We start from the raw sequence: 72,089 nt of genomic DNA, 5'->3' as shown, positions 1-72,089 counted from the left end.
AACTCTCTGGCCTCTTTTTTCCTACATTCTACACACACACACCTCAATATATAAATATAACCTTCTCAGTCTATGTAATTTATTTTTATGTATATGTTTCAGATATGATCATTTGGTATTGGATAACATTTTGGCATGCTCAGTGAACATACTGGATATATTGTCTTTCTAATCTGTTAGTGTAGACAATCAGTGTTTCATTGCCTAATAGAATGGATGATTTTGTATCAAACAAGTTCATAAACTGATCATAGATTCCTAGTATTTTAAGGGTCTATTTCTTAGGGATACTTTTAATATCAAGTGTTATGGCACTCTACATGATTACATATAAAATTACACAATATGAGTTAAAGAATGGCTTGCTTTAGGAGTGATTTTAAAGCCACTAACCAAACTGATTATCCATGAGAACTACCCCTTATAAATTCAATGCTATTGCTGTATCTTTAGGACTTCCTTCACCCCTGAGATCTAAACCACCACTTCAGATGCATAACTATACTCGAGTTAGAAGTTCAAATCTCTTATGAGTATATCTGACTTGAAGAATAAAATTACATTAACAATTGAAAAAGTGTTAGATGTAGTCTCTGCATGTAGATAGGCATTATCTAAAAGATTTTTAAAAGTGAAAAAAGAGTAAATACATAAAATATTTTAATTTCTATGACTCCAAAGAAAAATGTGATTTACATAAGTAAATCATTAAGATTTATTATCCCTAATGTTCACATGAGAAAACTGAGCTGCTTCCATTGTGATTAAAGGAATACCATGTAAGTCACTACACAAAGACAATAATTATTCTGTTATCACTGTTAGGTGCAAAAGATCTATTGGTTTTAAAAAAAAACTGAATGAGCAAAATGAGAAAATGGTTATATATCATTAAATTAGAACTAAAACTAATAGTTACACTTTATTAAGCACATCAGGTATATAGATATTTTGTGAGGATTTCATACCGATAGAGAACATTACTCTCCCTAATCTTCAACCATTGGAACTATCCCATTGTACGTTTAGGCAAATTCCCAAGGTTATATCAAGACTTTACACTAAGATTCTACAGAGCTAGTTAGAAAATAGCTGAGATGATACCTGAAGTAGCAGCTGTGACATCTGAGGAGTGAGGCAGAAGTTTCTTGTTAATCAAATTATTTAGTATAATGTATTTGGTATTGCCTTGTATTTTGATATTTTCTTAATTTGTTCCAAATTAATTAATTAATTTGGAACAAATTAAGAAAATATTAAAAAATGTTCTACTCAGGGCAGTTTGATCATAAGAATTAAAATGGTAGCTTTGTGAGTAAAAGGGAATTTTTCCATGTCTATGCCTCCAGTAGAAATCCTGGAAGGTATATCTTCAAAGAAGAGAGAGAGGAAGCACATACACTTGGAGTCTGTTGAATAACCACTTTGTAAAAACTCATTCACCACTGTTAAATGGTTATTGAAAGTTGGCTCTATCAGTTTGATAAGCAAAGGGTAAGAAAACAGACATGGGAATACTAATTAATAGAAAAATATAGTTGTGCTACACATAGTTCTTGGTCTTCATCAAAGAAGCTTCTTTTATAGTATGTGGCAGTGAAATATAGAGACCCATAGCTGGTCAAACAGCAGAGCAGAAATGTGTATGGAGTGCTTAGCCACAGACGTATCACATCTGCTTCACAAACCTTCCTTGAAGGCCTCAGAGGCCAATGTGGGAAAGCAGATTAAAATGACTAGAAATGGTAAGAACCAGAGTTTGAAGAGGACTGGTACAAAACTGGAACATGACAATACAGTTACACCCATGCACACACAGCTGATGCAGTTGCCTACACAAGGTCTGTACAAGTCTGGCCAAATAAACTCTCCAACAAGGAAGGGGAGGTCCATGTGAGACCCCACAACTAGGTAAGGAGTCATTGACAGCTGACAATTATTACATGAGTAGGAGCCAGTTTATTTATTTATTTTTTTAAGGAATATGGTGCAGTGGATGGCCCCACAACCATGTGCATCTGGGTATCAATAAGTATGTTATAAAAATATTTGAGGCTGGGACTCCTTTCCCTCAGTCTCTTCTCCATTTTTGTCCCTGCAGTTCTTTTAGACAGGAACAATTCTGGGTCAGAATTTTTGACTGTGAGATGGTAACCCTATTCCTCCACTTGATGCCCTGTCTTTCTACTGCAGGGGGATTCTACAAGTTCTCTCTCTCTACTGTTGGGCAAACCATCTAAGGCCCCTCCCTTTGAGTACTGAGAGTCTCTCACCTCCCAGGTCTCCCAAGCAGCATACACTAGCTGGTCAGAGCCACCACCACCACCACCACCACCACCACCACCTACACACACACACACACACACACACACACACAGCAGAGGACTGCCTGGTCTGGACTCAGTGAGAGAAGTTACACCTAACCCTCAAGAGACTTGAGGCCCCAGGGAGTGGGGAGTCCTAGCAGGGTGGGGGTGGGGTGGAGACATCCTCTTAGAGACCAGAGAATAGAAATAGGATCAGGAACTGTGGGAAGTCTGACAGGGAAAGGGATAACATCTGAAAAACTTCTGGAAAAAAAAAAGATTAAAGATAACTTAAAAAAAATAAAGATTTGTAGCTGGGAAGGAATTAAGGGGAGATGTATAGGAAGGTATAGGAAGGTGTAGAGAAGGAGAGTGATGGGTAAATACATTGTGTGCTTACATGAAAATATAAAAGATAAATAAAAATGTATTTAAAATAAACTTTGATCACTGAATTATATGTGGGAGAGATGTATGTTTGTGTAGAATCATAGCAAAAAAAATAAAAAATAAAAACCAGTAATTCTTTAAGAAAATAAAAATTAAAAAATATAAAGCTGCCTTGTCTGACCACAGTGGGAACTGATAAGCCTAGTCCTACAGTGACTTGATGTGTTTGGGGGAGGGGCAGACCCAGGGGGCTTCCTCCTTCTCAAAGGATCTAAGGGGTAAGATCTATGTCAGGGGGTACTGAAAGGAGAGAGTGACTGATATTGGGAAATAAAGTGAATTAATAAATTAATTTAAAAGATGTTTGAAGAAAAATACATAAAAGATAGAAGTAAATATTAATCTTGAGAAAATTTATTGATAATGGGATCAGGGAGTAGTTATTTTGAAACGTCTATTTGTTTATTAATTTAACAAATACATTTTACTGAATGAATATAATTCAATATATCCTTTGGGAGATCAATAATGAGCCCAATGCTCCCTTTGCTTTAAAAAGGGAGCCATTAATAGAGATGGCTTTAAAACTGAAATTCCAGGACCTGATAAAAATTCCTCTATATGGATGATCATAACTCCACCCTCCTAGCACCTTTTTTTTTTGGTTAAAAGTTGATAAGGTTGATGTGCTTTCTATTGCTTAGGCTCCAATGGATTGAATGCATTGATTAAAAACAGAAATGTTTCTCACTATACAAATAGAACAAAAGAAGAAAAAAATTCAACCTTGGGGCTATCTGACCTTGGGAATTTTAACATGAGTGATTCAACATCAGAGAACTTTAAAGCTTAATGAAAACTTGGTGGAGAACGAATAAGCAGTATTTATAAGTGAAATAATGAACCACCAAACATAAAGTCTATAGAGATGGCTGAAGTTGGTGGCTCAGATAAATCCAAACATGATAGAGTTTTGACCACAAGATAAAGGGAGATATAGTACAATGAAAATGTGCTGCAGCCATGCTGTTACATTTGAAATAATTGGGGAAAGAGTTAGGGAAGTCTAAATTTCTGTAATTAAATGATTTTTCTTTGTTGTCCAAGATATTTATGTGTAATTTCAAAGGAATAATTCTTGGCTACTGAACCTTTGGTTTCTCTGGGAATATGTTAATGTATAAAAATCCCTATGAGCCTACCCTGATGTTTTGTAAGTATTTATTTAATACTTTTATGAAGGAATACACCATCTCAATAGCACTTAATTCTGAAATTCTAATATTGTTGTGTATATTTTTATTTTGTTAGATGTCTCCCTTTCCGTGGGAGTTGATCCAGTGGTTGCTTGTTGAATTATCACCCTGATTGGAATTACTGTTCAGACATATATGTGTTATGATTTATTTCCTATTATCCTTTTTGCTTCTTCTTTAAAAGAAAGAGAAAACATTTTTACTTAAAGGATATTGCTCAATTCTCAGACAGAAAAAAACCTTCAATATAGTTCACATATATAAAATATACTGCTTCATAGTGTTGCTCTATTTTCTTTAACAAATTGAATGAATCAAAGCAGCTATTGAATAGAAACAGTAATTATTATTTTGTTCTTTCAGTCCAGGGGCTGGCCCAACTTGGGATCCATCTCAAGGGGAGGATAACAATACACTTAATCTGTTACTATTACAACTTTATGATTTGAACTCATGGTTCTCTTTCAGAACATCTATTCAGTTATTTTTTTTTTACTACATGAACTAGGAATCATTACTGTGCAATACAAACATTGTAGGCAATCCTTTTATACTGATATAGAACTTGACATATGGTTTTTTAAGTCCTTCAGCTAAAGAACATTTTCAAAAAGTAGAAATGGTTCCATCCTAAAACCCAATATTTATCACAAAATTACAATGGTGTGTGTGGGGAGGGGGAGACAGCAGAATGAATGGAAATATGCAACCTCAGAGGTTGGGAGGTAAGGAGACCCTCTAGAAAGTACCAGAGACCTGGGAGGTAAGAAACTCTCAGGACTCTAAGGGAGAGATCTTAGATGAAATGCCCCACAGTGGGGAGAGGGAACTCATAGTGTCTACCTCCAGTAGAAAGGGCATCAAAGGGAGGGATGGGGTTTTCATCCCACAGTCAAAAACAATAACCCAGAATTGTTCCTGTCTAAAAGAGCTTCAGAGACAAAAATGGAGAAGAGACTGAGGGAAAAGCAGTCCATTGACTGGCCCAACTTGGGATACATTTTAAGGGGAGGCTCCAAAGCCTGACACTATAACTGATGGCTATGATATGATTACAGACAGGAGCCTAGTATGGTTGTCTTCTGAGAGGCCCAACATGTAGCTGACTGAGGCAGACACAGATACTTACACCTAACCATTGGATTGAAGTCAGGGACCCCTGTGGTTGAATTAGGGAAAGGCTGGAAGAAGCTGAGGCAATCCCATAGGAAGACCAGTAGTCTTAACTAACCCAGACCTCTGACATCTCTCAAACACTGAGCTACCAACCAGGCAGCATACAAGAGCTGGTCTGAGGCCCCCAACACATATATAGCAGAGGGCTGCCTGGTCTGTCCTCAGTGGATAAAGAAGGGCCTAACCCCACCCCAGGGAGTAGGGAGGCATGGTGGGGGCAGGGGATATCCTCTTGGAGAAGGGGGTGGAGGAATGGGATGAGGAGGGGGGGCAACAACTGGACTGTAAAAAAATAAAAGTAATGAAAAACAAACAATAAAACAAGACCCCCCAGAGCTCCCAGGGACTAAACCACCAACCAAAGAGTACACACAGAGGGACCCATGTCTCCAACCACATATGTAGCAGAGGATGGCATTGTCTAGCATCAATAGGAGGAGAAGCCCTTGGTCCTGTGAAGGCTCAATTCCCCAGTGTAGGGGAGCCAGGGCTGGGAAGTGAGAGTGGGCATGGGATAGGGGCTTTCTAAGGGGGGGGGGGGAATGGGGAAAGGGGATGGCATCTGAAGTGTAAATGAAAGATCTAATAAATAAAATAAAATAAAACATTTAATTATTTACAAGGTATTTTGTTCAATTATCCACTATAAATCTATTTTTTTATGATTTTGTATATAGAACATAGTTGTTTTTCCTAGATATAGAATGACAAATACCTGAAACAGTTTGATATATAGAATTCTAGAATGTACTTCCTTTTTAATTAAATATTATTTTAGTCTTTAATGTATTGGGGGGAGGGGTGTTTGCATGTATTCTGTATACATATGGATGCCTGGTGCCTGTGTTGAATCCTATGGAGCTGGAATTACAGATGGCTGTGAGTCACCATGTAGGTGCTAGGATTTAACCCTGATTGTTTGGAAGAAGGGTCAGGTACTCTTAACTTACAAACCATTTTCCCAGCCTAAGACACAGTTCTTCATATAACTTTACAAATAGAACTAGAAAAATGTAGAGTCACCAGGAGGTCTTTGTCACTATTCGGGGGGGGGGGGGGGGGGGGGCAATTCTCTCCAATCAGGAAGTAATGTGAGTATGACTCCCAAGCCAATCAAGAAACACAAGCATAAAAGTCAAGATGTCAGAAGTCAAGATCTGTCGGGAACCGCACTAGTCCCATGTTCGGGTGCCAAAAAAATGTTGAGGACCGCACTAGCCCCACTTTGGGGCACCAAAAAATGTTGCGGCCCGAGCAAAATGTTGAGGCCTGGGCTGCCCTGCATTTGGAGGCCACTGTATCCCGGCCCAAGCTGCAGCTCTTGTCCGCGGGTCAGGGTTCAGCAAGAGAGAGAGTGGGGACGGACTCGAAGAATGGAGACCAGACAGAGTGTGTTTCAGTCCCATTTATTCTTCAGTCTCTCTTCTTAGTCCAAGTCCCAAGTCTTGAGTTCCTAGTTCCTAGTTCTTAGTGCCTCCAAGTTCCAAGTTACTTCTTCCAAGTTCTCTCCCAAGTACCTGCTTCTCTGTCTCCTCTGTCTGCTGTGTCTGATTCTCTGTTACTCCAAATTGTTCTCTCTAGAGCCAAGTGTCTTCTACCTAATGTCAAGAAATCTGTTTTTTTCTCTGTCTGCCTCTATCCTTTTATATATCTCACTTCTAAGCCACGACTTCAGGTCACGCCTTTAATCATGCCCTTAGGTCTTGTCCCTAAATCTGATCTCTAGGTCACACTCTTAAGTCACACACCTTTAATCTCACACACCCAAGGTATCTAAACCAAGATTATCAGAGTGTGCTCAGCTGTTGTAGGCTATTGTAATCCAAGTCTCATGTCAGGGTATATGGTTCAAGATGGCTGCAAAGCTGATAGCCGCTTTCTGCTAAAAGTCGGCCCCCAACAAAGATCTGTCATGTATCATAGGCTTGTGATTTCAGGCCGACATGAGCACATATTAAGCAATTGCAAAACTGATCAGGTCAGGATGAGGTCAAAGATGAGACACATGCTGTCTGTCTCTGTCAATGGCAACAATACTTGACCTATTCCTCTTAATGAGAATTTTAGAAAATATATGTGGAATTTATTCTTTAAAAAAAAATCACAGAATCATTTATGGGAGTAAATAAACCAAACATTGCAAAGTAAATCAACAATATAGTATTTAACATGAGATTCTATCAGTAAATTATTAACAAAAAACTGTGTATTCTGACTTCATGAATACAGGTTTTGCTATTAGTCAGCTTAAATACTATATTTGTAAGTTATTGGCTTTGAAATATTTAACTATCAGCCTCTATTCTACATTACTAATTCCCTGATAAATTAGAGATAATAGAGTTCAATTTTAAGGGATTTTACAAAATAAATACTCATGTAACTTGTCTAAGCTGAAGTATAATATACACAGTATCCACACAGACAGTAAGCACCAGCTTTCCTATCAGCAATTATAAATTACTAGATCCTGAGATTAGAAATCAACTCTCCAGAAAACTGAAATCACATAGGTATATCATAATTTCGTTTGTTTTGCTTGTATTAGTTTATATTTTCTGCTTTATGTTAACATAAGTATTAGGTCTACAAGAGAATTACATTAATGTGGAGCAGTAATTGTCGGTACCTCATGAACTTGTTGGAAAAAATCCAGTTAACCAATATGTTAAAACAGATAGAGAGTGTCTTTACTGCAAAAAATCACTGTAATAATCACTGCATATTTTTATTTAATCTTTTATCCATTTCTTTTTATTATAATTATTAATATAAAGAATATGATTCATAAGATTATAATATTTCTAAATATTTAGTGGATATTTATATTTTTAATAAAACCACAAATGAGTGTGGTTATCTGATTTTACAGAAAGCTGAATAAAACCAGATTTCCTGGTAACATTCTCTCCTATTAATGGTAAAAATTATAATTATTAAATTCAGGTCCTGACACTGTCTAGCATGCTAAATGTATAAATCCAAAAGCTAATATCCATGCTAATATCCAAAAGCATGATCATTAGCCTAGACTTTCCACATATCTAAATAAATTTCAACAAAGATTTCAAAGTATCAGAAAATCATGAAGCAGTATTCAGCTTTCCCAAGTTTATTAACTATAATGATAATAAATTTGTAGTAAGATGGTAAGCTACCAAATAATAGTAATGAGAGTCCTGATATGGATTGCATAATAGAAAAACATCTTAAATTAGTTAATTTTTTAGAAAAGAATACACACTCACAAGCAAACAATAGATGATAAACACAAAGACCAGTAGAGCCAGGCAGTGGTGGCACACGCCTTTAATCCCAGCACTTGGAAGGCAGAGGCAGGTGGATTTCTGAGTTCGAGGTCAGCCTGGTCTACAGAGTGAGTTCCAGAACAGCCAGGGCTACACAGAGAAACCCTGTCTTGAAAATTCAAAAAAAAAAAAAAAAAAAAAAAAAAGCTGCTTTACTTTACAAAGACTAGTAGATTGATGAACACACATAGAAATGGGCTAAACACACAGAGCATCATGCTTTACTCTAAACATGGAATATCATTAAATATCAAAATGCCAGTCCTATCCCAAGTCATGTTTTTTCTCTGTTACCTATAAATTTGGAAAGAAGAATGTATACTTTTAAAATTACAAATGCTTTCATTTGCCAGAGAAAAGCACTACTTTCTGGATGGTGTCCTTAAAGGCTTGCTTCACTTGCTGGTTCCTCAGGGTGTAGATAAATGGATTCATCATAGGAGCCACAGAAGTATTGAGAATAGCTACTCCTTTGGTCAGTGATGCTTTTTCTTTGGCAGAAGGGTTAGCATACATGAATATACAGCTGCCATACGAGATAGAAATGACAATCATGTGGGAGGAGCATGTGGAGAAAGCCTTCTTTCTCTGACTGACAGATGGAAGTTTCAAGATTGTCTTGACGATGAACATGTAGGAAAGAATGATCAATGCCAACGTGAAGAGCAGTATCACTATTGCAGAATAAAACCCAATCACTTCCAGGAGCCATGTGTCTGAGCAGGATAACTGCAGGAGGGGGAAGTAGTCACAAGCAAAGTGATCGATGACATTGGAGCCGCAGTAATCTAACTGAAGAAAGAGAATGACAGGTGGAAAGATGTTTAGGAACCCTGCCAGCCAAGCAGAAAACACCAGCAATACACAGACTCTTCTGTTCATGATGGTGGTGTAGTGCAGTGGTTTGCAGATGGCCACATAGCGATCATAAGACATAGCAGTGAGAAGGTAAAATTCAGTAATACCCATGAAGATGAAGAAAAACAATTGAGCTGTGCAATTATTGTAGGAAATAGTTTTGTCTCTGGTAACAATTGTGCTTAGAAATCTAGGGATACAGACGGTTGTAAAGGTTATTTCTAAAACAGAGAAGTTCCTGAGGAAAAAATACATGGGTGTCTGTAGATGAGGGTCTACCAAGGTGAGGGTGATTATGGTCAAGTTTCCAGTGATGCTTAGTATGTACATGAGAATTAAAAAGAGGAAGATCACAATCTGAAGCTCAGGATCATCTGACAGTCCTAATAGAATGAATTCTGTTGGCACTGTGTGGTTTTTCATTGTGAATCTTCTTATCTTTAAATATACTAAGTGTATTCCTCCATAACACAACATACATAGGAAAATATTGAAGACAGGGCATGGTATTTAGAAACCATTTGTAAAGATGAGGAGTCTTATGAAATCAAACTCCGCCCTTCCTTATTTTCCATTCAAATGACAAATAACATCTGTTGTTCAACATGTTGACTGGAAAATACATTAGAGATATAAATGTTAATTAAAAATTCTGATGATATCACGTAAATCATTTTTCCAATGTTTTAAAAATAGTTATACTATACTTTTACTTATACTATACTTAGAATAATTTAAAAATTATTGTTACCTGATGAAGCATGTAAAATAGTGTAACTGATCTCCCCTCTCAATATTGTAAAAAATGAGTCTAGAACATGATATAGTCTAAGTATACAGTTCAAAAGCTTATACAGGTAATTTAGTCTTACCTTCAGATTTACCTTTTGTAAAACTATGTGCACTGTAGTTTAGGAAACATTCAAAACTTCACCAAAAATTGGCTTTAATGATCATCTCACTGGAGAAACAACTTGCATACTCATGGACATATTCAGGCATTATCTTCAATATTTCAAATTTCTGGATCTTTGGATAGTGACATCCTTCTCCTTATGTGGTTTTCTTTTATAATACAAAGACCAGAGGATAAGAAAGGAAAACCTTTTTTGAAACAATAAGCCATTAGCGAGAAAATTTTAATTTATAAAATGCAAGGTTTAATTTTTAATACAACAGTGCTATACACATAAATGGTAAAAGTAACACAGGGAAGTAGTTATCCTTTCAATAATTAAAAATGCCCTTTAAAGGCTCTGTTTCTATCAGAGTATAACATTAAACAGGAGGTGTAGGAGAACAATCCAGTACTTACTGTTGGTTCTCTGTTTGGGGGGTCTAATTAATAGTGTCTTCTGTGACAACATTTATTCAATTTCAGTGCTAAACTATAAATCCACCAAAAATGCATATAAAATACTTTTACTTGTCATATGATATAGTGGGTTTCATTCTGACATTTTCATGCGTATACATCATTGTATCTTGCAATATACATTGAACAAGAGTAAGATCCTGCTTCATCATCTCTCCTCTTTTCTTCTCCTTGGTCTTCTACTTCCTCTTTGCTTCTCTCTCTCTCTCTCTCTCTCTCTCTCTCTCTCTCTCTCTCTCTCTCTCACACACACACACACACACACACACACACACACACACACTTGAATCTAGATTCTGCATATGAGAGAGTGTGTGATGTTTAGTCTTTTTCCCATCACACTATCTCCTTCCTTCCTTTATATCCCCCCATAAGACCTCCTTAATTTTTCACATTAAGTATATGTTATGTGTAGATAACATTGTAAATGTTTAGGTAAATTGGAATATTTTATAATATATGAAGACAACAAACTTACTTCCGGGTTCATCTTAAAAATGAAGTCTGAAATCCTACTTTCTTAAATAGTCGTTATTTCATAGCCGACAGGTTGGCTCAGTAACATTTGATCTCATCTTTCCTGGCAATCAAGACCATTTAATTTTGTGGTGTCTCTCCAGATTACGTTTCTTTTTCTTAGAAACTTGTAGCATTTAACTCATGGTATGCTTAATTTTAGTTACTCTAAAATCTTTGAAACAATAATTTATCCAATTACAATGGAGCTATCGTTTTCTGTTCTCCCATGAACAAATATGGGAAAGCCTGTGCTGATGGGGAGTTCTCTTCCATTTACTTTATCACATAGCACAAACAGCTTCCTAAAACATTTTCCTCTGCCTTTACATGGGTGTTTTAGGTGGATATTTTGCAGCAATCAGACTTATACTCCCCAAAAATAAGTAGTATTTTCTTTAGGCTTAAGAGAATTTTTTGTTGTTGTTGCAAATGATGGCTTGAATAAGCAAAAATAAGGAAGATTACTAACTGGGTATCTTTCAGACTGGACCTGGACTTGGGCTCACTTTGTATATTTCTGTTAGCCCATGGGAATTGATAAACAAAGCATGTCATGGAGAGACATCATTAAGACAAGGATGAATCATTAATATACTCCTTTTTGTTAGTATTAACAGGAAGTTTGCAAAAATTTCAGAGCCAATGAGGCAAACATATGAACAATATGCAATATGATTTAACTTTATTTTAAAATATTTTATTTTTAATAAAGTGACTGAGTTGAGCATGTGTATGTGAGTGTGGTTGCCTGTAGAGGCCAGAGACATTGGATTTCTGGGAACTAGAGTTCTAGGTGGGCAGCCTTCAGGTACAAATATTGAGAACTGAAGTCAGGTCCTCTGGAAGAGCAGGATATGCTTGTAACTGCTGAGTTATCTATCCAGCCCTGAAGTTAATTTGCTAATCTATTTTATTGCATGAGTTTATACTTTTCTTCTGGACCTGTCAAGAGAGTTGCCATGTTTATGTCCTTTGAAGTTTAATAATCAGGAAAGTCTATTTGCTGGGCCACAATTTTTAACATTCAGGAAAGTCTTTTCAATGTTTTTCATGATAATATCACAGAGAAATTATCTCAAGTTGCACCTATTACCTTCTGGCTGCTTCTATCCAGTGTACCTCTTATTTTAATTAAGTTTTTGCTTATACTTGTGTGTGTGTGTATGTGTGTGTGTGTGTGTGTGTGTGTGAATTCTCTATTTGTGAAAATAATTGTGAACTGAAAAATACATGTTGAAAATGTGGTATTTTTGATTTACATTACACTTCACAATTTCTCCTTATGTTCATTTCAGGTACAAATAATGCAAATGCATAAAACATGTGTGCATTTAATTCCTTAAGTGATCGTCATTGAAAGGTTTTAAAGCTAGGAATAACTGCCAGTGGAAATTAAATTATAAAATTTAAAAAAAACACCGGCATTAAAATGGAAGAGTTAAAATGATACATTATATAAGAATAATTGATTCAAGATATTCATGTAGAAATATCAAGAATTTAGTTCATGTTCATGAAAGTTTTATTCCTCTGTCTTTGTTTTAAAATATATTTAGGGGGATATTAGTTTATTTTATCCCATTAACCCATTAATTAAAATAGATGTATAGCAATTTATACTCTGACTAAACTATTTCTAAAGGAACAAAACTATACGAGGTTCCACATATTAATATAAAGGATAATTCATATAAAAGCTTGAGGAAGGCAGAAGTTAATTTGGTATCTTTTCCATGTCATATCTATAATTGTGAGCAGTGCAGTTCTTATTAATTTTTTATAAAAAGGGCAAACATCTATAAGACAAAGCAGCATTTTTTGAAAACTATTATGTAAATTTCTCCTCCATAATATATATTTTTCTCTTTATAAAAGCAAATTTATTTCATAAGCAGATGCTGCCATATGGCTGTTTTCTTTTAGTGATAATAAAATACACTGCAACATAAGATTTATGAGATCCACAATCGTTTTCAAATTTTTATTGATTCTTTGTGAATTTCATACCATGTACCCTAATCCCACTCATCTCCCCATCCCTTCAAACTCGCAACTCCTCCCTGCAAAGAAAATAAAACAAAATAAAACTAAAACAACAACAATTTTTTCAAGAAAGCTGCCATGTATTATATTACCCTTTTTCTCAAACAGCTTTACTCAAATGTCCATTGCAATGAGTCATTGGTCTGATTCGAGGCCTCTGGCTTCTGCTATCCTATAAACTGGATCCTCATGGGAATTCCTTTAAGATATTCTGTTGTTGCCCTGTGTCATGGAGATCCTGCAGCAGTGTACTTGCAGGACCAGCCTCTTCATGTTCTCCAGCAGTTCATAGTTGATGTACATGTTGGGGTGGACAACTCAGAGCCCTGGATCTAGGCCTGGGTGGAGCCCTCCAGAACCCCCACACCAGAAGCACCAAGGCCAGAACTTCAACTTTTCCCAGGTAAGGGGCAAAGACTCTCAGACTTTAGGGGCTGGCTCACCTGCCTGCTTCAGGTGGAGGTGAGGAGGCATAATATTTTTTTAAAGACTTTAAATTGTGACTTGCTCAGATTTCTTTCTCCCTTTCTCCTGACATTTGTGGTTTTTCTTCATTCCTAGTTTCTATTAACTCTGGCCTTTTCATTATCTAACATTTCAAATTCAATTTGCAGGGGTCATATGTTTTATACTCCCTATCCATAAGCTAATAAAACTCTTCTCAATAATGTACCCAGTTTTTTAATACTCAGAGGTTGATTGGGGATCATTTTTTTTAAACCAACAAAACATAGTTAAGCTACAAAGTTTCATACTTCTTTCAATGTGCCGGGAGAGTTTATGGATTGTAGAACAGCATTTCAGCAATTATACCTCTATAGACACAGCACTTGAGCAATAATCTAAACATGATATTAACTTTTTAATAGGTTAGGCAGAATACTTGGACTTCGTCACATCAGATCATGCTACACATTATCTAGTTTCATTGGCTTTCTGGGACATGATTTCAAGTTCCCATGACCCATAAATCTTGTGACCCGAATGCATGAAAAGTCAGTGCTACACGAACACTAATGTCATGTTCTGCTGCACAGCTCAAGTTGTAGGGGAATGCTACGGTGTTGAGACGTGAGTGGATGGGTGGGTGGGGGTGCACCCTCATGGAAGCAGGGGGAAGTGGGTGGATAGAGGGGTTTTGGAGGGGAAACCGGGAAATGGGAGAACATATGAAATGTAATACATAAAATAACCAAGAAACAGTTTTTTAAAAATGTGTTTTCCTAGGCAGTCATGGTAGGGCAGAGAGCCCTGGACTTTCTGTCTATTTAATGTTGGTCTCCTGCTGTTCTAGTACAAAGTACAAAGTTGTTCCTTAATTGCACTAATCTCCTAAACATTTACTGCTTTTTCTAGTCATAAACTTTCCTAAAGGCAATCAACACTAACTTTGCTATTGCCTGAATGGTGCCTTGTCTTAATATAGTTTTTCTCTAAACAAATCTGAATTTGTTCACCCCAAAAAATGGATAGGATGTGGCCAGATTCTTGATCAGAATACAGCATAAATAGACTTTAGTTTGCTTCTTGATAAAGCCCTTGTTCCTCTCTGAAACTTCAAGAACACAGTATTTACTGTTTGGTTTTCTGTTGACATTTTGATTTTCCAAACATCTACTAGAGACACTCATTAAGTTCTACTTTTGGTATTCTAAGACTCCTTTAGCCTACATCTCTATACTCTATTTCCCCACAAACTAGTTCCAAAATCCTGTGAGCTACATTTTCTTATTTATTATAGCAGTCACCTACTTCTTGATAGCAGTTTTTGATAATTTTCATTGTTGTAACAGAATACATAGAAGGTACAACTAAAACATAAGATTTTATTTTGGCTTATAGTCTAAGAGGGTAGAGTTCATCATAACAGGAAAGGAACAGCTGGTGGTTGGCTCAAAGCTGTGGTAACCAAGGTGTGAGCTGTGTAGATACTTACATAAGCAGTCAGGAATCAGAGATAAACAGACTGAGGCTGATCCATAGTATATAAGGTATTAAAGTATACATAGAATTACTTGAAAAACTTACTCTATAAGATGATCCCAGTCAGCATCAACCTTTTAAAAAGAAACATATAACTTCTTAAAAAATAGATACTAATACTCAATCACAAGAAAAAAAATATAGCCAGGGAGCCATAATATTTCCCGGTAAATGAAAATACCATACAGTTGACCCAAAGAGAGAGGTAAGAACTACATGACAATACAGCCAAAATAGATGTTTTAATATATATTCAGCAAACTTGAATACCGTATCCATGTATGAAATTATAAGACGTAAACAGTAAGTACAGATAAAAATCTAGAAAATTATGAAATTTAAAATTCATATAAATTTATAAATATCAAAATAATAATTAAATGAAATACAGTAGAGAGCAAGATCATCAGAACTGGATAACCCAAAGAAAGAATTTGTAAAGCTGATGGTAAGTTAATAAACACTCATAGGAAAAAAAAAAACAAAATGAAAATAGCTTACAGACAGTCATGAGTTTCAAACGATAAGATGAGTGACTAACTTTCAAGATGGAAAAGACAAGAGGCTGAAAATTTATTGGGTATATACATAGTTGGATCACATGATATGTATTTCTCACTTCTTGAGGAACCACCACACTGATTTCTATAGTGTCTGACAAGTGTGCAATTCAACAAGCAGTAGATAAATGTTTTCATTCCTCTATACCCAATAAAGCATTTGCTTTTTATTTTTCTAAAATCTTACTCACACTGACTAGGATAAAATGAAATCTCTTTAAAAAAACAGAGTTAAAACCAAATAATTATTATTATTTCTCTTTTATTTTTTCTCTCATACATCACATCTCAACCACAGGATGTTCCCCTCCCTCCACCCCTCCCAGTCCTTCCACTGACTTCTCCCTCTCTCCCAGACCCACTCATCCTCCATTTCTCTTCAAATAAATGAGCAGGCCTCCCGGGGATATCCAACAAACAGGAACTAAGAAGTTATAATAAGACTAGGCACAGACTCTCATATCAAGGCTCATCTCAATGAGCCCTGCTTAGCTGATTCTGTGGTCCCTGTTCTTTCAGTGTTTATAGGCCCTCTGGTTCCTACAATTCTTCCTCCTGCCTCTTCTGTGGTATTTCACTAGCTCCACCAAGTGTTTTACTGTGGGCCTCTGCTTCTGTCCCGATAGTTGCTGGATAACATCTCTGATGACAGTTGGGCTAGGGTCCGGTCTATAAGTACAAGAATATATTAATAGGAACTATTTCATAAACTTATTTTTTTGCCAGTTGTGATTGGTCCTATCCTGGGTGTCCAGGGTGTCCTGTCTCTGGTACCTGGCCATCCTATCAGTGTGAGGCCTGATCTCCCTCTTATGGCATAAGTCTCAAGCTGGACCAGTCATTAGTTGGCCACTCACTAGAGTTCTAAACCACCATCAGCCAGCACATCTTACAGGCAGGACAGGTGGTATGTGGAAGGTTTTGTGGCTGCACTGAAGTCCCAGTCTCATTGCTGGGAATCTTGCCTGGTTATAAGATGCCCAATTCTAACTCAATAACCTCCCATTACTAGGAAACATCACTAGGTCATTCTCATAGATTCCAGGGACTTTCCATTGCCCACAAATGTTCACAAATTCCAGTCATCTCTCCCACACTCAAGACTGATCCTTCCTGTTCCCATCCCCGGACCTCATGCAAAATTTATTTCCCCTTCCCAGGGAGATCGATGTGCCTCTCCCCCCTTGAGGCCTCCTAATTGCTTAGCCTCTCGGTCTTTGGATTGTAGCAGGGCTATCCTTTAGTTACAGTTAATGTCTACTTGTAAGAGAGTGTATACCACAGTTGTCATTCTGGGTCTGGGTTATGTCACGTACGTTGATCTTTTCTAGTTCTCTCTATTTGCCTACACATTTCATGATGCCATTGTTTTTAACATGTGAGTAATAGTCCATTGTGAAAATATACTACATTTTCTATATCCACTCCTCAGATGAGGAATATCCTCATGCTCCTTGTTTCTGGCTATTATGAGTAAAGCTACAATGAACATGGTTAAGTAAATGTTCTTGTGATAGGATGAAGTGTCTTTTGGACATATGCACAAAAATGGTATAGCCGAGTCTTGTAGATCGATTCTCAATTTTCTGAGGAGTTGCCATACGGATTTCAAAGTAGTTTTAATTTTTATTTCCCTGGATAGTTAAAGATATTGAGCGTTAGAATTTTCTTTCTAAGTCATTTGTGTTTTATCTTTTGGTAATTCTCTGTTTATCTTAATGTTTCCTTTTGTTTCATTTTTTGGTTTTGGTTTTGGTTTTTGTTTGAGTTCTTTGTATACTCTAGTGACTAAATCTTTGTCAGATGTATATCTGGTAAAGACTTTTCCTGTTCTGTTGGTTGTCTTTTCAGATAAAATGATGGTGCACTTTTCTGTACATATTTTTTTCATTTCATGAGATCTGATTAGTCCCACTGCCTCACTAATTAAGTATGGGGAGGGGTAACTAACATGAAAGTTCTTATGGAAAAATCACCTGCAAATCCATTACTATAAAACTTCTTTAAACCTATATATATCAGTATACAAAGAGTTTAAATGAAGTTACAATGCCCATACCAGACACACAGGCTAGTAAATAAAAGGCCCAATATAAAGATGAGTTACCTTTTTTATAGCTGTTGGCCAGACAAGTTATATAGACTACCCAAACATTGCAGACTATTGTTATTGCTCTTGGTTATCCTCAGGATTTTATGGTAAGACACTATCCCTAAAAACCACCACACGCATGAATCACAGCATAGAGAAATGAAGCTGGTTCTCTAGCAGGCTAGGTTTCATAGTTCTAAAAGTGTTAGTGCTATTGGAAGAGAATGGTAATCATCAATTTACTCAGCTCTGAACCCTGGAAGGAATAAAAAGGATAATCTCGGCAAGATATGACCACTGGTATAAGAGTGGCATGAATGTTATGATAATAACCATTCACTTTTTATTAGATTTAAGGTCTGCTCCTTAAACACCTATGGAACATTATTACTGGGGCCAAAAGTCTGCCATAGAAAAGTCATAAGCCCCAGGAGAGTCCCTACTACTATCATTCTGATAAACAGACATAATAAAGTGATTTTAATGACTTAATTCTATACCTATAAAGTAATGTACCTCCCTGCACTTACTAAAGAATTTTCTCCTTGCAGTAGATGACAGCTAACATGAAAACCCACAACTGGTCACCCTGCAGAGAATAGAAGCTAGCAGAGTGCTCAGCCCTAAATAAGATATCTACATCACAGTCTGACCTCCAAAGGCACAGGGGTCACTGTGGAAAAAGGACAGGAAAATTTTAAGAGCTAGAGATGGTGGATGACTATAACAAGACATTGTTTTCAAGATACAACAGGGATGCTGCATATATGGACTCACAGTGGCAGTAACAGCATTCTGAAGAGCTGTGGGAATGTCGAGCCAGACAAAATCCCAGCTTAGTTTGAAGAGATGGGCACAATGTGCCATTGTTAGCTGAGAAGACATTGACTATTTGTAGCTGTTGGGAGAGGGGAGAATAAGCTTTTGTTAAGGGTGTGATCCCTGGTAGGTTGAATGCATTCCAGGGGATTTCCTTCCACCCAGGATATTTGGATATAATAGATTTTAAATGGATACAATGGATTTAAAATGGAAAATGGAACATGAAATTAAGAGATGGGGTGGGTCTGGAATGAGTTGGAGAAGGGGATCAATATGATCAAAACACAACGTATAGAATCTTAGAGAATCAATAAAATATTCTAACGCGCGCCTCCCGTGTCGCCCCACGTCCGTGGACGAAAAACACTAGAGACAGTATTCAGGTAGTTACTGCAAACGAGGCTTTACTCTGTAACACACACGTGGAAAATGCGGAAGGACGCGGAAGGGTTGAGACGCGGGAGGGGCCTAGCTTAAATACAGCCTAGAGTGACATATTCACTTCTGATTGGCTGTTCGCTCACCACCCAATATTACGCCTCGGGATTGGCCAGTGACTTTGGCGCGCCTTTTGCCTTTTGCAACTGCGCAGTTAATTGTTTACTTCTGGAGAAGACACGAGGCCAGCGCCATCTTGGGATGGCAGATTATACCACCGTTAACAGCGGCTTCCTACAAAATATGTCATGCTTTCCCAAAATTGATATAAATATACTGTTTTGATTTCAATTCTATTAAAATGTGATGATAGTGCTATTTTCTTCATTTAGAGAAGTCCAGATACTTTCATGCCTTGCTATAAAAAGCCATCATTTGAAATCTGATACTAACTTCACATTTCATTTATTAATTATGTTAATAAAAGAATGATATATAACAAGAGGTCAAGTAATTAAATCAATTATAACAGTTTCTAGGAATGAGATATAGATTTCTGAAGAATGCCTATTTGAGGTTTAGATAAAATATTATTTTGAAATATTGTCTTCTAAGTTTTTGAAGTATACAGTACATTACCTTTGTCTGTAATTGCCCTGCTTTATGTAGCACACCAGAACTTCTTGTTTCTATTTAACTGCACTTAAGATTCACTGGTAGACCTTACACAACTCACTTTCTTCCTCTTCACTTTCTTCTATGAATTCAAGAATACATGAGAGTACACCTAATGTTTGATTTCTGTACTTGCTTTATTTTATTTAACATAATGATTTTCATTTCCTTCCATGTTATTACATGTTATTAAAATTAAAAGGGTTCATTTTTTCTGTGGCTGGTTAATAGTCAATATAAATGCCAATTTTTTATTTGTTTTTCTATCAGGTAATAGTGAGATTCTTTCCATTTTATTGGCTACTCAACATGATGATTGCACTTCACATTTACCTAATAGTTGAATTAGATGGCAGTTCTATATTTAATTTTTTAAGAAAATACACACAGAATAGCTATACAATTTTATATTTCTACCAACAATATGCAAGAGTTTTAAGGGTTCCTCTTTTTAAAAAAAACTTCAGTATTTCATTTAAAAATATTTTTCCTAATATTTGTTATTACTGAAATAGGAAGATATTTCCTTCTGGTTTTGATTTCCATTTCTGTGTGGTGAAGCTCATAATAAAGTGAAAACAAAATTTTAGTGTTATCCTTGAAAAGCTAGTGTGTCTAAAATTTCTTAAATTTTTACTTGGGACATGTTGCAATTTAGGTCTCAGACACACAGACCTTTATACGAACTGAGTAGTTATAATTATGTATATATGTAATAGCAATTTAAAATATTGTCAGTTTTTCTCTCTCAAGGCTACTTGCTATTCCTGAGTAAGAAAAAGGAACAATGGTAGCTTTATTTTCTCGTTGGTACAACAAATACATTGTTGATAATATTGTTTATTATTTAGGTTCCAGTATCATTGCTAATTTATACAACATAGTGTGCTGACATTTACAAAATTAAGTGTGGTCACATATATTTTACATACTTGCTTTTTTCTCTTTTAGAACTATATTAGAACAAGACAAATATTTTCTTTCACTGAATCATTTCTTTATTTTATATGCATATCTTTGAATAAATGAATAGATTAAAAAGAATAGGTAAAAAGCATTTGAAAATACTTAATTAGAAGGCAAATGCCAATATTTAGAGTATTAAAATGATTCTAAAACATTAAATTCCCCTGAGATATGTCATTTTTCCATAGTGGAATGCTTTGGCTTTTGGATCTTGAAAGATAGTTAGGATTTAAAAATCTAAAAATTCCTTCCAAATGCAAATTGGTATAAAATATTATTATTCATTCTTCACATTTCATTTTATATGTGATGGCGTTCTACACACTGAGAAATAAATTGGACAGAACATTTTCTAACCTGAATTAGCTGGGGAAATAGAAAAGAAAAAATAAATGAACTCTCACACAGTATAATTATTAATCAGGCCCAGACACTTCAAAGCAGAAGACAAGTTATTGAACTGATGCTCTCACTGTTGAAATAATTAGAGGGCATTCCCAAATTACCTGTTGTGTTTTAAAGAAATAACTCACTTAATTTACAGAGAAAACAAGTCTGGCACAGTTTAAAATATACAAAGTATAAACTTGCATTTAAGATGCATTGAAATAGAGCCTATTGTTCAAAGAGAATGAGTATAAAGGACATAGAGAATCTTAAATGCTATCAAAATGTAAATTAATCTTGAAAATATGAAAAATATAATTTGTAACTATTTAGGAGGAGTTTGATGACAATATATGTAGATTATGAACATATAAACATAATTAAAACTGTTATATGATATCCTCCCATGAACTATTTCTTTAAAATACATAACATTTCCAGAAAAAAACCCATAGGAAAAACACATTTTATTATTTTTGTTAGTTATTTGGGAATTTTACACAACATAGTTTGGTCACATTCACCTTTGTACAATTCTTCCAAGAGCTGTCTACTTCCTTCACAAGCATCTTTGTGTCTTTGTCCTTTTTGACCACTAAGGCCAATTTGTGCTGCCCAGATATTCTTATGTGTGTAGCCTTCCATTGGAGTATGACCAATTTTTCCAGGTCTATAACCTGAAAAGAAACAAAACCTTCTTTTCCTAGCATCCAAGAATTGCTAAGAGCTCCTACACTGGAGGTATGACCTTGAGCCTAAGTTTCCTCTCAGTACTGGTTTTGGTCTGGCTTTTGGTTTTCCCATGTTGTCAACATTTATTAAAGATTTCAAAACAAGCATGTTTTATATATACCTGATTGTAGAAATAAGAAATAAACTGTAAAACTATAAAAGCTACTACAATGTAACACACAATGAAACTATCAGAGAACAAGGATACTTAATTTCAAGATTACAATTCATTATATCTTAGTAGAGTTCTTTATTTTTAATGTAATTTTAATTTCATTTGCTTACAGAAAATACTAGTTTGTGTATTGCACCTTTGAATGCTTGCTTTACTTGCTGGTTCCTTAGGGTATAAATGAAGGGGTTTAACATGGGGACAACAGAAGTATTGAGAATTGCCACGCCTTTGGTCAATGAGGCCTTTTCTTTTGCAGAGGGATTGGCATACATGAATATGCAGCTTCCATAAGAGAGGGAGATGACAATCATGTGAGAAGAACAGGTGGAGAAAGCCTTTTTCCTCTGGCTGGTAGATGGAATTCTTAAAATAGTCCTGATAATGTACATGTAAGATAAAATCACCAATGCCAAGGTGAACAACAGAGCAACCAAAGCAACATAGAAACTAATCACTTCCAGAAACAATGTATCTGAGCAGGACAGTTGCAAGAGTGGGAAAAAGTCACATGCAAAATGATCAATGACATTAGAAGCACAGTAATCCTGCTGGAGCAAAAGCATAAGAGGTGGGAAAACCGTCAGAAAACCAGCCAGCCAGGCACACAGCACAAACAAGGTGCAGAGTTTCCTGTTCATGATGGTTGTGTAGTGAAGGGGCTTGCAGATGGCAACATAACGGTCATAGGACATGGCAGTTAGAACATAAAATTCACACACCCCCATGAAGATAAAGAAAAAGAGCTGGGCAACGCAGTTGTTATAGGAAATTATCTTATTCCGAGTGACAATAGACCCCAGAAATCTAGGGATACACACGCTTGTAAATGAGACTTCCAAGAAAGCAAAATTCCGGAGGAAGAAATACATTGGTGTTTGTAGATGGGAGTCTACAAACGTCAAAACGATGATAGTCAGGTTTCCAGTGATACTTAATATATATGTGATTAATAAAAAGATGAAAATCACAATCTGAAGGTCAGGGTCATCAGAAAGGCCTAAGAGGATGAATTCTGTAATCTCCGTGTGATTCATATCCTCTCTCTTCTCCCCCTCCTGGTGCTGCTTCCTCTTCTATTTCCTCTCTTAAAGATATTTAGGGTAAAAAAAAGTACTTTTAAAGGAATTGAAAGATATGGTTTATGATTAATATCATTCTAACTAATGCAGTTCTAAATTATCTTCTATACTTCATGACAATTAGATATAAACTATTTTTTCATAAAGCAAGTTTATTTCAGAGAACAGATTTGAAACCATAGGATTTTTCAACCTGTACAATATGCCCCTTCTACACAAAATATTATTTAGTTACTGAAAGGTTTTAGATATATACTATTATTATTGCATAGTTTTGGTATATATTTATGAGTGCAGCTTATTTAATGGCCTCTTAAGTATAACAGGAATTTTGGGAAATTTTTGTATGTAAGTCATATCATTAGAAGATAGACTATAAAGTCAGTAATTTTACCTCATGTCTAATTAGAACAAAGCATTATTAACACTTCTTTAAGCAATATGAAACATGAATTTTCCTTTTTAAGTTAATGTATACATTAGAGTAGAGGTCCTCCTAAAAAGACAAATATTTCTCTAAAACTATTGGAAGGTAGTGACAGCTCCTTATTCATATGTGTGTGTGTGTGTGTGTGTGTGTGTATGAAATCAGCCAATAATTCTTCTTAGCAAATAAAGTATTTAAAAGTTATTATCTATATTTAAGTAATTAAATTTATTTTAATAGCAACATTGTGGGATAACTGTTAAGAACAAAAGAAAATATACATTTTATGATTAAGAGAATTCTTAATATCTTATTTTAAAATGAGGAATGTATACCTTAGATATTGACTGTATAATTCAATCAACATGTGCAACACCTGATTCTGTCTACAAAGTTAGAAATGCATGTAGTGTGCAAGAAAATTTTCCATTTGAGACTAAAAGACACTTACTATTTGCTAAAACAAAAATGGAAAAGGTTGTTACTTGCCTTAGGTCTTGGTAGCTCTGTCTCTTGAATTTTCCTACACTATGTTTTGTTTTGGTCATACTTTTGCTTATTTTCGAGGCTTCGTGGATAGATAATCTGTTTCCCAGCTTTCTTGTTTCACATAAGATCACTCATTGTATAGGTCCATTAATCCACAGGGATACCCAGATGTACACACAAGGCTCTCCCCATTCATTCTCACCTATCTAGCTACTTCTAGCTATTCAAAGACAACACTAGAAGATAAGGTATTCTTTAGATTTTGTCTGTTAAATACTAAAAATCATTGCCTCTTTGTTTTCTAAGGGTAAGTTTTTTTTCTCTAAGTAACAGAGTGTAAAGGCAAGGCTGCTCTTCTGGACACGTAGCACTCATATTAATCAGACTTTATTTAATTTTTTTCTTTTTCATGATGACTAAACAGAAATACTTAAAACAAAAATAGATTACTAAAAACCCTCCAAGGTATGGAAATATACTCCAGCCTTCAATAATTTTAAGTAGCAGTTTAGGAAGGACTATTTAAAAAGAGAACAGATGGATGGAACAAAATGGCTAGTATAACTACAAATGCTTCTGACAGCTTTTACTTATGTATGTAACACATGCTCCAAGTGTATCTGTTTTTACTTCAAAAGCCTTGGGTCCTTGTGGAAAAAATAAAGCCCAGGCCATAGCTCTGCTGTCTTGCAGATCATAGGGGATTTCTAGTACCCGTCCTTCAATATTTCTGTAACCTCTAACCTTGCTCACCAGTGGATCTCTCCTGAGAGTGTGTTAATCATTGGATCCCAGAGAGCACACAATGTTGTCATCTACTAAATACCTACTACCATTAATTACAAATGTTTCACTTATTATTCTCATCTAATAATACATGAGCGGTAAAAATAACTATGAAATGTGCTTACTTGAAAACCTGGAGCCCTTAAACAATTGATATTTTACTATATTTTTTCTTTTTATTTTTTATTGGATATTTTATTTACAATTCATATGTTATCCCCTTTCCCCATTCCCCCCTGCCCAGGAACCCCCTATCCCATCCTCCCACCCCCTGCTTCAATGAGGATGTGCCCCTATCTACCCCCACACTCCCACCTCCCCACCCTTGAATTCCCCCACACATGGTGTCCAGCCTTCATGGGACCAAGGATCATTTTCTACACATTTGGTGGCTTACTCTTAGTTTTCTTGGGTGTCAGAGTATCATACATAAAATAAAATGTTGAACCGGGTGGTGGTGGTGCACACCTTTAATCCCAGCACTTGGGAGGCAGAGGCAGGCGGATTTCTGAGTTCGAGGCCAGCCTGGTCTACAGAGTGAGTACCAGGACAGCCAGAACTACACAGAGAAACCCTGTCTCGAAAAAAAATAAAATAAAATAAAAAAATAAAATAAATAAAATGTTATAAAATAAAAATAAATAAAATGTTATAATGCTGTGTTAAATATTAACAATTAAAACACATTATGCTCAATGAAACAAAAATGACATTTTACAATATAATTTATTCTCAATATATTTAATTTCAACATTCATATTTATTGTACGTTAGCCTTTATAGTGTTTTAAACAATCTATTAAAAATTTAATAAGAAATATTAAAGAACACTTAGATTTTATTTATGTGAAATTCTAGTTATTTAACTATATTAATTTTTTTTGAATATTTTCTTTATTTACAAATCAAATGTTATCTCCTTTCCCTGTTCCCCTCCCCAGGAAAACCCCTATCCCATCCTCTCTCCCCCTACTTCTCTTCCTCACATTCCCCTACACTGAGGCATCAAGCCTTCACAAGAACAAGGGCCTCTCCTCCCATGGATTTTTGACAAGGGCATCCTGTTCTACATATGCAGCCAGAGCCATGGGTCCCTCCATGTGTACCCCTTGGTTGATGGTTTAGTTCCTGGGAGCTCTGAGGTTGAGGGGAGGGAGCTCTGTTTGGTTGATATTGTTCTTCTTCCTATGGGGTTGCAAACTCCTTCAGCTCCTTCAGTCCTTTCTCTAACTCCTCCGTTGGAGACCCCATGTTCAGTTCAATGGTTGGCTGCGAACATCTGCCTCCATTGTGTAAATGTACCACATTTTCTGTATCCATTCCTCTGTTGAAGGACATCTGGGTTCTTTCCAGCTACTGGGTATTATAAATAAGGCTGATATGAAGATAGTGGAGCATGTGTCCTTGCTTTATATGTTGGAGCATCCTTTTTTTTCCAGATATTTGACAATGAAATATGTGTAACCAGATAATGAAGACTTATTGTATTTATTATTTAATAACTAAAATGAATACTGTACAATTTGATATTAATAAAATAAAGTGTTATGCATTGTGATAAAGCAACTAACCGCTTATTTAAGGTAAAAATGAAAGCTATAATAAGATAAAATTTTCATTTTATATTGTTCATCTCATTGAAATATGAGTGACAACATCTGTACACATTTAAGGTACATAACATGGTACTTTGATATAGATACATATGTGCATCCAATAATAAGTTATTCATACAGAACTATACTATGGGTGAGATCCAAACTTGAGAATTCCTTAAGTGTAACACAGTATGAGGTAATAAAGCACCTTGGCAAGTGTAATTCTACATCACAAGGATTACAATGTCTTTAATGTAATTCTTTGGAAGTAGTAAAAATGTTGTTGCTTTTTATTAAACCACAAAATACTAAATAATAAAAAAAAAAAGAATTTCATCACTAATCATGGGAGGACAGTTTGTATTAGTGCCTCAAACTGTACTCTTGTCCTTTTCTGTAGGTTAGCTTTAGATTGAGAGACTCATTTTGGGTTTTGTTTGTTTTCATTTTCAAGAAAGTTCGGGTAATAAATCTCCACTCTTTCGTGTCATTTGTGTTTATCAAAATGCAAATTAACTGTATTTATTTATGGGATGATTCATATGGACATAACTGAACATGGCAGGCCTAGTGATTACATTTTGATCCCTGCCTTTTTACCTTCACGCATTGCTGTCAATTTCATCTACCCTATTGCTGTTGCTGTTGCTGCTGCTGCTGCTGCTGCTGCTGCTGCTAGTGGTGCCCTCAGCCTCCAGCTCTGAATTCTGAGCAGCTACCAGTTTCAGTATTCCATGTGAAGACAGCCATTGTTGGGGCATAGAGACAATCTAATGAATCTTATTTTCATATAAACAAAAAGATTAGTTCAAAAAGTGAATTTTAAAGTTCCAACAGAGATACGTGTTTAGACACTATATCCATGGTCATTAAAACCCTGTGATTTAATCTATGAATCCATCATGTGGTACAAAACGGTAATAATATAAAAGTACAGTTTGTCATTGACTTCTTTGTTGTCCCAATTCCAGCCTTCTGCTCAAATTTCAAATTGGGTATTCAGTACTTTTCATCTCACTGCCAACACATGTACTTATAGTTTCTATTTGCTTTATACAGCATTAGTCTTTGATATAAATAGTTCAGATGTAACTTATATGAACATCTCGACTTTAGAATGGCTTGTGCCATTTTTGTGTATCACGACTTCATATTTGTTGTACACCGACACATGATAAATCTGGCGTAAAGAGTGGGTTGCATTTTGTATCTTTCTTGTGGTCTTCTAAACAGGCAAAAACCCATTTCCAAAAATTTTACCTTTCTACACTTAGATTTGTAATAAATTTTATCATTATGTTGATGATTTAACATATATTATTTTGGTGATTTAAATATGCTTGGCAAAGGAAGTAACACTACTAGAAGGTGTGGCCTTGTTGGAGGAAGCATTGGACCTAGGTCCGGGCCCCAGAGTAAGGGATGAAGTGAAGGAGCTGAAGGAGATTGCAACCCCATAGGAAGAACAATAGTATCAACCATTCAGACCCACCAGAGCTCCCAGAGGCTAAGCCACCAACCAAAGAGCATACATGGGCTGGTCCGTGCCTCTCTTCTGCACATATGTAGCAAAAGACTGCCTCATCTGATCTCAGTGGGAAAGGATGCACTTAGTCTCATGGAAATTTGATGTCCCAGGGAAGGGGGTCGCTGATGGGGTGAGGTGAGAGTGGGTGGGTGGGTGAGTGGGAAAGCACCCTCTCAGAAGCAAAGGAGATAAGGGATGAGGTGAAGAACTCGTGAAGAGGGGGCCAGGAAAAGGGGCAACATTTGGAATGTAAATAAATAAAATAATTAATAAAATAAAAGCTCCAATATACAAAGTAGGAGTGATATACTATGCTTATATTTTGAAAATCCCATGTTTTTGATTCGTATATTGATATAAAATAAAATGTATAATTATTTATAATTAGTTTTTAGAAAATTGAACTTTAACATTACATAAAGTACCTGTAATTCCTGGAGTCTTAAACTACTCCAAAGGTGTCTGTATTGGCTATCCCGAGTCACTGATGTCATCCTTTAAGCTTTGCTTCTTTAGCACAGATCCATATTTTTTTTACATTGGTAGAAATCTTTAAAATTGATACAAATTAAAGTTATAATTTTACATCGGTACATAATCCATAGATTGATGGAGATTTAAGGTTTCCATTGCTATAAATTTCTTATATTGATACAAAATTAATATTGTTACTCTTTTTTTTCCTTTTTTTGTGGTTTAGGATTCATATTTTTTTTCTAGAAGAACATAGTTCAGCCCTCACTGTCATTTGTTTTCAGTGACTTCATATAAATTATTTCTAGTTTAACCTCCAAATAGTCTAATATTGAATTCTTGAAAAATGAAAATTAACAGTGATTTTATACTTTTAAATAAAATGCCTATATAACATCTTCAATAACTTACATTCTGAAAACATTCTCATGACCTGCTTTTCCAAAATCAAAGAAGTATCAATAACAAACCTTCAAGTAAACTTGATTAAGATATGGAAAATTTATTCAATGGCCAAAGATAAGGCTTGAAGTATCATAGGATGCTTGTATTAAAGACAGAGATGAAATTTTAAATGGTTCCACTTTATTTCCTATGTGTGTTCTAATTTAATTAATTTTTGCTGCATGTGATAAAAGCATTCCTTGGTGCCTCAATAATTTTATAAGAATAGTATTTTTCAACTTTCTCTATATTTGCTTGTGTTTTATTCAATTAAATCTCATTAAAATTAATTGGAAAAATTTATAAGCTTATCTTAACACGTGTATTTCATTCATGCCAGATTTTTCTTTCCATTTTATACATTTGAAGCACTGTTCAAAGCTTAAGATAAAACATATGTAACATCAATGATTATTTACCTCAGGGTGCGGGAAATGGCTCTACTCATAATTACATTGTAACATGCTTATCAGTATTCAAATATCACAGGATCTGAGTCATGATACAAGAATTCTATTGAGTCAATTTCTATTGAACTGAATGAAACAAAGACTCCTAATGAGAGGCCACTGAGTGTTTAGAGGATTTTTGTTATTAGATTTCTTTTTACTATTTCCACAATAGTATTTTCACAATATGTAAAATAACATATCTTTTCTTAGGAAAATATTAGTCTTATATTATTGATTTCAGTAATAAAGGCATTTAATTGTATTAATACCAGTGTAAATAGAAAAAAATCAAAGAAAGATAAAGATCAGAACATCCCATTTAATCACAAATTAATAGTAGCAGTCATTACTGTAACAGTTTATAGGAAATAATCATTCAAAACCTCATACTTTCAATTCATTAACTAGTTACTATAATTAAACAGAGATGAAAGAAGAAATAACAACAAAACTGTTATATTGAAACACTGTTTATTTGTAACTTAGGGTGTTAGAGGATGAATTTGATATCACAAAAAAAAACATATGAGCTTTGCCATCAGAGAGAGCTAGAGAAAAGCACAAACAGACATCAGAGAGACATGATAGTGGAAAAAATGGCTTGATGTCCTTAACTTTCAGTTTCTCTGCTTAAAATGGAGGTGTAATTAAAAGACATTTTTAAATTATTTTATTAAATAAATAATTGTTCTCCATATATGTGTGGCTCATAGGCTCCAAGAATAACTAACAGTACTAATTATTTCCTTTTTATTTCAGTTGGAATTAATTCTCCACTCTGTAAGGGTTATTCATAGCACTGTGGGTTTTTTTAAAGTATTATTTTTCTACTTAGTATAAATGTCTTTTAAAAATAAACTTTTTACCGTATTTTTAAGTTAATGGTCCCTTAACTTATTTGTCAAGAAAAAAGAGTTCAACCAGTTGGTGCAAGGAGGGGGCATTTCCACACAGAACTAGACAAGTAGTGTTCACTAGTGATTGCACTGATATGGGAAAGGGTATCAAAGAAAAGAAGGGGAGTCCTTAAAAAGATACAGTCACTCCTATCCCCCACAAACTGGCTACGTAGCTGCTGCTGGGATCCAGCTGAACTGAAACTTTTCATCTCATTTGCACTTAGAAAAATATGGCTATTAACAAAGCATTATTACTCAGAGAAACTTCATGATATACATTAATTCACATAGCTAACATTTGTCACATACCTAGCCATTATCAAATAAAATCTCTGATAACCTTGAAAACAGACCTATATAACCTGTAATTAAATGAAATGTAGACACAAAATAATTAAGTCCTACTTTTTAATTAAAAGAAAGAAACATATTGATATAATAAAACAAAGCATATATTCTATAAGCTTCTAACTATATCAAGCTTAAAAATAACGTCTAATGTACTATATTTTGTTTGGTTAAATCTTGAGTTATCAGAGAATGAGTCCAGGTTGAAGTTCAAATCTTCCACTCCCTTCTGTATGTTTGATAGTTCTCCAGTTTTTACAGTTTTTCTAACAATCAAAGTTCTGGAATACTGAGTATTAGCTATGTCAGTTATCCAACTACAAGAAACCAACATTTCTAGTAAGCATCTATCCGCACTCTCTCTGAACTAGTTTTCTATTATTGTAAATGTTTATGTACTAGTTTCTTTATTTTATTGAGTTGGACATATTTATTTGACCAAAGAAATATATCGAAAAGAAGGTCTTTTAAAATTGTTTGACATATTTCTACATACATTTTATCTACTCTGTCAGCAATCTGCTCAACATAATAAGTAAAACCACCAAAATTGCCATAAAGGGAATATAAACAAAATACAAAAAATAAAAAACATAATATACATTTATATCAATATGAGAGCTATAAACTTCAGAGAGAGTAGCCAATGAGTTTAAGCTGTAAATAATAAGTTTATAACTCCAAGTATGAGTGTGTTTACCAAATTTTTTGGAGAAAGAATAGCAAAATTTGTAATCTGAATTAATAATCTAAATAATCTAATAATGAATATATATAGGCATATATATATCAGCATGGAAATTTTTCCATGGAGCCATGAATTTTCCCATGAAAGTTAAATATGATAAATAACTCATAATAAGTAAATATGATAAATAAATATGGTAAAATAACTCAGGCATAGAATAAGTGCTTTAGAAACCACTCATACTGCAGAAGAAATTCTCAGATTTCTAGGTCTGGTCAGAATAATTATGACTAAACCGTTTATATATTCTATAACCAAATACAGATCAACACAGACAACATAAAACATTGGCTACAATATATACTTTTAGAATAACTACAGAATAGGGAAGAACATGAACTTCAAATTCTTTCTAAGTGAAAAATAAATACATTATATAAGTATAAATATTAAGGAGATTTCTTTAAAATATTTATTTTATAAAATATTACTATAGTTTTATATTAGTACAGAGAAAAATTCAATGTAAGATTATCAAGATAGTGTCTAATCTTATATATCAAGAGTGTAAAATTTTTATTAAGGATAAAGACATTGACTTGTGTTCTCCAGCAAATGGTCTTTTTATCAGAATTGTAAAATATTCTAGAATCTGAAGCTCAGGCTTGTAAATTCCAGTTGCTCTGAAGAATCCAAGAGAAATACATATTTCAGACCATTTTGGGCTATGTACCAGACTGTTATCTCAAAGATGAACCTAACAAACTAGCAAACCGAAAAAGGAGTGAACGAATACCAGAATTGTAAATCATGGCTTGTATTTAGCATACATGAGTCTAAAAGCAACCATGCTGTAGTATCTTTCAGATTAATAGTAAGACAAGACCAAAGTGCTCAGCAACATAGACAGTTGAGAGATAGGGACATGATAGAAAAGTACAATAAACTTCATTTTGTCTTTATGTCATTACAATATTTGTTCCTCTTAACATGTATCCTCATTTACTTCTATAAAGTACTGCTTTATGAATCAAATCCTTGAAGGCTTGTTTTACTTGTTGATTTCTCAAGGTGTAAATAAAAGGATTCAGCATGGGAGCAATTGAAGTATTGAGAACAGCCACCCCTTTGGTCAGTGATGCTCTTTCATTTGCAGAAGGTTTCACATACATGAAAATGCAGCTGCCATAAGAGATGGAGATGACAATCATGTGAGAGGAGCAGGTGGAGAAAGCCTTTTTCCTCTGACTGGCAGATGGGAACCTCAGAATGGTGCTGATGATGCAGATGTAGGACAAGATCACTAGAGCCAGTGTGAACAGCAGAGTGACAAAAGCAAAGTAAAAACCAATCATCTCTAAACTCCTTGTATCTGAGCAGGAGAGCTGCAGAATGGGGAAGTAGTCACAGGAGAAGTGATCAATGACATTAGAAGCACAGAAGTCTAACTTGAGGACCAACATTAATGGTGGGAAGATGGTCAGGAATCCTGCCAGCCATGAAGTGAGGACAAGAAGGGTGCAGACTTTCTGATTCATGATGAGGGTGTAGTGCAGTGGTTTGCAGATGGCAACATAGCGATCGTAAGACATAGCAGTTAGAAGGAAGAACTCAGACACTCCCATGGAGATGAAGAAATATAACTGAGCCAAACAGTTGTTATAGGAAATGGTCTTGACTTTAGTAATTATTGACTCCAAAAATCTAGGGATTGAAACACTGGTGAATATAATTTCTAGGAAGGAGAAATTCTGGAGGAAGAAATACATAGGAGTCTTTAACTGGGAGTCTAGCAAGGTGAGGATGATGATGGTTAGGTTTCCAGTGATACTTAATATGTAAGCAATGAATAAAAGGATAAAAATCACAACCTGAAGTTCTGGATCATCAGATATTCCCAAGAGCACAAACTCAGTAATCACAGAATGGTTTTTCATACTGATTTACTACTAGCAGAATCTATTGATAAAAAAGAAATCAAAGTATAAACCTAATACAGAAGAATTGAAAGGTTAAATATTAGTATTACTATATGCAACAAACTGATAGGAATCTTCCTTTAAGATTTTTACCAAGTCTCTTCATTCCTACTAGAAACATACAATATATAATTATATACTTATTTATATAATTTATATATATAATTTATATAATTATATATTCATACATATAATGCTATATACTATAGAAGTATATATAATCTTCTAAAGTAAAAATTTATGATTTTGCTTAAAATCATCTTCAATAATTTTACATGAAATATCTATGTTGAGTCAGAACTGCTATACACCCTTAAGTCATGCATTCTTGCAATAAAATTCAAATGTATGTGTAATTTTTATATTAAGGCTTTTATCAATTTCCTATATTTTGTTAAATTATGCTGATATATAACAGCTAATTTAAAATATAATGCCATTTCCAAACTTCTATAATTTAATGTTAGAAAATAATCTGCCACATCTGCCAAGCCCTTTTCCTGTTCTAATTACTTTTATTTTTAATAGGTATCAGTTTAAAATGGCCATGGAGAAACACATTTGGCATCATGGAAATAAAGGACTAGATTAGCTTTGCTTGTGAAAAAGTTTTGTCCAGGATCAACTGCAGTATCTGTTATCAAGTTCTTAATCTATAGGAATGAAAACATAAGTCAGGAGATTAAACATAATAGAGAGAGCAATAATATATCTATAACAGTGGGATATGTTTATGTCATTTTTAATTTATTTACTATGATCACTTTGGGCCAGCTCTTTAAAAAAAATTTTGAGTGCAGAAAAGACCGTTTAAATTACTTTCTAACTCTCAAAATAAACCATTAAACATTATTCTAAGGACTGATCAGAATATATAAAATTTTCTATAGGATTTACCTTATTTAAACTACAAAGCACTATACTATACCATTCTGACTTTAGTCCCTCCTACTACTTAGCAAATACCATAGTGTCTTTGAATTATGTTCTCAACAATATTCACTTTATTATTTTTTATAGGGCAACACATAATGTGGTAGACATTAAAACTAATGATTGGCATTATTTACTTCTTACTATTTTATATTCTGGCTCTCAGAATTGTATATATTTAGCAATGTGTGTGTGTTATTAATATGCCATAAAACAGACATTAAAATGAAGAGACTAATACTGTGGATTGAACAATGAATGAAATATACTGAAAATATAAAAATCAGTAGTAATAAATTTATATTAAAATTCTTCCACTTTTTAAAAATAAGTCTTTAGATGTCAGAAAATATTCATTTCTTCACAACTATGGAATATCTCCTTGGTATGTCTGATGACACCATAAAACATGTAATTCTAGATTAGTCTTTGTTTACTTAAAAACAAGTTGAAATATATTCATAATATTCTTCAGAACAAATGTCTGGTATCCAGCTCACCTTTGTCTCTAATACACAGAATGTGTCACATAGAAAAATCACAGGCTGGATTGCTTCTGAGATTTCTGGCAGTTTCATAAATAAAGCATATTTATCTTTAATACCTTTTATTGTTTCACAGAAACAGACCTAAGATCCAAATTCCAAAACTTGCTATGGTAATCCTAATATTTCTTCAAGCAAATTTAGAAGGGAAGCTGCTTTTAAAAGCAGGGCGGCAGATGTTCACATGTCTCCACCAGTCAAAGATAGTTGATATATCTAGGTTGGGTATTGGGTTACACTTCTGATTGAGCATTACCAAACTTACAAAGCCTTTGATTAACATTTTTTTAAATGTATAAATACAAAAGGGAAAAGGGGACATGGGATAGGGACTTTCTAGGGGGAGGGAATGGGGAAAGGGGATGGCATCTGAAACGTAAATAAAATATCCAATAAAAAAAAGAAAAAAGGGAAAAAAAGCTAGAAGGTGAAACCTTTCAAAGCACTCTAATTAAGTTAACATCGATGCTATACAAAGATGACAGAAAGTGACCTTTTCTGGCTGGTGCAGAAATTCTGAGACTGGAATGGTGATATGAAGGATGCAAGCAGAAACAGGTTCATAAGACACTGTGATGTCACAATATAAGGAGACAATGGGGAAACTGTACCAATCAGCTGATAATATCTGACCTGGCTTCCCTTTGGCCAAATTTAATTTTCTTAATAAGCAGATAGACTCAGTCTATACAATGAAGGTAATACATTCTCAAAGCCTCTGGGATTTGCAAAAGCCAATCCTACAATGATTCTTCTTTGAATGTAGGACACCTAGTTTATTCATTAGTAAATCTCTCTATGACCAAGACTGAGTAATGAAAATTATAATATCTTTAAAAATTAGAACTGTACTTCAGTTGTATTTTATTTTGAATTTTATAATTAACATGTGAGAATCTAGTATCACAGTAGTATATAGAAACCTACTAATGTATTTCCTACAAGGTATTCATTACCCTCAAAACATCAAATTCACAGGCATAAAAAACAGAATATTCTACCAAATATTTATGTGTTAAGCTATTTGTTTACTTAATCCATGTTACAAATTTCCCAAAGACAGTAATTATATAATCATGCCACATTAAAAATTCTGTAACTCTCTTATTCAGCTTTTTAAAGTATACAGTTAGCATTAAATGTTATTTTTATCACTTTATGTAGACAAACTTCATCTTTATGTAACTGTTATGTGGGAAACTTAAGGCAAGTTAAATGCAATTCATTAATTTTTGATTGAGAACTGGAAATTTGCTCATTACTAATTCACCTCACTGGTTATAATGCTGCAGTGCTTCTGTGTATTTGCACACATGTGACAACTATTGGTACAATTTAAATACAAATTTTTGATAGATACTTCATTTCCCTTTCACAGATTATGTTAGTGATGAAATTACATGGTAGCATAGAACAACTTTAAATCAGGGTTTCCTAGAGTCTTAAGAGAAAACACTATAGCACTAGATAGCTTTCTCCTTTTCAATTCTATTCCATATAAACTTATCTATGAACATTGCAGCCAACATTGAGGATGAGCCATCCCTACTACTTAATCCCCTTGAGAAAAGTCTTCATAGTATAAACAAGAATGTGTTGTGTAGAGGAATTTTAATCCAGGAATATGGCTACTCTGACCACATCCAAGCATCTTCTAGGTCTGTGTGATCTGGCTGATCACAGACATACCCTTAGTACACACCTTTAATCCCTCTGGCTGGAACTCTTTAGTACACAACATTAATCCCCCCCCCCCAAAAAAATGATTTCTAATTAACAGGCAAAGTGACAAATCAGAGAAAGATTTGACAGAATCTTTTTTGTCAGGAAAGGGTTTATTTTATCTTATATCTTTATATCATTGAAGGACATCAGGGCAGGAGCCTAGAGGCAAGAGCTGATGCAAAGGATATGAAGGGGTGCTGCTTACTGGCTTGCTTCTCATGGCTTAGTCAGCCTTCTTTCTTACAGCATCCAAGACCACTTGCCTAGAGGTGGCCCCAACCTCAATAGGTTGGACATTTTCACAACAATCATCAATCAAAACAATGCCCAAAGCAATAAAGGCAATGCCAAATTCAAAAGAAAGAGTAGTGGTGATTACACCAGAATAGAAAGATGTGATAACAAGATCTAGGTTTAATACATGCTTAAATGCAGAATTACATCTTTTTTTCTTTTCTTTTCTTCTCTTCAGTCCCTCCTTGGCAACCTCCCATGCACCTACTCAAATTGATACCCTATTTTTCCTTGGTTATTATTGTTTATTATATTATTACATGCACATATAAGTATTCACAAATATGTAAATATTTGTTTTTTGTTATTCACATATTTGGAAAGTGATATTACTAAATCATATACCACAGACCTAGAAGATAAAAACAAGACAGAGTCAGAAAAAGTCAAGAACAGGGTTGTCTACAGACTGTTTGTATTAATCAGTTGTTTATATCTTATTATATATTGCTTTTGGTTACAGGGCTAATAACAAAATAGATTTCCTGCTTTGCCTTTCTTCTTAATTCTTAATCTTTTTCATGATATATTAAAAGAGCTTTCTGGGGATGTTCCATTTAACTTGATTTTAGAACCATAAAATAAGGGCATGGTGACAATACCCACGGCTTGTGAGATTATGAAACGTGGAGGAGAACCAACTACTACTAAATTAGACCACCAAAATTTCTACCTAAATTCTAAAACTACACAGATAGGTGTAGCCCTCATTCCTCATCAAAGAAGCTTCTCTTACAGAAAATAGAGACTATTGCAGAAAATTGCAACTGTAGAGGTCAAAAGATGGTGGAAAGCCTGCCACGATGGCTACATCTATACCATAACACCTATACCCAAGGCTCAGGGAGCATCACAGAAACGGTGGCAGAGAAACTCTCTGCTGTGACACCATGTCTTCTAGAAATGGCTGCATAAACAAAGCCCGGAGAATGACAGTATCTATAGATGTGCTAAAGTGAGAGGGGAAGACCAAAGAACTACAGTTATTAATTTGTTTGAGATTGGGTTGTTGAGAAGTTGATTGTTGAGAGAGGGTAAATTAGCATCTTTTAGAGATGAGTCCCCCAACAGACAATCCAATAAAATAATTAGCTCAGAAATGACATGTACACAAAGAACAAAGATGAACTCAGTTGTTGTAGTCATATATCTACATGTAACAATAATAGTCCAAGAAAGAGAGCTCATCAGTTTGAGAGGGGGGCATAGAAAGTGTTTAAAAGAAAAAAGCATCAGAGGCATTGGAAGGAGGGCAGAAAAAGGAAAATTTATATAATTATATTTTTAATAGATTTAAAAAGGAAAGTAGAAGAGCAGAACAAAACCCTTTTTTTTATTTTTATAAGTCCAGACATCCAGATGGAATCAGGAAGGCAATGGATCTGGATACTAAGTATCAAATCCTTCATTCAGATGTCATGGCATCAAGTAGACAAGCTGTCAGTAAACTCTTCCTGGTAAAAAATAAAATATTTATTATTTATTTTGTGCTTATGTGTATATTGTGTGTAGTCCCATATGTGCCATGTTTTGGTTGAAGATAAGCGGACAGGTTTTGGAAGTCAGTTTTTCTTCCACCATGTGTGTGTGGGGAATGAACTCAGATGACAGTCTAAATGGCAGGTACTTTATTTGCTGAGCCATCTTGAGCCACCTCAATTACAATTTTAATTATGAGTATATTTATCATATTTTTTAAATGTAATAATTGTCAATATTATAATAATTATAGGCCATTGTTTTACATACTATTCAGATCTTATTTTGTCCCCAGACAAGTTACTTAGACTTACCTGCTATTTTCCTTTATGTGATGATGGAACAATTTATGCTTTAAGATGATAGAACTCACAGTTCTGTCAATTGTAGTTTTTAATATAAAATTCGTCATTCATTTTGGGAGGTAGGAATTTAGGGGGGTAAAAATCAATGATTTATTTCTATGATTTGAATCCCTTCAAATTCTATTAATTTTCTTTTTTAATTATTTTATTTATTTACATTCTAGTCATTGCTCCTCATTGGTCCCCCTCTCCCATAGTTTCTCATCCCATTCCTCCTTCCTCTTGCCTCTGAGAGGGCGTTCTTCCCCTCACCAGACCTCCCCCTTCCCTGGGGCCTCAAGTCTCTTGAGGATTAAGCACATCTTCTCCCACTGAGACAGACCAGGTAGACCTCTGATACATATGTGGAAGGGGCCTCAGATCAGCCTGTATGCCCCTAGTTGGTGGCTCAGTCTCTGGGAGCTCCTTGGGGTGGGTTAGTTGAGACCACTGGTCTTCCTATAGAGTTGCTATCCCTTTCAGCTTCTTTAATCCTTCCCCTAATTCAACCTTTTTCAGCAAAATTTATCATATTTTGTCTCTCATTGTATGGCAATCTTCAAAATAATGCAACACAGATCATAATGGTAGTATTTTTATTATGAAGACATTGGTTCATAAAATTGGGAAAATTTTTATTGTCCACAGTTCTTACACATACCCACACACATACACACGCACAACCTGCTTAGCTATGTTTTTAGATATTCTTAATGTTTTAAACATAATATATTAAATGGTTAGTTTAACAAATAAAATCTTGTTAGTGTTTCATTATTATGACAAGAGTTGAGGAAATGGATTGAAGGAAAAAGAATTTATTTTGGCTGAAGCTTTTATCTATAAGTTTCACTGCTATGTTTTGGGAGTTAGATGCCATGAAGGAACATGGCAGTACCATGCTGCTCAATTTATGACAATGGGAAAGCAGATGTATTGAAAGGAAAATTCTGGGCACAACACAAAATTACTCTCTTCATCCTATCATACTGCATGTTTTTATAGCCTGTGAAGTCAGTGTCAAATGATGTAACAGCTGCCTGACAGCAAGTTCATCCATAGACAAAGCCTTTAGCAAATACAACATTTTTAGAAACTTCATAACCAAACTATAACACTAACATTATATAATGAGAAATCTTTCTTTGTTTTGAGGTTATATTTTATAGAAAATAGATCATCTATATAATAAATAAAACTATATTTTTGTTCCAAAATAGATCAAAAGGTGAGAAGAAAAAGTTATCTTTGTAGTAAACACATATGTACTAGGAATATATTGCATACATGACTATACACTATACGAGCATATACATGTAAGTTTTGAAAAAGTGTCAACAGAGTATGCATCCACCTATAAATGTACATATTAAATACATGTTGTTTGGCTACTGATATTGACAAAGGAGCTTTTTCTTAGTGGAATTACAAAGTACAAAAGAGTCTCAAACAATTTTTGTTTATTTGCTCACATATACATATATATGTGAAAATTATATATATATACATATATATATAAATGAATATGTTTGAACCTTCTCCACATATATATATGGAGAACATGGATTGGTATATATATAAAAGTTCCATTAAACACATAGCTCATGTGTATTTTATGAATGACTGCCATTACTTACTGATAAATAAATTACATGAATGTACCATATTGTTTGTGTTTTTAAGTGAACTAAACTGGGATGGTAGGGGTCACTTAATTTCATGGCACATCCTAAAATGGCTACTCAATAATAAAGAGAAGTGATGTAAAAAGATGTGAAAATTACCAAATGCATTTCCAGTATATATTGAGTAAAATACATGAATGTTTATGAAGTGCCTTTCCTTTTCTGGGGATAAATTTTCTAGGATCAAACTCAAACTGAAATTTTATCTGTATGATAATTACAACTTAAGAAGCTGCTACTATAAAATATCAGGAAAATGTTCCATCAAAAGACCTAAGAAGATAACGTTACATAAGACATGCAATAGTAAGATAGGATAGTAAACTGTTAACAAAAATGAAAGAATAAACAAGCACCACACTGATACAACTGCATCACTGACACATTTAATTTATTAATTTAATTTATTCACAGACCACATCATTTCATTTACTTATAAAAAAATACCATCTTCCTCACCATGTTCATAAAGGCTTGCTTGACTTGCTGATTCCTCAGGCTATAAATGAAGGGGTTTAACATGGGTGCTACTGAGGTATTTAGTATGGCAACGCCCTTTGTCAATGATGCTCTATCTGCTGCTGAGGGTTTAATGTACATAAAAATGCAGCTGCCATAAGAGATAGATATGACAATCATGTGGGAAGAACACGTGGAAAAAGCTTTTGTCCTCTGATTAGCAGAAGGAATCTTCACAATCGTTCTGATGATGTATGTGTAGGACCAAAATATTAACACCAAAGTTAACATTAGGGTAAAAACAGCACAGGAAAACCCCATTCTCTCCAGGAACTTTGTATCTGAACAGGAAAGTTGAAGCAGGGGAAAATAATCACAGGTATAGTGATCAATGATATTGGAGCCACAATAATCAAGCTGTAGAAGTAACATCAGTGCAGGAAAGATGATTAGGAAAGAAATCAGCCAGGAGGAAAAGACCAGCATTGTGCAGACCTTCTGACTCATGATGGTTAGGTAATGCAGAGGCTTGCAGATGGCGATGTAACGGTCATAGGACATGGCAGCTAGAAGGTAAAATTCAGTAACTCCAAATAGAATAAGAAAAAATAACTGAGCTATGCAGTTGTTGAAAGAAATGGTTTTATCCCCTGAGATAATGGTGCCCAAGAACCTTGGTATACAGACAGTTGTGAAAGATACTTCTAAAGTTGCAAAATTCCTGAGAAAGAAATACATGGGGGTCTGGAGGTGAGAATCCAGCAAGGTGAGAGTGATGATGGTCATGTTCCCAGTGATGCTGAGTGTGTAGGTGATGAAGAGAAAGACAAAGATCACAACCTGGATCTTAGGGTCATCTGACAATCCCAGAAGAATAAACTCTGTGGTTTCAGTATGGTTGCTCATTCGGAACCCACTTTTTACCTTAGCCAGACATAATAACAAAAACACAGATAACCAATTTGAACTACAAAGTAATAAGTCTCAGTACCGAGTTAGAATTTTTGCAGAAATAAGCTTTCTCTACATCCAGGAGTGTTGGAAGCCACACAATAATAACAATGATCCATTAATTCCTCATATTTTGTATGGAAAAACCTTTATTGAAAACAAATTTTTAAACTAAATTAATTGCTAACCACAACATGAGATACACATTATTTCAACCCATATCTAATGAGTATTGTGGGGGAAAAAGTGACTCTGGAGCATCTATGGAGAGAAAAAGAACAGTTTGGGGGTATGTAAATTAGTACAGTCACTATGGAGAATAAAAAAAGCATCTTTCCAGTGTTTACTATGGAACTATTGCATGATTCAGTGATCTCACCACTGAGAATATATATACAAGGAAAAGTATATTCAAATAGATAGGAAATGCAACACTTCCATGTTCTTGTGACACTGTTCTAATAACTTCAATATGGAATCAACATTGTGGCACGTCAACAGATAATGTACTATGAAATCTTTTTCTCAGCCAGAGAAATGACTGAAATTGTAGAATTTGAAGCAAAATATCTAAAGCTGAAAATCATTATGTTGAACAAAATAAGACAAACACAGAAATACAAGTACCATATATTTCATTCATATTTGAAAATGCTCACCCAAAAGTCCAAAATGTTAATATAAAATTTAATAGAAAGGGTTCTAGCCATCCATTAGTGATTAGTTGTTTCACAAGTTTTACTGTATTGTGACATCAACTGTAAACAAAAAGGTTTACTCTTCAAAAAAAAGAAAAAGAAAATTTAAAGGGTTTGGGTTTGAAATATAAAGGAACGATGTTTGGATATGAAGAATGTTTGCTGTGTTTATGTAAAAATATCATGTAATCAAGCTAACATATAGAAAAATATGAAAGAATATTAATAAAAACAAAGTAAAGAAAACCAAACTGATAGATATCATATAGCCTAAAGTGGTAAGGTTGTGGATAGGCTTCTGGACCCAGATATCTTGGATCTTTTAGAGATGCTTCCAAATTATTATCACAAACAGGACCACCTTTGTCTCATTGTTCCAATCTTCTTGCAAATTTTCCTAGATGTAAATATTTGTTTTAAATTTTTTTAAAAAGATGAGAAAGCTATTTTATTTTTAAGAGGTTTCTCCTTAACATCTGTTAACATCTGTTTCTCCTTAGACATCTGTCAGTGTTTAAAACATCACTTTTCTAATTCCTGTATGGATTTTAGAAATTAGATGTCTCCAAACTACTTTCCCTCAATAGTCTTTTAAATTTTTTCATTTTTCATTTTGATGATTCTTCTGTCATACAACACATCCTGGCAGCAGTGTCCCTTCCCTCCCTCCTCCTAGTCCCACACACACACACACCTCCCTTCCTGCCCAGATCAATTGCACCTCCATTTCCCTTCTGAAAAGAGCAGACCTCCCAATGATATCAACTGAATTGGGCATGACAAAATACAATAAGACTGGGCATATAACTACATGTCAAGGCTGGACAAAGCAATCCATTAAGAGGAAAAAGTCCCACAAGTAAGCAAAAGAATCAAAGACAATCCTACTCCCACTGTTAGGAGTCCAACAAAAACCCCAAGCTAAAGAATCACAGCATATATGCAAAGAGCCTGGTGAAGAACCATGCAGACTCCATGATGGCTGCTTCAGTGTCTGTGAGCCTCTATTTGCCCTGCTTGGTTGATTCTGTGGCCCATGTTCTCCTGATGTCTCTGACCCCTCTGGATCCTACAACCTTTTCCCCTCTCCTATAGGGTTCACCAAGCTTGACCTAATGTTTAGCTGTGGGGCTTTGTATCTACTTCCATTAGCTGCTCAAGGAAGCCTTTCTGATAATGATTGGACTAGACATCAATCCTGTGAATATAGCAGAATATCATTAGGAATCATTCTATTGACATTCTTTTTTGCCAGTCTTGTGTTTTACTACACTAGGTCTCTGAGACATCCAGCTTCTGATTCTGGGTTGTGGCCATCTAAACATCATTGGACATGGGCTCCCTCCCATAATATGGGCATCAAGTTAGACTGGTCATTGCTTGGACACTTCCACTATTGTCCAGTACATCTTGAAGGTCCCTACCTTCAAAGTTGTGGGTTGTAGATTTTGTAGTGGGATTGTTGTCCAAGACCCATCACTGGGATCCTAACCTGGTTACAGAAAATGTCTGCTTCAGGTTCTATATCCTCAATTACTAGAAATCCTCATTCAGGTGAATCTCATAGGTTCCAGGAAGTTTCTACTGCAGTAGGTTTCCACATTGGCCTCTACATGCTCAGACATTTCAATGGCCTCTCTCTGTACTCTCTCCCTTCTTGCCTCCCATATAATCCCTTTTCCCATCCTAACCCACCTCCAGCCTATCCACAAAATCTATTATTTCCCCATCCCAGAAAGATCCATGTGTTTCCCCGACCCCAGACCTCTCCTCTTAGTCTAATTTATCTGTATCTGTGGATTGCAGTGTGATTATCATTTACTTAACAGCTAATATCCACCAAAAGGTGAGTACATATCAAGTTTTTCATCAACTCCACATTGGATAGGGGACTTATCAAAAATAAACAACTCAAGAAACTAGACATCCACCACCCTAATAATCCAATTAAAATGGAATATAGACTTCTCAATAGAGACTCTAAAAGCCAGAAGGGGCTAGGCAGATATCTTACCTCTAAAAGACCACAGGTTTTAGCCCAGACTACTATATCCAGCAAAACTTTCAATAACCATAGATTTAGAAACAATATATTCCATGATAAAACCAAATTTAAACAATATCTATTCACAAAATCAGCCATATAAAAGATATTAGAAGAAAAATTCCATTCCAAGGAAATTAACTGCACCCAAGGAAACACAGGAAATAGATATTCCCAAGCAATCAAAACCAAAAGAAAGGAAGCACACATGTATGCACACATACATACACACATGCATGCATGCATGCATGCATACATACACACACACATACACACATGAACAAATACACACTACCAACAACATTAAAACAACAGGAATTAACAGTCATTGATTATTAGTATCTCTCAACATCAATGGACTCAATTCCCCCCAAAAAAGACACAGGCTAACAGAAAATGGACATGAAAACAGGATTCATCATTTTGCTGCATACAGGAAACGTATTTCAGCAACAAAGATAGAATTACCTCAGAGTAAAGGGCTAGAAAAATTTTTCCAAGAAATGGACCCAAGAAGCAAGCTAGAGTAGCCATTCTAATATTTAATAAAAATAGACTTTCAATCAAAATTAATCAAAGGAGATGAAGAACACTTCATGCTCATCAGAGGAAAAATCTACCAAGACAATGTCTCAATTCTAAATATGTATGCCCCAAATGCAAGGGCATCCCCATTTAAGAAAAAACATTATTAAAGCTTAAATCATACATTGAACACCACACATTAATATTGGAAGACTTCAACACCTCACTAATACACAAGTCATCATGACAGAAACTAAACAGAAAAATAATGAATCTAACCAAGGTTATGAATCAAATGGACTTAACAGATATCTATAGAGTATTTTACCCAAACACAAAAGAATATACCTTCTTCTCAATACTTCATAGAATTGACCTTATACTTTGTCACAAAGCAAGTCCCAACAGATACAAGAAAATTGAAATAACCCTCTGTACCTTATCAGACCACCATAGATTAAAGCTGAACTTCAAAAACAACAGAAAGCATACATAACTCATGGAAACTGCATAACTGTCTACTCAATGATCACTGGGTCAAGGAAGAAATAAATAAAGAAATTACTTTCTAGAATTCAATGAAAACCAATACTCAACATACCTAAATTTATGGGACACAATGAAAGCAGTGCTAAAAGATAATTTTATGCACTAAATGCCGTCATAAAGAAATTATGAAGAAATTCTAATTATCATTCAAAATATACTTAACAGCACACCTGAAAGTGCTAGAACAAAAAGAAGCAAACACTGCAGGTAAGACTGCAGTAAATAATTAAACTCAGGGCTGAAATCAATAAATTAGAAACCAAGAGAACAATGCAAAGACTCAAAATAACTCAAGAGTTGGTTCTTGAGAAAATCAACAAGATAGGTAAACCCATGGCCAAATGTCTTCAATATGGTTTCCATTGCTGTAAATAGATACCATGACTAAGGCCACACTTATAAAGGAAAACATTTAATTGGGGCTGGCCTAGTTCTGAGGTTCAGTCCATAATCATCATGGCGAGAAACATGGCAGCATCCAGGCAGACATGATGCTGGATGCAGGGTTCTAGCAAACTTTCAAAGAGCTAATACCAATATTCCTCAAGCTGTTCCACAAAATAGAAATAGAGGGAACACTGCCTAACTCATTCTATGAGGCCACAGTTACCCTAATAAATAAATCAACAAAGAAAGAGAATTTCAGACCAATTCCCTTATGAACATTGATATAAAAATACTCAATAACATACAAAACGAATCCAAGGACACATCTAAAACATCATTCTTCATGATCAAGTAGGTTTCATCTAAGGAATATAGGGGTGGTTCAACATACAATAATCCATCAACGTAATCCACCATATAAACATACTGAAAAGAAAAAAATCACATGTTCATATTAGATGCTGAAAAAGCCTTTGACAAATCCAGCACCCCTTCATGATAAAAGGTTTGGAGAGATCAGGGATACAAGGACCATACAATACACACAAAACCAATATACGGCAAACCAAAAGCCAACATCAAAGTAAATGGAGAGAAACTTAAAATAATTCCCCTAAAATCAAGAACAAGACAAGGTTGTCCACTATCTCCATAAATATTCAATATAGTACTTGAAGTTCTAACTATAGTAATAAGACAACTATTGAAGATCAAGTGGATACAAATTGGAAGGAAGAAGTCAAAGTATCACTTTTCACAGATATGATTAGATAGATAGATAGATAGATAGATAGATAGATAGATAGATAGATAGATGTGTAGCATGGAAAATTATGCCAAAGAGCTCCTGCATCTGATAAACAACTTCAGCACAGGAGCTGGATAAAAAATTAACTCAAAAAAAATCAGTAGCTCTCCTTTATCAAATGATAAAGGGACCAAGAAGGAATTTAGGGAAATAACACAATTCACAATAGTCACAAATAATATAAAATGTCTTCGTGTAACAATAACCAAGCATGTGAAAGACCTGTGTGATAGTACCTCAAGTCTTTGAAGAAAGAAATTGAAGTAGGTATCAGAAGATGGAAAGATCGCCCCTGTTCATGAATTGGTAGAATTAACATAGTAAAATTGGCCATCTTCCCAAAAGAAGATGACTACAGACTCAATGCACTTCTCACCAAAATTCTAGCACAATTCTTTAGAAACCATAAAAGAACACTAATTAGTTTCATATAAAAAAAACAAAAAATAGTAATAATAATAATAATAACAATAATAATAATAATAATAATAATAATAATAATAATAAAAGACACTCTGGAGGTATCACCGTCATGGATTTCAAGCTGCACTACAGAGCCGTAGTAATAAAAACTCCATGGTATTGGCATGTATTGAATGTATTTCCATAATTACATACTTCACAATATGTTACTTACTTATTTCAAATTTCTTCAGTTTAATAAACTTAGATGAAAGAACATATCAGAATACTGGTTATAAATAAATATATGTATTTGTATATATTTGTATAAAGCATTATTTATGTCCTTTTCCTGCCATCTCTTCAACTCTCTTTTCTCTTGTTCTGTAGCATCATTTAGCCCATCTGTTTATTATTGATTAATAGTAAGGGTTTTCTATAACACCAGTAAGCCACAATTAACTTTTTATCAGATAAAGCATAATTTAATACTTGAATATATCCAATTATCCCAACCTTGTTTCAGGTTTATCATGTACCTATTTCTTAAACGTCTTGTTAATTTTAATATTTTTCTAAACAATAATGCTACTGTTCATTCCTCTTTTACTTTTGCGTAAAGCTATGAAACAATGTGAGAAGATCTGTGTGGAAAGGTATGAGTGGGCACCAGAGGGGTGATGAGAAGGAGCACATGACAAAAGAGCATCATTTCTAGACAGTCTTTTAAACCTAAAAAAAAAAACATATTAAACCATAAGTGTTAGGAGATCCACTGTCCAGAATCCAGTACCAAATTATACTTTTATGTAAAATTATTTCTAAGAAGTCAATGTATTATGCGTATGTTAACATGCAATAAGTTTAATGAGCATCATGGGTATTCATAGTTATTTCGAGGAATTTAACTTCAATATTAATAAAAACACACATGATTTCTGGTCTTCAACTACTGCATAGGTGTAATTGTAGAGTGTGAAGAATATATTTTTTAATTCTCTAATCTTATTTTACAGTCCAGACTTTATCCCCCTCCCAGCCCACCCTCCAACTGTTCCAAGTCCCACACCTCCTCCCTCACCCCCCATCTCCAAGAGGATGTGCCCACCCCCCCAAGAATATCTTAATGCAGTCATCTCTTTACCTGAGCTTATCTTATATGAATTCAGATCCTTAGTTTTTCTCTTCAGAGAGTTTGGCATAGGTAATTAGTCTTTCATTTCCTTCTATTCATCTAATCAAAATTATTGTGATACTTTATCCAAAACAATAGAGACAGGTTTTTGCCATGGGAATAAAAAATACTGATTATTAATATTTGTTAAGTGTGATAGTTGTAAAGCACTTTTGGGGCATTTAACTGGGAGCAGCTTCATATCTTGCCCTCTTCAAATCTCTGACACCAAGCAAGTACTTAGAGGAATCCTCCAGGTAACCCACGGTGCTGAAGAAAAACAAAACTCTTACCTTTTTTTTTCTTTTATTTACATTTCAGATGCCATCCCCTTTCCCCATTTCCCCTCCCTAGAAAACCCCTATCCCATGCCCCCTTTTCCTTTTTGCTTTTATACATTTTTTAAAATGATAATCAAAGGCTTTATAAGTTTGGTAATGCTCAATCAGAAGTGTAACACAATACCCAACCTAGATATATAAACTAACTTTGACTGATGGAGACACGTGAACATCTGCCTCCATGCCCCCCTTCTCTCTCTTTCTCTCTCTCATCACCTAGCTTCACCCTTCCTGTTAAAATAAAACTGTTCTCTCAAAATGCAATTAGAGCATAGTTATTCCTAATTGTATCAGTGAGGTACAAGATAGTCCTAATACCCAGTCCATCATTTTGTTGACTAACCAGAACCTCTGTCATCTCTCCTAACTAAAACACTTAGTTTTGAACCTGGCTTTTTTCTTGGCTTTAGAATGAATGTCAGCTGAAGACCATCCTCACAGATCTTTTCTCTCAAACTAAATAGCCAGGATTGGCTATGGGACTATAGGTCTTCAACCCCATCAGAAATCCAGAATGACTGAGTTAACTGAAATTATGGGAAGCACTAAGCATAACTTCTAAACCTTAGCCAATTTATAGAGACCGCTGAACACCTGGAAAGCCCCTATACTACCAAACGTTGGAGCATCAAATCTTCAGCCTTCTGGCCCAGAATCATCTGACAGACCTTAGTAATGCAGAATTATTAAGAGCTGATTACTCTGTCTAGGCAGATACAATCAGTCGACTATTCTGCAAGTGTGTTCTTTTCTGGATAGTAATTTGTCTGTAGATGGAAAGAGGCAATTCTTGCCTAGTGGCTGTCACCGCACAACTGGAGTAATTCCAAGGATGCTCAATTTCTTCTTAGAACCCACAACAGGAAACTGTCAGGAGCAAACAGGTCTCTAATCAAAATGAACATTAATATAGAAATATTTGTAACGTCAATTCTATGGACTTCTGACGTTTTGAAAGCCAACTATCCATGTAAGGTAACCTGGACTGTTGTCTGTTAACTCCTCTCAGCTATTTCTAAATAAAATATAGAAAACTCCCTAACAATAAACTCAAAGCCCTGAATTTGCTATAGTCCCTTAACTCATAGGCTAACCGTCCCAAATCAGTTAAAAAAGTTAAAGAAGGGTTGCATCTAAGCCTTGTATTCCTAAATGTGTTATACAGGCACAATGCCCATGAGAGTATCAATATTCATCTCACTTTTATATCAATAAGAAGCTCGTACCAATGAAGACCTTAAATTTGAAATCAAAGTAAAACAAAACTCTTATCTATTCAGGTGTACATTGTGCTCAGGGCTCAGAGAATGCTCTTTGGAAAACTGATGAAGAGACTTTGAAGCATTCCATATTATTTCTTATGTGCATGGTTTATGTTAATAATGATATATTGTCTGCCAGATTATTTCCTTTAATAATACCACTGTACTTTTCAACTTTTTCTGTGTTTATCAAATTTTCTATTTTTCTACTATACCATAGAACACATATTTTTAAAATGTACTTTAGTGATCATGTCCCAAGCTTTCTTTCTAGATCATGAATTCAAAGATTTATTTAGAGTTCAGGCTAACACCATACACAAAAGAATAATTAAATCAAGATGGAGACAATATCTGGTTCAGTCCCTAATCATAAAGCAATAAACTTAGTTTAGTGTTTCAGAAGCTAACTCACAATGTAGAACTCCTTGGAGAATTTTTGTTAACTTCAGTGATGCAATGACTTCTCAGGAGAAGCTATTCAATGTTTAACAGACTTTTAACATTATAATTTCTTTTGCCTCAAAAAATTTTAAAAAGGTTATTTAGAACACTCCAAGGTGCAGTGAGTGGGCAGTAGCCAAAGTGCCACTAATTGTTTCTTATTATTTTGTGATGAACTTGGATGGTTTTGTGTAGAGAAATGTCAACAAGTGATATTAATCAATTTCAAGGATAATGGACACATTCAGTTATCAGCATTAACACTATTGATTACAGAAACAAATCAGAGGAAAGAGAGACCATTAAACCCCACCATTTTGTAAAATAATAAGTGAACGACCATATTTGTAAGTGCTCCTGGCAAATGTCTACTCAGAATCTGATAGTTTCAGGTCATTACTATCCAGGTATAATTTTACTCTTCAGCAAGAGAGTAAAAAAGAAAGTCAGTAAAATTAACTCATAAAATAAGATTAAATTCCTTAGAAAATCATAAAGTCAATTGAGCATCATGGAAAGTATATGCTCTTTGAGGTCAATGAGAAGTTAATTAAAAACACAAAGGGAATATTTATGCATTTAAAGCATCAGATTAATTTGTTCAAATGTTGTTTTCTCTGATTAAAGTAGACTTGAACTGTCAACAGAACTTCTAAAAATTTAACAAAATTATGCAAATAATTGTATTTTTTAAATCATGTGGCATTCAAGCTATAAAAATAGCTGCATTCATATTTTATCTTTCTTAGAGTTTTTACCAAGAAGGATAGTCAAAGTACATTTGAATTACTTTGAATTCAACACACAATTTTTACAACACACATTAATTTCTATAGTCAGCACATACTGATACAATCTCTCTATACCTCTAGTAAACACACTTCTCTGAAACACAGTCTCCACAGACTTACTAAACCACAGACACACATAGTATTTTCTTATTTTTAATCATTGAATAAAATGGTATGATAAAAAACATTTTAGAAGTCTTGAGCATTTAAGTAACAAATTGTTTAGAAACTGAAGTTTCCTCACTGTCTTTATGCTTACCTTGCCTCTAATTCTCAAAAAGTTTCACAGGCACTGGGAATGGTTGTAATGCATTGAAGACATCAGTGAATGCTAGTGTTGTAGTCCAGGAAAATCAGAATTTTAAAAACACTCCATTCTCTCTTTGCTGAACTAACTTATACGTTGCAAAAGTTTCCGTCTTAATTGAACCATTTTATCAAAAGTTGATATATCTCATTAACTACAAAAGGAAAAAATCAGCAAACATAAAGTAAAAACTTATCGTGTGTTTGGAAACCATCAGGATGATAGCATCTGTTAATAAATGGTTTATCTATAATCTCTGCAACCAACTCAAGGGAATAATTCAGAGAATCATAATTGCTGGAAGTGGAATGTACATAAAACACAAAGGAATACCAACTACAACAGACATTAGTACAGAAATTGGATAAGGAGCCTTGAGGGACAGTGTCCAGTGACACACACACAAATAAATAAATAAATCAAGAAAATAATAGCATTGCATGAAAACATGTTTTCCCCTTTGGCGTTATCATTTTTTGAAATAACTGTAGTAAGTGAATACAAAATATTAATTTTTATTAATTTTTGAGACTATCTTACAGTATGTTCTTGTCATATTCACCCTGTCTTCTAAATCTTCCTAGAGCCACCCTCTCTTCCCTATTCACCCAATTTTTTGCTCTCTTTTTTCCCATCATATCTAATTTGTGCCACCCATATAACCTTGGATGTATGGCCTTCTACTGCAACATGATCAACTTTCCATAGGTAGTCCGATTAGAGAAAGTTTCCTCTCTCAGAAGCTATCAATTGCCATAAGATCCTCTGCTAGAAATTGGACTGCCTGCCCATCTCGCCCCTCTCAGCTCATATTTGGTCTGGCTTGATTTTGAGCAAGACTTGTGCATGCTGCCACAATTAGTGTGAGTTCATGTGTACAGCTGCCCCAGCTCTTGCAGTCTTTCTGCCCAATATTGATTTTCAATGTGGATATCTATTAATGTGTTACGTTTTCCAGATTGTGAATCTCCTAAAAAGACTATGTGAATTCTTGGCTCCATTATCTTCAGTAAGCTTGCCTGGATCTACTGCTTATTGCCATGGTACTACTTTTGCTTCTTCTGGCCCAGGTATGAGTGTTTATGAATGATTGACTTGTATATGTAAAAATTAATAACTTCAGTTTCATCTTCCAGATGACTGTAACCTAAGACTGCTCCCCTTCAAAGACCTCCTACCTAGACTAACTAACCCACCTTCTTGTGCTGTATGTAATAAACATACCAAGGTTCTGAGTTGTTGCACAGTTATTACTATTCTTGAATAAGTGAGCAGGCTCACCATATCTCAGATTTTCTATTCTGTGTGTATGTGAATCTATTCTTTATTCCCTACATCATCACATCAGTCATATTTTCAAAACCAAACCATGTTGGACATGGTGTTTCATGATAATCCATGCAAATTTTGTCACATAAGAAGAGTAAAGACTATTGACAACCAACAACACATCTATAAAACATAAACAAGAAATTCTACATTTGTTAGAAACCATCCAACTATCCTTCAAATGGCAGTCATCTATTGCAAGAGCCCCTAGAACATCCCTAATGTTCCTAAGAAAATATATATAGGCTTACAGACAGAAGTCCATCCTCAAGACTTACCATTTTTTTATCCAAAGATGGAAATGCAAAATCAAAGTATGTTCCCCAAGAGAAAGACCAAAGTAGCAAGCAGAGAAGATAATGGAAAATAAGATACTATCATCTCAAGCCCTCTACTAAAAAATAATGAAAGACATACATGATTCAATACATTTGGGTACATTTGGGTAGAGATGCCAACTTGTAAATGATAGCTTACTACTCATAGGACAGCAACTGACTTTATGGTAAAACATGTATGTCAGGCCTTCATTCTGTATGTACATAACAACTGTGGTCATCCTCATCCTCTTATGTTCATTGAACTAATCCAAGAAAATGGAAGTTATTCAAAAGAGGACTATCAAATAAACTTAACTCATATGCTTCCTTCCCTGTGTCAATTTCAAGTATATTTTGGTGTTTGTATATAACTTCACTGGCTGGATAGAATCTTTTCCCACTAGAACTGAAAGGGACACTGAAGTGGCAAAGTGCTAGGGCAAATAAGCTCAGTGTTTGGCATCCTTCATTCATTCAAGAGTGATAATGGACCTTCCTAAATTTCACAGGCAATCCAGTTTATATCTAGGACCCTATGAATAAAATATCTACACTCTGCTTGACAACCATTAGACAAAGTTGAAAAGACAAACAAAAATATTAAACATATCCTAGCAAAATGTTGTCAAAAAACTCTGATTAAAAATAAAAATGATTACCCATCACCCTAAAAAGTTGAAAGTTGAGGTACCTCTAAAATCTAACACTCTCATCCCCTATAAGTTACTGTATAGAAGACTCTTATACTAGATTTTGCCATAGACTATTGGACCTATCGGATAGCTCAGTACATAATAAATACAAGTCAAGAAGCCCTAGGAGGATGGGAACTGGACCGTGTCCAGTCCAGATATTGGAGCTACAAAGGATGTGGATCCAGAGGATTGGGTTATCCATAAAATCTGGAAAGAGGGCACACAGAATGCTTCAGTCCTCAATGGGGAGATATTAGTGGGCAGTTTTGATCATTTCCATGGCTGTGAAAATAACGGGAGTCAACAGTTGGTTTTGTATCTTCTAAATATGAAAAGGATTTAAAATGAGGAATTCTTACCTGAATACCAGAGGAAATATTCCACAGCTGTAAGCTGATGGACATTCTCTAACTTCTATTTAAAAATCAAAATTTAATGATACCCTGCTGACTATTAATTCATGTTATCTGAATCATGCCTGCTCTGGCTCTTCCTGCATCTCTCTGGTAATTCTATCACCAAATGGTACATGGGAGATTTTCTGCACCTAAAAAAATTTAAATTCTTTGTCCTGCAATATTCGTCCTTCTCTTTCTACAAGAGTAAGACATCTATCTTCTAGTTCCTATTCTAAACAAAGTGGCTGGCTTTACTAATTCCTCTGACTGCTGGATATGTTCTAAAATACAACTGTATCAACCTTCCAAACTTGAATTCTGCCCACTCAGGACATATCTTTGAGGTGAATGGGCACATAAATTTTCTTGAAATAAAGGGGTTTTCTTTTTCTCAATTTAATGGAACTAGCCCATTCACAGGAATAGGAACTGTATCCTTATGTGATTTCAGTGTGTAACTTGTATATGAAGGAAAATAATGACCTCACTGAGAACTAGACGGTGATAAGAACTCAGACTATAAATTCTGTGAAGTAACCATGTTTCATTTTTGCTTTATAAAATGAATTTCCAGATGATTTCCCTTATAAGATATGCTTAAATTTATGTTCCAAGTTCTCTATATTGAACAATCTACAATGAAAGATATATAACAGATTACCCACTTTATTGATCTATACATTTAAGCAAATGTTTACAAACTATTGTTTTTGATTAGTTTTCAACACTTCTGGATAACTCATTCTTTACTGCATCGCCGGCATCTGGCTTTAATATTTAAAAAAAAAGTTCTGTTTCTCATAAAAGCTTGATGTCAAAATGTGCCTTCTCACCAAATAAATGTAGTTTACTTCCAATTTCTAGATTAAAAGTCTTGAAATAGCATACTTATACCAAGACTCATATTCTTCTTTTGATTTTTGAGATTGTAATGTATCAACATTTTCCCTTTCTCTTTTACCCCTCTAGAGTCTCCTATATTCTCTCTCCTTCAAATTCATGACCTCCTCTTTTATTATTACTTTATGCATATGTACATGCATACAAATATGCATATATATGTACACTCCTAAATATAACCTGCTCAGTCCATATAGTGTTACTTGTATATATGTTTCCAAGGATAGTCACTGGAAAACCAACTGGTGCGCTCTTCCCTAGAAAAGACCATTTCTCCCGCTCTCAAGTTTCTTCAGTTGGTTATATTTCCTCTCAGAGGACTGAGTACATGTAGGATCATATTTGAAAAATAGGCACTTCATTATTAGTATTTGTTAGTGAAAATATATCAGTGCATTATATTTTATCATTATAATTTCACTCTATATACAGTTTTGTTCTTAAGCTTACTTTAATTTTTTGATTTATGGATAATACAACTCCTCACTTTTTTCATATTATTAAAGCTGTGAAGGAATGTAGTAAGACATGTGAAAAGTCACGGAGGTGTTGAAAGAGTTCTTAAGAGCATCCTCTCCAGTGAACATTTTTCAGCCAGTCATCTAAGACCAGCAAAACAGGCTTAAAGAAAATCTAGTATGACTTGGTTCAAGTAAACGATTCAATATTCAAATACAGAGATGTTATGCTGTGTTTCTACATGAAATATTTAGGAAAATTCAAAAATATATTCATTTACCAACAGAAAATTGGCTTGATGAAAATTATAAACATTTTTAAATTCGAAGAGCCTTAAACTATTCTAAGACTGTTTTGGTATGAGAATGAAGATCATTTCCAAGCATCTAACTAGTGTATTCAGCTTCATTTTGAGAATGCACATGTATATCTTATCCCAGGAGAATATGGGTTCCTTTATTTATTTATTTATTTATTTATTTATTTATTTATTTAATGTGTTTGAGTGATTAGCCTATATGCATGCCTCTGCACCATGTGTGTGCATAGTTCCAATGAAGATAAGAAGAGGGAATCAGAGCCTTTGAAAATAGAGAAACAGATTTTTGTGAGCAACTGTGTGGGTGACAGGAACTGAATTCAGTCCCTCTGTAAAAGCAACAAGTGCTTTTAATTGCTGAGCTAATCTGATTAGGTTATTAATTTCTCAATTCCATCTACCCATTTCAGCAAAATTACTTCCAAATTGCTTTCTTAAGAATCTAAGATAGAGTCCTTAAGTAATTTCAATTGAAAATTAGTCATAATAATTAATATTTGCTAAGCATGATGGTTATAATTCATCTTCAGAGTTTTATTCCAAAAATATTGTTTTGTCCTGCTCTTTATAAACCTCTATTATCAGAATACATCAAAAACAAATCTCCAAATAAACACCAAAGGAAATAAAGGGGGAGTAGATTGGGAGAGAGAGAAGGTGGGGGCATCCTGGAGTAGAGGAAGAACAACTGTGGTTGAGTTATATTGTTTGAGAGAAAAATCTATTTTCAAAAAAGAAAAAGATAGTGTACATTACAAAAATGAAAAAGGAAACCTCTATATTAAAGGATATACTTCATTTGAAGGGTCAAAGGACATTCCTTTGAACACTGTATTAGAAACTGGTTTTATCTATGTCTACTGATTGTGTTCACACCATGTACCTATATGTGTTTGTGTGTTTTGCTTTCTCATTTTACTATGTACTAGATCAGTGGTTCTTAACTTTCCTAATATAGCAATCCTTAAATGCAATTCCTCTTGTTGTATTGACCTCTAACAATAAAATTATTTTTATTGCTACTCCATACCTTTAATCTTGCTACTACAAGAATTGTAATGTAAATATCTATTATGTGATGCCCAGTGGGGTCACAATGCACAGGTTGAGAAGCATTCTCTAGATTGCCTTGTTTTCCTTTTTCCAATTTTTTATTGGCTATTTTATTTATTTACATTTAAAATGTTATCCCCTTTCCCAGTATCCCTTCTAGAAACCCTCTATCACACACCCCTGACCCCTGCTCACCCACCCACTCACCCACTCTCGCCTCCCTGCCCTGGCATTCCCCTACAATGGGGCATGGAGCCTTCCTAGGACCAAAGGCCTCCCCTCCCATTGATGTCTGACAAGGTCATCCTCTGCTACATATGTAGCTGGAACCATGGGTCCCTCTATGTGTACTCTTTGGTTGGTGATTTAGTCCCTGGGAGCTCTGAGGGCTCTGGTTGGTTGATATTATTATTCTTCCTATGAGTTTGAAACCCCTTCAGCTCCTTCAGTCCTTTCTCTAACTCCTCCATTGGAGACCTCATGCTCAGTCCAATGGTTGGCTACAAGCATCCGCCTCTGTATTTGCCAGGTTCTGGCAGAGCCTCTCAGGAGACAGCTGTATCAGGCTCCTGTCAGCAAGCACTTCTTGGCATCTGCAATAGTGTCTGGGTTTGGTGTCTGTGTATGGGATGGATCCCCAGGTGGAGCAGTCTCCAGATAACCTTTCCTTCAGTATCTGCTCCATCTTTTGTCTCTGTATTTGCTCCCATGAGTATTTTCCCCTTCTAAGAATGATTGATGCATCCACACTTAGACATTCTAATAAGTGTGAGGTGCTATCTCAGAGTTGTTTTGATTTTCAGTTCCCTGATGACTAATGTTGAACATTTCTTCTCAGACATTTGGTATTCTTCAGTTGATAATTCTTTGTTTAGCTCTGTACCCCATTTTTAATAGGGTTATTTGGTTCTCTGGAGTCAAACTTCTTGAGTTCTTTGTATATATTGGATATTAGCCCTCTGTTGGATGCTGAATATAAAATTAACTCAAACAAATCAGTAGCCTTCCTCTACTTAAAGGATAAATAGACTGAAAAGGAAATTAGTGAAACAATACCCTTTATGATAGTCACAAATAATATTAAATACCTTGGTATGACTCTAACCAAGCAAGTGAAAGATCTGTACAACTAGAACTTTGAGTCTCTGAAGAAAGAAATCAAAGATTTCAGAAGGTGGAAATATCTCCCATGCTCATGGATTGGCAGGATTAATATAGTAAAAACGGCCATCTTGCCACAAGCAATCTACAGATTCAATGCAATTCCCACCAAATTCCAAATCAATTCTTCATAGAGATAGAAAGAGCAATTTGCAAATTCATTTGGAATAACAAAAAATTCAGGATAGCAAAAACTATTCTCAACAATAAAAGAACTTCTGTGGGAAATCACCATCCCTGACCTCAAGCTGTATTACAGAGCAATAGTGATTAAAAAAAAAACAAAAACTGCATGGCATTGGTACAAAGACAGGCAGGTAGATCAATGGAACAGAATTGAATACCCAGAAATGAACCCACACACTTATGGTCACTTGATCTTTGACAAAAGAGCTAAAGCCATCAAGTAGAAAAAAGATAGCATTTTCATCAAATGATGCTGGTTCAACTGGTGGTCAGTATGTAGAAGAATGTCAATTGATTCATTCTTATCTCCTAGTACAAAACTCAAGTCCAAGTGGATCAAGGACCTCCACATAAAACCAAATGCACTGAAACTAATAGAAGAGAAAGTGGGGAAGAGCCTCAAACACATGGGCACAGGGGGGATTTTCCTGAGCAGAACACCAATAGTTTATGCTCTAAGATCAAGAATCAACAAATGGGACCTCATAAAATTGCAAAGCTTCTGTAAGGTAAAGGACACTGATAATAGGACAAAATAGCAACCAACAGATTAGATTGCTATTTTCCGTAGTGACATAGTAACTGTTGATTTTTCTTTCTCTCTGTTCTATTTTCTTTTCTTTTTCTGTTTTCTTTTTCTTTTCCATTCTTTCCTTTCCTTGTCCTTCCTTTCTTCCTTCCCTTTCCTTCTTCCTTTTTTTTTATTTCGTGTATGTTTGAGTATATACATCAATTTGTATGCAACATTTCTATATGGAGGCCCAAAGAATATGTCAAATTATATGGAACTAACACATGGTTTATGCATACTGGAAGCTGAGCTCATTTGCAGGAGGATTACATGCTTTTAAACCTTGAGCCATCTCTTCAACCACAGTAACTTTAAAATCACAGTCTTTCCCACTTTTTCTGTGTTTATGCAATTGTTCCTCTTTTAAGTCATTAGAGAAATTACACATGGTTTATCTCCTGCTCAAAATTTAGGTCAATGCATAAGGGAAAAGAATTACTTAACTACTAGTATAAGCAATGAATAGCTTAGCTTCACATTATATAAAAATACATTTCAATCAATGCTCATACATTGAAGTGTTTAAGTTATAACCAAGGATTTCTGCTCACCTGAATAAATCAAGGAATCACCAGGAAAACTCACTGGATTCTCAGAAGACTTATTTCACTAGATTCTCTACTGCTTTTCAAAATAATTTATGTGATTCGTTCTAGAGTGGTAGTATTTATAGAATTAAGCCAAGTAAAAGAGAGACTACTAAAGTCTATGCAAGAATTTAAAAAATACTAACATTCATATAATGAAGGTTTATGAAAACCATGTATTCAAACTCTCATATTTTGTTCATTAGCTAGACAGATATAGTGTAAACAAGGAAAATGAAATAAATTAATACTATTATTGCTACTATCTCAAAACTCTTAATTTCTTATTTATAACATCATAAATTCAACTTCATATCATAGGTTTATATGGCTTTGTTTATTAAGAGCTAGATAAAAATTCAAATGTGCTGTTATGATTTGTGATTTAAGCTTAATTAACTTCTCTAAGGTACAAGTTTTTATTCAAAATAAAATAGAAATTTTAAGAGAGTATTTTGAGAAGTGAAATCATATAAACATTAGTGCTTCAAAAATTGTACAGCACCGCTCTCACCCGGATCCTGGTGGCTGGAGGAGTCACACAGCTAATCTGCTCCCCTTTGGAAACTGCATCCAGAGGCATCCTAGAGAGGTCACAAACGCAGAGCTGCAGGCATCCTAGGAAGGTCAGGGAACACAGAGCTGCAGGCATCCTAGAGTGGTCACAGACTGCAGAGCTGCAGAACAGGGAACATCATATCCTGAAGCATCCTAGAGGAGCGACTACACTCAGAGCAGCAAACAATTAGCTGGTCTACTACCTTGGAGACACCATTATTTTTTTCCATTGTTAAAGAAAGGGGCTTTATTCAATCATATATTGATGGCTGAATATTCATATTTTGGCACTAATAGAATTCTACGTGATCCCTATGTTTTCTTTTTTTCATTTTTTATTTGATATTTTATTTACACTTTAGATGCCATCCCCTTTCCTCATTCCCCACCCCTTAGAAAACCCCTATCCCATGCCCCCTTTTCCTTTTTGCATTTATACATTTTTTTAAAATGTCAATCAAAGGCTTTATAAGTTTGGTAATGCTCAATCAGAGGTGTAACACACTACCCAACCTAGATACATCAACTATCTTTGACTGGTGGAGACACGTGAACATCTGCCTCCTTGTCTCCCCCCTCTTTCTCTCTCTCATCACCTAGCTTCTCCTCTCCTTCTTCACCTCCTCTCCTTACTGCTTCTCTTCCTCTCAGTACTCCTCCCACCTTAGCTCCTCCTACATATCACCCTTCCTGTTAAAATAAAACTTTTCTCTCAAAATACAATTAGAGCATAATTATGCCAATTTGTACCAGTGAGGTACAAGATAGTCCTAATACCCTGTCCATCATTTTGTTGACTAACCAGAACCTCTGTCATCTATCCTAACTAAAACACTTAGTTCTGAACCTGGCTTTTTCCTTGGCTTTAGAATAAATGTCAGCTGAAGACCATCCACTCAAATATTTTCTCTCGAGGTAAATAGCCAGGATTGGCTATGAGGCTATAAGTTTTCAACCCCGTCAGAGATCCAGAATGACTGAGTTAACTATAATTGTGGGAAGCACAAAGCATAGCTTCTAAAACTTAGCCAATTTATAGAGATCTCTGAACACCTAGACACTCGCTCTACTACAAAACATTGGAGCATCTATTCTTCTACCTTCTGGCCCAGGATCGATATCCTAGAAAAGCCACTGTACCCAGAACAGCTGGAGCTCAGGATCATAGAGACATCCAGACCCTGAGGAGCTCTGACACAACCAAGATAACTGGAAAGGCAGACTCCAGTCAGAACCAGTGAGTGCGAGCAGCACTACAGCTAACCAAATGTTGAAAGGCAAGCATAAAAATGTAAACAACAGAAACCAAAGTTACTTGGCATCACCAGAACCCAGTTCCTCCACCATAGCAAGTCCTGAACACCACATCACATCAGAAAAGCAGGACTCAGAATTAAAATCACTTCTCATGATGATGATAGAGGACTTTTAAAAGGACATAAACAACACTCTCAAAGAATTTGAGAATGCAGGTAAACAGGTAGAAGCCCTTAAAGAAATGCAAGAAAACTCAACCAAACAGGTGAAGGAATTACACAAAACCATCCAGGATCTAAAAAATAAAGTAGAAACAATAAAGAAATCTCAAAGGGAGACTACATGGAGATAGAAAACCTAGGAAAAAGATCAAGAGTCATAGACGCATAGCCATAGAAGATACCATGGAAAACATGGATACAACGGACAAAGAAAATGCTAAATACAAAAAGCTCCTAACACAAAGCATCCAAGAAATCCAGGACACAATGAGAAGACCAAACCTAAGGATAATAGGTATAGATGAGGATGAAGACTCCCAACTTAAAGGGCCAATAAATATCTTCAACAAAATTATAGAGGAAAACTTCCCTAACCTAAAGAAAGAGATGTCCTTAAATATACAAGAAGCCTACAGAACCCCAAATAGACTAGACCAAAAAAGAAATACCTCCAATCACATAATAATCAAAGCATCAAATATACAAAACAAAGAGAAGATACTAAAAGCAGTAAGGGAAAAAGGCAAAGTAACATATAAAGGCAGACCTATAATAATTACACCAGATTTCTCACCAGAGACTATAAAAACCAGAAGATCCTGGACTGATATTATACAGACCTTAAGAGATCACAAATGTCAGCCCAGACTACTATACCCAGCAAAACTCTCAATCACTATTAATGGAGAAACCAATATATTCCATGACAAAACCAAATTTTCACAATATCGTCCAACAAATCCAGCACTTCAAAGAATAATGGATGGAAAACTCCAACACAAGCAGGGAAACTACAACCAAGAAAGAGCAAGAAAGTAGTCCTCCAACAACCCCAAAAGAAGATAGCTACACAAACATAATTTCACCTCTAATAACAAAAATAACAGAAAGTAACAATCATTTTTCCTTAATATCTCTTAATATCAATGGACTCAATTCACCAATAAAAAGACACAGACTATCAGACTGGATACATAAACAGGACCTGACATTCTGCTGCATACAGGAAATGCACCTCTGTGACAAAGACAGACACTACCTCAGAATAAAAGGTTGGAAAACAATCTTCCAAGCAAATGGTCCCAAGAAACAAGCAGGAGTAGCGATTCTAATATCAAATAAAATCATTTTTCAATCAAAAGTAATCAAAAAAGATAAAGAAGGACACTTCATATTCATCAAAGGAAAAATGTACCAAGAGGAACTTGCAATTCTAAACATCTATGCCCCAAATGCAAGGGCACCCACATACATAAAAGAAACTTTACTAAAGCTTAAAGCATATATTGCACCCTACACAATAATAGAAGGAGATTTCAACACCCCACTCTCAGCTATGGACAGATCATGGAAACAGAAATTAAAGACTTTTTAGAATTTAATGAAAATGAGGACACATCATATCAAAACCTGTGGGACTCCATGAAAGCAGTACTAAGATGAAAACTTAGAGCTCTAAGTGCCCACAAAAAGAAAATGGAAAGAGCATACATTAACAACTTGACAGCACACCTGAAAGCGTTAGAGCAAAAAGAAGCTAATATACCCAAGAGGAGTAGACAGCAGGAAATAATCAAACTCAGGGCTGAAATCAACCAAGTTGAAACAGAAAGAATTATACAGAATATCAACAAAATCAGGAGCTGGTTGTTTGAGAAAATCAACAAGATAGACAAACTGTTAGCCAGACTAACCAAAGGGCACAGAGACAGTATTCAAATTAATAAAACCAGAACTGAAAAGGGAGACATAACAACAGAAACAGAGGAAATTTAAAAAATCATCAGATCCTACTGCAAAGGCCTATACTCAACAAAATTGGAAAATCTGGATCAAATACACAATTTTCTAGATAGATACCAGGTACCAAAGTTAAACAAGGAGCAGATAAACCATCTAAATAGTCGCAAAACCCCTAAAGAAATAGAAGCAGTCATTAAAAATCTCCCCACCAAAAAAAGTCCGGGGCCAGATGGTTTTAGTGCAGAATTCTATCAGACCTTCCAGGAAGACTTAAACCAATTCTCTTCAAACTATTCCACAGAATAGAAACAGAAAGAACAATACCCAATTTATTCTATGAAGCTACAATTACGCTCATACATAAGCCTCAAAAAGACCCAACAAAGAAAGAGAACTACAAACCAATCTCTCTTATGAATATTGATGCAAAAATACTCAATAAAATTCTCGCAAAGGGAATCCAAGAACACATCAAAACAATCATCCATCATGATCAAGTAGACTTTATCCCAGGAATGCAGGGATGGTTCAATATTCAGAAATCCATCAATGTAATCCATTACATAAATAAACTCAAAGAAAAAAAAAACCACATGATCATCTCACTAGACGCTGAGAAAGCATTTGACAGAATTCAACATCCCTTCATGGTAAAAGTCTTGGAAAGATCAGGAATTCAAGGTCCATACCTAAACATAGTAAAAACAATATACAACAAGCCAGAAGCCAACATCAAACTAAATGGAGAGAAACTTGAAGCAATCACACTAAGATCAGGGACTAGACAAGGCTGGCAACTCTCACCCTACCTATTCAATATATTACTGGAAGTCCTAGCTAGAGTGATTAGACAACAAAAGGAAGTCAAAGAGATACAAATAGGAAAGGAAGAAATCAAAATTTCACTATTTGCAGATGATATGATAGTATACTTAAGTGACCCTAAAATTTCCATCAGAGAACTCCTAAACCTGATAAACAACTTCAGTGAAGTGGCTGGATATAAAAATCAACTCAAACAAATCAGTAGCCTTTCTATACTCAAAAGATAAACAAGCTGAGAAAGAAATTATGGAAACGACACCCTTCACAATAGTTACAAACAATATAAATTATCTTGGAGTGAATCTAACCAAGCAAGTGAAAGATCTGTATGACAAGAACTTCAAATCTCTGAAGAAAGAAATAGAAGAAGATCTCAGAAGATGGAAAGATCTCCCATGCTCCTGGATTTGCAGGATTAATTTAGTAAAAATGGCCATCTTGCCAAAAGCAATCTATAGATTCAATGCAATCCCCATCAAAATTCCAAATCAATGCTTCATAGAGATAGAAAGAGCAATTTGCAAATTTATTTGGAATAACAAAAAAAAAAAAAAAAAAAAACAGGATAGCGAGAACTATTCTCAACAATAAAAGAAATTCTGGGGGAATCACTGACCTCAAACTGTACTACACAGCAATAATAATAATAACTGCATGGTATTGGTACAGAGACAGGCAGGAAGATCAATGGAATAGAATTGAAGATCCAGAAATGAGCCCACACACCTATGATCATTTGATCTTTGACAAAGGTGCTAAAACCATCCAGTGGAAAAAGGACAGCATTTTCAGCAAATGGTGCTGGTTCAACTGGAGGTAAACATGTAGAAGGATGCAAATCAATCCATTCTTATCTCCTTGTACAAAGCTCAAATCTAAGTGGATAAAAGACCGTCACTTAAAACCAGATACACTGAAACTAATAGAAGAGAAGGTGGGGAAGACCCTTGAATACCTAGGCACGGAGGAAAAGTTCATGAACAGAACACCAATGGCTTGTGCTCTAAGATCAAGAATTGACAAATGAGACCTCATAAAATTGCAAAGCTTTTTATGAAAAATACAAAAATACAAGGCAAAGGAGGACACTGTCAATAAGACAAAATGGCAACCAACAGATTGGGAAAAGATCATTACGAATCCTACATCTGATAGAGGGCTAATATCTAAGATATACAAAGAACTCAAGAAATTATACTCCAGACAACCAAATAACCCTATTAAAAATGGGGTACAGAGCTAAACAAAGAATTCTCAACAGAAGAAACTTGAATGCCCGAGAATCACCTTAAGAAATGCTCAACATCCTTAGTCATCAGGAAAATGCAAATTAAAACAATCCTGAGATACCACCTCACACCAGTCAGAATGGCTAAGATCAAAAACTCAGGTGATAGTAGATGCTGGCGAGGATGCGGAGAAAGAGGAACACTCCTCCATTATTGGTGGTATTACAAGCTGGTACAACCACTCTGGAAATCAGTCTGGCGGTTCCTCAGAAAACTGGACATAGCATTACCTGAGGATCCAGCTATACCACTCCTGGGCATATACCCAGAAGATGCTCCAACATATAACATATAACAACATATAACATATGCTCCACTATGTTCATAGCAGCCTTATTTATAGTAGCTAGAAGTTGGAAAGAACCAAGATGTCCCTCAACAGAGGAATGGATACAAAAAAAAGTGGTACATTTACACAATGGAGTATTACTCAGCTATTAAAAATAATGAATTTGAGAAATTTTTAGGTAAATGGATGGATCTAGAAATTATCATCCTGAGTGAGTTAACCCAAACACAAAAGAACACATATGGTATTTACTCACTGTTAAGCGGATGTTAGCCCAAAAGCTTGGAATAGCAAAGACTCAACCCACAAACCACATGAAGCTCATGAAGAAGGAGGACCAAGAGGGGATGCCTTCGTACTTAGAACGAGTAACAAAAATACTAAAGGGAGTAAATATGGAAACAAAACATGGGACAGAAACTGAAGGAAGGGCCATATGGAGACCATTCCACCTGGGTATCCATCCCATGTACAGTCACCTAAGCTAGACACTGATGTGGATGGCTGGAAGTGCATGCTGTCAAGAACATGATATAGCTGTCTCCTTAGAGGTCTGCCAGAGACTGACACATTCAGAGGGCGATGCTCACAGCTAACTACTGATATGATCAAGGGTTTCCCAATGGAGAAATTAGAGAAAAGACTGAAGGAGCAGAAAGGGTTTGTGACCCCAGGAGGAAAGCAACAATACCAAACAACCAGAGCCCACCCCCCCCAGAGTCGAAACCACCAGCCACCAGAGCACATACAGAGGGACCTATGACTCCAGGGGTATATGTAGGAGAGGATGGCCTTGTTGGGCATAGGTGGGAGAGAAGCTTCTTGGTCCCATGAAAATCGAACACAGTGTGGGGGTGGGGTGTAATGTGATGGTGGGGAGGAGGTGATGGGGGTGTGGGATAGGAGGGGGCACAGCCTCATAAAAGCATGAGGAGGGGGGATGGGATAAGAGGTTTCTGGGTGGTAGGAGGAAGTGGGGTAAGGGGATAAAATCTGAAATGTTAATATAATACCCAATTTGAAAAAAAAAGATGAAAAAAGGGAAAAAAGAAAAGAACAAAAAGGAGATTTAATAACAAATGGAAGGATTTAGAAATTTAGGAGGCAGTTTATGTTAATGGAAAAAGCATCATAGAAACAGGAAAATCACACCCTCAAAGAAGCACAAGGAGGGGGGATGGGATAAGGGGTTCCTGGGTGGTAGGGGGAATGGGATAAGGGGATAAAATTTGAAATGTAAATATTATAACCACTTTTAAAAAGGGGGAAAAGAAAAGTTGTTAGAACCAACATCTTTAATAAAATGTCAGCACTCTAAAAAAAAATTATCTTGATACTAAACTTGTTTTGAGAATTGTATATTGCAGAATACACAGCCGTGGTGTATCTACTCATCAAGCAAACTGAGCAGACCTGCTCAAACCTCTAATGTCCTGGAATTCCATCTGGATGCAGTGAAGACACAGCATCAGAGGCTTATCAATTTACTCTTCCCCCCACCCTTCTTCTAATATCTCAACACCCGTAATCAGCTTGAAGAAGTCAATGAAGAGTCAGCGCCCCTATTCCCTGGGCTTGGGGACTAAAGTGGTTAATATTGTGCTGTCTTTCTAGGAAAAAGTAGTGGTTTTGTTGGAACAGGTAGGATTAGCTAGGATTTATTGCATAGCCATAACCTATTGGTAGAAATCTGTATAATTATTATGAAGATAAAGTTTTAATTTCTTAAATGGTACAAAATTTACTTTGATTTCAAATTTAAGGTTTTCATTAGTACGAGCTTCTTATTGATATAAAAGTGAGATGAATATTGATACTCTCATGGGCATTGTGCCTGTATAACACATTTAGGAATACAAGGCTTAGACCCAGTCCTTCTTTAACTTTTTTAACTGATTTGAGATGGTCAGCCTGTGAGTTAAGGGAATATAGAAAATTCATGGCTTTGAGTTTATTGTTAGGGTGTTTTCTATATTTTATTTAGAAATAGCTAAGAGGAGTTAACAGACAACAGTCCAGATTACCTTACATGGATAGTTGGTTTTCAAAACATCAGAAGTCCATAGAATTGACGTTACAAATATTTATATATTAATGTTCATTTTGATTAGAGACCTGTCTGCTCCTGACAGCTTCCTGTCGTGAATTCTAAGAAGAAATTCAGCATCCTTGGAGTTACTCCAGTTGTGCAGTGACAGCCACTAGGCAAGAATTGCCTCTTTCCATCTACAGACAAATTACTGTCCAGAAAAGGACACACATGCAGAATAGTCGATTGATTATATCTGCCTAGACAGAGTAATCAGCCCTTAATAATCCTGCATCACTAAGGTCTGTCAGATGACTCTGGGCCAGAAGGCTGAAGATTTGATGCGCCAACATTCGGTAGTATAGGGGCTTTTCAGGTGTTCAGCGGTCTCTAAAAATTGGTTAAGTTTTAGAAGCTATGTTTAGTGCTTCCCATAACTTCAGTTAACTCAGTCATTCTGTATTTCTGATGGGGTTGAATACCTATAGTCTCATAGCCAATCCTGGCTATTTACTTTGAGAGAAAAGATCTGAGTGGATGGTCTTCAGCTGACATTCACTCTAAAGCCAAAAAAAAAAAAAAAAAAAAAAAAAAGCCCGGATCAAAAGTAAGTGTTTTAGTTAGGAGAGATGACAGAGGTTCTGGTTAGTCAACAAAATGATGGACTGGGTATTAGGACTATCTTGTACCTTACCAGTACAATTAGGAATAAGTATGCTCTAATTGTATTTTGAGAGAAAAGTTTTACTTTAACAGGAAGAGTGATATGTAGGAGGAGCTAAGTGGGAAGGAGAGAGGAAGAGATGGAGTAAGGAGAGAAGATGAAGGAGAAGCTAGGTGATGAGAGAGAGAAAGAGAGGGGGCATGGAGGCAGATGTTCACATGTCTCCACCAGTCAAAGATAGTTTTTATATCTAGGTTGGGTATTGGGTTACGCTTCTGATTGAGCATTACCAAACTTATAAATCCTTTGATTAACATTTTAAAAAATTGTATAAAAGCAAAAAGGAACGGGGGGCATGGGACAGGGGTTTTCTAGGGAGGGGAAATGGGGAAAGGGGATGGCATCTGAAATGTAAATAAAATATAATAAAAAAACAAAAACAAACAAACAAAAAATGTCAGAAGTCCATAGAATTGACATTACAAATATTTCTGTATTAATGTTCATTTTGGTTAGAGACCTGTCTGCTCCTGAAATCTTCCTGTCGTGGATTCTAAGAAGAAATTGAGCATCTTTAGAGTTAATCTAGCTGTGGGGAGAAGCCACTAGGCAAGAATTGCCTCTTTCCATCTACAGACAAATTATTGTCCAGAAAAGGACACACTTGCAGAATAGTCGACTGATTATATCTGCCTAGACAGAGTAATCAGCCCTTAATAATTCTGCAGCACTAAGGTCTGTCAGATGATTCTGGGCCAGAAGGCTGAAGATTTGATGCACCAACGTTCTGTAATATAGGGACCGTCCAGGTGTTCAGCCGTCTCTACAAATTGGCTAAGGTTTAGAAGCTATGTTTAGTGCTTCCCATAATTTCAGCTAACTCAGTCATCTGGATTTCTGGCGGGGTTGAATACCTATAGTCTCATAGCCAATCCTGGCTATTTACTTTGAGAGAAAAGATCTGAGTGGATGGTCTTCAGCTGACATTCACTCTAAAGCCAAGAAAAAAGCCAGGTTCAAAACTAAGTATTTTAGTTAGGAGAGATGACAGAGGTTCTGGTTAGTCAACAAAATGATGGACTGGGTATTAGGACTATCTTGTACCTCACTGGTACAATTAGGAATAACTATGCTCTAATTGTATTTTGAGAGAAAAGTTTTATTTTAACAGGAAGGGTGAGATGTAGGAGGAGCTAAGGGGGAAGGAGTACTGAGAGGAAGAAAAGGAGTAAGGAGAGGAGAAGAAGAAGGAGAGAAGAAGCTAGGTGATGAGAGAGAGAGAAAGAGAGGGTGGGGCATGGAGGCAGATGTTCACGTGTCTCCACCAGTCAAAGATAGTTGATATATCTAGGTTAGGTAGTGGGTTACACTTCTGATTGAACATTACCAAACTTATAAAACCATTGATTAACATTTTAAAAAAATTGTATAAAAACAAAAAGGAAAAGGGAGCATGGGATAGGGATTTTCTAGGGGAAAAGGGATGGCATCTGAAATGTAAATAAAATATCCAATAAAAATATAAAAAAATTGTACAGCACCAAATCTGTGAGAAAAGCTATGGTATTCCCTTTTCTGTAAGTCGGAATTAATTCTCAGCCTTTAACAGCATATTCATAAGAGTGGTGATTTATTATAGGCATTATTTAGTTCTTCAACTAAAAGTTTGTATATTTAATTTCATTTAATCTTATAAATGTGAAATTTTCATCTTTATTTTAAATAAAAAGTAAGGTTTAGAGAAATTTTATACTTTTCATTAATTCATATGGCTAGTAGTTGTTAACATCAGATTACCTATTAGTAAGAATGTATTTTTTCAAAACAGAACTACATAGGCTATCATGTGTTAAAGGGGAAATATAGAGAAGATTCGCTTTTGTCAATATATATATATATATATATATATATATATATATAACAAACATTTATACTCCCTTTGAACATGTCACGTTTCAAAATATAGTTTCAATTTCCCTTATTTGTGTTGATTAAAATTAGGATTCTAATAATGAATTGAGTGAAATGATAGACTTGCACTACCTTTTATATTTTTATATTTTCAACTTACCTGGAATAATAAAAATTACAAATTATCTTTATTAAATCTTTACAATGGCATTTCATCACATCAACACATTCTTTCATTTACTTCTATACAACAGTACTTTGTAAATCAAATCTTTGAAAGCTTGTCTTACTTGTTGGTTCCTTAATGTATAAATAAAGGGGTTCAGCATAGGGGCAATTGAAGTATTGAGAACAGCTACTGCTTTGGTCAGTGAAGCTCTTTCATTTGCAGAAGGTTTCACATAGATAAAAATGCAGCTTCCATAGGACATGGAGATGACAATCATGTGAGAGGAGCAGGTGGAGAAAGCCTTTTTCCTCTGACTGGCAGATGGGAACCTCAGAATGGTGCTGATGATGCAGATGTAGGACAAGATCACTAGAGCCAGTGTGAACAGCAGAGTGACAAAAGCAAAGTAAAAACCAATCATCTCTAAACTCCTTGTATCTGAGCAGGAGAGCCGTAGAATGGGGAAGTAGTCACAGGAGAAGTGATCAATGACATTAGAAGCACAGAAGTCTAACTTGAGGACCAACATTAATGGTGGGAAGATGGTCAGGAATCCTGCCAGCCATGAAGTGAGGACAAGGAGGGTGCAGACTTTCTGATTCATGATGAGGGTGTAGTGCAGTGGTTTGCAGATGGCAACATAGCGATCGTAAGACATAGCAGTTAGAAGAAAGAACTCAGACACTCCCAAGGAGATAAAGAAATATAACTGAGCCAAACAGTTGTTATAGGAAATGGTCTTGACTTTAGTAATTATTGACCCCAAGAATCTAGGAATTGAAACACTGGTGAATATAATTTCTAAGAAGGAGAAATTCTGGAGAAAGAAATACATAGGAGTCTTTAAACGAGCGTCTATCAAGGTGAGGATGATGATGGTTAGGTTTCCAGTGACACTTAATATGTAAGTTATTAATAAAAAGATGAAAAGTACAAGTTGAAGTTCTGGTGTGTCTGGTATACCCAACAACACAAACTCTATGATCACAGTGTGGTTTCTCATACTGATACTTTTCTTTTAACAAAATCTATGATTGAAAACAAAACAAAGAGTTTAATATAGCAATATGAAAGTTGACTAGAATAAAGAGTTAAAGGAGAAGGTGTATGAGGCTAAAGGCTGGGAGAGGAGTCAAATAAACTATGCTTATATGATAAAGCCATCTAGTAACCTATTGATCTATAAAGTAACTAAAATAATATATTTTTAAAGGAGACAAAATAGAAATACTTTACATGGGTGGTCAACACTGCTCAGAGAAACAGTATGCTTCAAATTAAAACACTAGTGCCAGATGCAAGACACCTCTCTATGAACTGTTGGCCAAGCATGCCTCGGAAACTCTCAAAACAACACAGACTGTTTCCATTATTCTTGGTTTTACTCCAAAACTAAAAAGCAATACCCTACTACTGAAGACACTGCATAGTTTAGATACAGAATACAGAATATTCAATGTTGAAAGAGGCTAGAAGATTCCATCATGCTGGCTAGTATTGATAGTGCTGGGAAGTTCTATGTAAGCTGTTTAGGAGGAGGAGTAATAACTGGTCACATTCAGATATAGACCCTTTATGACACAACACTGAACTTCCTGAATATATATGCCCAACATGTCAATAATGACATGAATGTTCTAAGGGCACCAAATTGCTTCCATATGAGATATGCTGTATTGGAGGGAATACATGCCTGCCACTGTAAGATTGGTTAAAAGTCTATGGACAGATAGGTCACCATTCCTCTTGATGAATATACTATCAGTGGTTTTTTTTTTTTTTGGGGGGGGTGTTTGTTTGGTTTTGCCAAGTGGGCA

At 35.2% G+C, this 72,089-nt stretch overlaps 5 protein-coding genes across 9 annotated transcripts in view; all 5 read right to left on the bottom strand.

Moving 5' to 3' along the window:
- Positions 1–6,518: 6,518 nt before the first annotated feature.
- LOC143436418 (olfactory receptor 6C3-like) lies at positions 6,519–11,653 on the bottom strand. 2 transcript variants are annotated; one of them, XM_076920761.1, is made up of 3 exons: positions 11,148–11,653; positions 10,167–10,398; positions 6,519–9,906 (listed from the first exon to the last, which is right to left on the bottom strand). In XM_076920761.1, exon 3 carries the CDS (start codon positions 9,769–9,771, stop codon positions 8,779–8,781), a length of 993 nt encoding a protein of 330 aa, XP_076776876.1. In that variant the 5' UTR covers positions 9,772–9,906; positions 10,167–10,398; positions 11,148–11,653; the 3' UTR covers positions 6,519–8,778. The 2 variants fall into 2 exon arrangements, with proteins under 2 accessions (XP_076776876.1, XP_076776877.1); XM_076920762.1 differs by having other exon boundaries at positions 10,167–10,359.
- An 8,206-nt stretch (positions 11,654–19,859) lies between these two features.
- On the bottom strand, positions 19,860–24,698 carry LOC143436417 (olfactory receptor 6C3). Its single transcript, XM_076920760.1, has one exon. The coding sequence runs from the start codon at positions 23,033–23,035 to the stop codon at positions 22,100–22,102; it is 936 nt and encodes a 311-aa protein (XP_076776875.1). The 5' UTR covers positions 23,036–24,698; the 3' UTR covers positions 19,860–22,099.
- Positions 24,699–29,542: 4,844 nt separating this feature from the next.
- On the bottom strand, positions 29,543–35,303 carry LOC143436416 (olfactory receptor 6C3-like). The gene is made up of 2 exons (XM_076920759.1): positions 35,164–35,303; positions 29,543–33,172 (listed from the first exon to the last, which is right to left on the bottom strand). The coding sequence occupies exon 2, from the start codon at positions 33,148–33,150 to the stop codon at positions 32,212–32,214; it is 939 nt and encodes a 312-aa protein (XP_076776874.1). The 5' UTR covers positions 33,151–33,172; positions 35,164–35,303; the 3' UTR covers positions 29,543–32,211.
- A 3,858-nt stretch (positions 35,304–39,161) lies between these two features.
- Positions 39,162–51,570, bottom strand: LOC143436415 (olfactory receptor 6C1-like). 4 transcript variants are annotated; one of them, XM_076920754.1, is made up of 3 exons: positions 51,292–51,570; positions 48,165–48,275; positions 39,162–47,752 (listed from the first exon to the last, which is right to left on the bottom strand). In XM_076920754.1, exon 3 carries the CDS (start codon positions 41,560–41,562, stop codon positions 40,627–40,629), a length of 936 nt encoding a protein of 311 aa, XP_076776869.1. In that variant the 5' UTR covers positions 41,563–47,752; positions 48,165–48,275; positions 51,292–51,570; the 3' UTR covers positions 39,162–40,626. The 4 variants fall into 4 exon arrangements, with proteins under 4 accessions (XP_076776869.1, XP_076776870.1, XP_076776871.1 ...); XM_076920755.1 differs by having other exon boundaries at positions 39,162–41,754; XM_076920756.1 differs by lacking the exon at positions 48,165–48,275 and having other exon boundaries at positions 39,162–41,754.
- Positions 51,571–69,882: 18,312 nt separating this feature from the next.
- The window catches only part of LOC143436414 (olfactory receptor 6C3-like), a 3,543-nt gene continuing 1,336 nt past the window's right edge, over positions 69,883–72,089 (bottom strand). The window contains exon 2 of the mRNA XM_076920753.1: positions 69,883–71,300. Coding sequence (XP_076776868.1) covers positions 70,337–71,275 — 939 coding nt within the window. The 5' untranslated portion in view covers positions 71,276–71,300 and the 3' untranslated portion in view covers positions 69,883–70,336. The remainder of the gene's footprint in view (positions 71,301–72,089) is intronic.

Source organism: Arvicanthis niloticus, chromosome 22 (genome assembly GCF_011762505.2).
Source record: "Arvicanthis niloticus isolate mArvNil1 chromosome 22, mArvNil1.pat.X, whole genome shotgun sequence".
NCBI classification, from domain to species: Eukaryota; Metazoa; Chordata; class Mammalia; order Rodentia; family Muridae; genus Arvicanthis; species Arvicanthis niloticus.
The sequence above is the reverse complement of the archived record's forward strand: the minus strand, read 5'-3'. Positions and strand labels throughout refer to the sequence as shown.

Excerpts from the sequence above, each read along its gene's own strand:
- LOC143436418 (XM_076920761.1), bottom strand. The coding sequence starts at position 9,771 with ATGTTGTGTTATGGAGGAATACACTTAGTATATTTAAAGATAAGAAGA.
- LOC143436417 (XM_076920760.1), bottom strand. The coding sequence starts at position 23,035 with ATGAATCACACGGAGATTACAGAATTCATCCTCTTAGGCCTTTCTGAT.
- LOC143436416 (XM_076920759.1), bottom strand. The coding sequence starts at position 33,150 with ATGAAAAACCATTCTGTGATTACTGAGTTTGTGCTCTTGGGAATATCT.
- LOC143436415 (XM_076920754.1), bottom strand. The coding sequence starts at position 41,562 with ATGAGCAACCATACTGAAACCACAGAGTTTATTCTTCTGGGATTGTCA.